The sequence below is a fragment of the Quercus robur genome, chromosome 5 (genome assembly GCF_932294415.1).
Source record: "Quercus robur chromosome 5, dhQueRobu3.1, whole genome shotgun sequence".
NCBI lineage: Eukaryota > Viridiplantae > Streptophyta > Magnoliopsida > Fagales > Fagaceae > Quercus > Quercus robur.
The window spans coordinates 18785348-18857436 of NC_065538.1; the positions used below are offsets into that span (position 1 = coordinate 18785348).

Sequence of the window (72089 nt, forward strand, 5' to 3'; positions counted from 1 at the left end):
AAACATGAATTTCAAATCCTTGAGTAGATTAGAACCTACTAAACATAAATTTCAAATCCATCTTGAAAGTATTCAGTCAATGGCTTAGAAGGAAGAACAAAATAGTTAATTTTCAAAAAAAAATCTTAGGAAAATCTTAACACCACACAAGGTTAAGAGGAAGGATTCACTATACATTATTATTGTTGGCATATTTGGTGTCAAATTTTCATGAATTTCCTTATAATTTATTATTTTCATTATAATTTATACGTTTGTGAGTTTCATTGTACTTGGTTGAAAGGTTAAAGTGTTGAAGCGGCATTGAGGATCTCAATCAAGTGAGAACTCATTGTCATGAGAAATTTAGTTTTCTAGAAGCATTTATCTAGTGATCTTGCTTGACACTTGCCCCTCTCCCGGTTGAGCAAGATTGCAAACGAGAGAGAAAACTATTACATCCATTCTTTGTTGTGCCCATCCACTTAGCCCTCTCGTATATGTTATAACCCTCTAATCACACGAAATACATGACCCAATTCTCATATTGAAGAGGTAGAGAGCGACCCTTCACCCTAGAGCAAAAATCCATTTGCTCTCTCTATCTTCACCCTGTCCAATTTCCAAATCTATTGAGATCAGATTCAAACCTAACATAGTCTGGAGGGTTAATAAGTGCTACATATTGTAACTATTTGTGTTAGTGAAATTGGTTGTTACTATAGGCAACGGAGATATTTTTTTGGCCAGTTTTTTTTTTTTTTCCTCTCTCTGTAAACATTTTACGGTGTTTGGGTGTGTGTTGTTGATTGGGATTCTATTGTGATTAATTGTGTATTCATGCATATGTTAATCGGCTAATCATATTAAAAATTGGGCTCAAAACTGTAATTGCCTTTATGTTAGAACTTTATTCTCTCTCTTGTGTGTGTATTTCTTTCTCAATAAAATTAATAAAAGAGAAAAGAAAAGCATAAAATTGACAAAAGCTATAAAATTGGGCTCTAAAGTCGAACCTCTCGTACGTACTTGATATAGATTACGACACTCAATCTCTCAGCTAATCGAACTCTTTGTAAGGGGTTTCTCCTCTCACCAAAAGAATATTTGATGGATCAATGTTGGTACACTTTAACCTGAGCACTCTAATGTTGGCACGCTTTGAGCCATAACTTACGTAAGGATATTAAAGCATATATGTGGTTCGAACAGAAGGTCAGAGTTTAAAGCCTCTTAGGTCTTAACAAATCGTGCTTTGTGACTATAATGTCTTGCGTTTTTTCAAAAGTGTGTAGCTTCTGCTTTCCTAATGTTAAGGTCACTGATGGAACAGTTCACTTTTCTTTGCTAATCTCGGTGTGGATGATTTCAGCAACATTGTCAACGGAAGATACTAATGGGTTTTAATTTACATAACTTTAACATTATTTTATTTTACTTTATTATCTATGTTGTTCGTAATCTATAAACTATCTTCAAATTATATTAATCACAGTTAATAATTTTTAAACATTTTTTATCAACATAGTTGTTTTATTTATAAAAATAAAAAATTAGAGATTGCACAATTAATATATAATAATAGTTTTAAGAATTATAAAACTTATAAAAAAATAATCATTTTTAAATAAATCAAATAATAAATATGACTTTACATTCCTAAAAATATAAAATTCAATATAAGAAAAATATAACAATAATAAAAACTAAATAAAAATATTATTCTATTAGATGACAATTGCAATAAGAATCTCTAACTACTAAGTCCTAACCACAAAAATCGCAATTGTCATTTATTTAAAAATAAAAACATAAATGTCCCTATTTTTTCTCCAAATGGATAATAATAATAATAATAATAATAATAATAATTTATGGCAAATAAGGAAGGCTTCTATTAAAGAGATTTACTTATCTATTTTTAGGAATAATATTTTGAATATGTTTTAAATAAATGGGCTACATATAAGAGTAAAAAAGAGGAAGAAAAAAGATGCATTAATCATTTACATAAATTTATTTATATACTCTTAGGGAATATATACCTTGTGTAAGCTTTGATTTAATATGCTATAAATGATATAAGAGAGATGTTCGTCAAACCGCTCAAATCGTATGACCGCATCTAAACCGACTAAAAGATAAGCCCTTACCCACCTAAAACTTGTCGGGCTACTCTTAATCATCCCAAAATAAAGAAAAATTGGCCTAACATTTAAGAAATTAGCCCAAAATAAAGAAAACCCAACTTTGAGCTAGGCCAATCCAGAACAAAACTGACCAAACTGCACCTTGATATACCGCACCATATCACATATATGACTGCAAAATTAAGGTGTGGTACGTTGATTATTTTGGCCAAACCACACCTTATAGTGTGATGATTATTTATGAATCATTTAATGTAATATGTACAAATATTTTAAAATTTAGAGATTAGTTGAATTTTTTTTTTTTTTTTTTCATATAAAATATACAAGTGGGAGAGAAGGATATTCAAAAGCTACCCCCAATGTATGGTTCTTTTCTTGGGGAGAAATTCCTGAAAACTTATGCTATGTTTGGAAGTTTGGAGGGAGAGAGTAGTGGGTAGGGGAGTAGAGAGGAATGGTAATCTTTCACATTGTTTAGATGTTTTTAAAATTAAGTAAGGAGAGAGGAATAATTAGTATTTTCATAATTTGTAATTTTGTTAATATGGTAAAGGTAAATTTGGTAATTCATTTAGTCAATCATTTTTATGCTCTACTTTCTCTCCAAATCTCTCCAATTTGGGGAAATTAAAAATAAGAGGTTAGAAGTAGTTAGAACCCCTCCAAACTACTCCAAATCCCTCCCCCTCCTCCCTTAAAAAATATCCAAACAAAGTAATTTAACTTACTCTCCCTCCCCTCTACTCCCCTCTACTCTCCATCCATCCAAACAAACTATTAGAGATTAGACCTGTTGGCATTTTCTCCTTATGGTCCCATTACAGATTACACACAAAAAGTGTCGTTTCAACATTATTTAGAGTTAGAAGTTGTTGCTTTATATATAATCATCTACTTACCAGCCTCTAAAAAAATGTTTTCATATTGTGATGCTGCATGTGAGCTAGGGTCGGTGCTGACTAGACTAAAGATAAGTGTAATTAGTGGTATTTAAACGTGTTATTGTGCTGTTATAGAATAGTACCATATTGCAAGTCTAGGAAAGAATTATTTTTAGGTCCCAAAGAATTAATGAGGAAATTGTTAACAAAGATTTCTGTGATGGAATGATAGGCCATCCGATTATTCAGAAACGCAAATAGACCAAGATGAATGTCAACATGTGTAGGAATGCGAGGCTCCCACCACTCCTAGGTTAAAGGAGAAAATGATAAATGTACGATTCTCTTCTCACCACTAACATTGTACTTGTATGGCTGAATCCTATCCCCACGGTTTTGTGGCTGTGACTGAGTGTTCTTCTATCGTGGATGATTGCGTGCAGTTGGTTTTCCAGCTTCCCTGAGTTTGGTTTATTTTGTATGATAGTCCACCAGTAGACTTTTTTGTTATTTATGAGTCTGACCTCTATGGTTTGTACTTAAACAATCGTTGTCCCGAGACTTTGATTGCTCTTTAGTTTTAATTAATTTAGGTTTTTAACCACACAAGAAAGACTATGAGTACTGTTTGTCAACAAGTTAATCCTATCTGCTTAAAAGCATTCCCGTTATTACGTTATGCATATTCCATAAAAATGCAAAATACATAAGAGAAAAATTAAGTACAGTATTTACATGTTGTTCCTTAGGTTTCCTTCTTATAATTCTACCATGAGTATGTTTGGATTCAGCTGAAAGCGTTTGTGTCTGCGTTTTTCCATATTTTTTTTTTCACACGTTTTAGGGCTGTTGCGGCTACTGTTTATGCACTGTTCATGAACAGTAACTGCAAAGTTTGACTTGTCAAATCATTTTTAGCCAATCAGTGCACACCATGCACTGTTCATGGACTCACAAATTTCACTTTTTAGCAACTTTTTCATTAAAAATAGGTCCCACGGTACTATTCACACATTTAAAAATTATTTTGCTACAGTGTTTTTCAGTTTTCAATTTCAATTTTTAACTGTATCCAAACGGACCCCATGTGTCCTTTTTTTTCATGAGATAGAAGTATATATTTTTAGTTAAGTAGTCACATGGTTGAATTTTTAAGAAGGGAATCGATAGAATAACACTTAAGATACTGTACATAAATTTTATCCAATAAATAGTATTATTAACTTTAAAAATAAATAAACCTACATACGGTCACTGCTGACCTAAAATGTAAAAAGTTTTACAACCTGCTATAGTGCTTAAACTTTTACACAAGCACTATAAGTCTCTAATTTCTCTCTCTCCATTTTTTTTTTTTTTTTGTCTCATTTGCTCTCTTCTCTCTCTCATTTTTGGTATGTTTGGTTGGAGTGAAATGGTAAAGGGGGAGAGAAAATAGGAGAGAAAAAAAAGGAGAGGAGGGGGTTTGGTGGGAGGGGTAAATGGGGGTGGGGAAGTTTCTCCCCAGGCTCACCAGTTAAGAGGAAAATGTTTACTTTAGGGTCTGTTTGGTTGGAGGAGTGAAAAAGTGAAAGAATAGAAAATTAGTGGGAGGATGGAAAAGTGGGAGGATAGAAAATATTTAGTTTTCCCTCGTGTGTGTTTGGTTGGAGAGATGGAAAAGTGAGAGGGTGAAAAACTCTTTTGTTTGGTTGAAAAGAAAAGTAGAAGGATAGAAAATGTAGTTTATATAAATTGACTATTATACCCTTGTTACATAATAGGTAGGAAATAGAATTATTTGTACTCATTAAATAATATAAAATTTACCAACAATTATATTTTTTTAATGAGAAGTGTTACGTCTACAACATTTTTCGCAATACTTTCACAACAAAATTTATGTGGAAAGTTATTACTAGTTCTAATTTGAACCCACCACTGAAATTATTTTTTTACTCACCAATATTAACTAATAACAATTTGCTACTTAAAATTTATTGTGAAAATATTGTGGTAACGTTTCTTAATTAGGATTTTTTATTTATTATATTATTTCTCCTTTCTCAGGCTTCATTTCATCTATACGTTTTTTTTTTTTTCTTCTTCTTTTTCTCCTCCACACACGTTGCCCTTATCTCTATCCCCCTTCTTTTATTTTCTTTGTCTACCTCATTCAAGAAAGTTCCAGGCGCAGCTCCAGCTTTCATTCTCTTTTTTTTTTCTCCAGCGCTCTCTTTGGTTTTTTTTTTTTTTTTTTTACTTGATTCCAGAACGGGGTATTTTCGTAAAAGTGCTGCGATAGCACTTTTCTCTCCAGCATTTTCCTCCCGATTTGGGAGGATGAATTTTGTGGGCCCGAGAGAGAAAATTTTCTCCTGGGTTTTCCTTCCTCCCTATTTTCCTTTTTTTACCAAATAGTGGAAAACACTATTTTCCACCCTATTTTCCTTCCTATGTTTTTCATCCTCTCTAAATTCATCCCAACCAAACACATTGTTAGAGAGAAAAGTGGGGAGGGAGTGGATTTGATGTGAAATTACCCATCTATCCTCTCCTTTATTTACTAATGTTGCTTCTTTTCTTTTCTTTTCTTTTTTTTTTTTTTTTTTTTGGGGAAATGTTACATGCTTACAACTACTACCTCTGTCTTTTTCTTTTTCTTTTTCCTTCTTGTTTTTCCTTTTCACTGTACTCATTGGTTGGCTCTCTTTTTCTTTCTTTCTTTTTTGCAAGATGTTTTATTAGTTGTGTTAGTTTGTAAGTTTGTAATAATTAAAAAAAATTAATTTTTATAAATTATTAAAAAAGTTGTTTTTTATGTAATAGGGGTATGAGAGTAAATTTATACAAACTACATTTTCTATTCTCCCATTTTTCTACTTAACCAAACAAAAGAGTTTTTCATTTCAAACTTTTCCACTCCCTCAACCAAACATACGGAGAGAAAATTAAATTTTTTCTATCCACTCACTTTTTCATTCCCTTTCCATTTTCTATCTTTCCACTTTTCCATCCTCTTATCCAAACGAGTTGAAGGTGGGATAGGGAGAATAGAAAAGAAATGAAAGAAAAATGGAGAGAAAATATTTTTAGCGAGTGTTTGGTTGAAAGGAGGAGATGAAAAAAAAAAAATTTTGGTGAGGCCCGAGTGTTTTCTTCCCAGGCAAACCAAAATGTTTTCTCCCCAAATTGGGGAGAAAACCGAAGAGAAAAGGTTGGACTAAAGCACCCTAATGCTACACAACTGTAACATGCTTGGTTTTCTTGGTTTGCCCTTTCTTTTCCTTTGCTTTCTTTTTCTGCTTTGTCATTACTCAACTATTTCATTTTTTTTTTCCTTCTTTAGATTTTTGTCCTTTTCTATACTTTTCATTTGGTTGGTTTTTTTTTTTTTGGTTGTGTATCATCTGTTTTGTTTTGGTTTTTGGTTCATCTTTTTTCTTTTCTTTTTTTCTAATTTGTTACTTTTTTTATCTAGTAGGGGAATGAAATTAAATTTATACAAACTATATTTTCTATCTCTCCACATTTCCATCCCCAAATCAAATGCCATGAGGGAAAACAAACTTTTCTATCCCCTCCCTATTTTTTATCCTCTCACTTTTCCACCCCTCCAAACAAATGAACTTTGGGTTGAAATGATAGAAGGAGAAAGAAAATAGGAGAGAAAAGAAGAAAGGAGAGTGTTTGGTTTTTTTCTTTTTTTTGGGGGGGAGGGGGGGGGGGAGAGAGAGAGAAAAAAAAAATAGGGGTGGGAGAGTTTTCTCCCCAACCCCAGGCCCACCATTTAAAAGGAAAATGTGTTCTCCCTAATTTGGGGAGAAAATATGAGAGAAAAATGGAGAGTGGGTTTGATGTGAAATTACATATCTACCCTCCCCCTTATTTATTAATGTTGCTTCTTTTTTATTTTGGAAATGTTACTACTGTTACTACCTCTTTCTTTTTTTCTTTTTTCCTTTCTTCTTGTTTTGCCTTTTCCTAGGTATTGTGCACTCATTGATTGGCACTTTTTTTTTCTTTCTTTCTTTCTTTCTTTCTTTCTTTTTTTCATATCAAACGAAACTTTATTATTATTATTATATTTTTTTTCTGTTAGATGTTTTATTAATTGGGTTTGTTTGTAAGTTTGTAGTAATTAAAAAAAAAAAAATTATGTGATAAGGGTATGAGAGTAAATTTATTCAAACTATATTTTCTATTTTCTTACTTTTCTACTCAATCAAATTAAAGAGTTTTCAACTTCTCCACTTTTCCACTCCCTCAACCAAACACAATGAGGGAAAACTAAATTTTTTCTATCCATCCTTATTATCTATCATTCCACTTTTTCATCCTCCTAACCAAACGGATCATAAATTAAGATTATTTTAATATATTGTAAAATAGAAAATGAGAAGTAATATGTATTATAAAAGTAGTTATATAAAATAAATATAGTCACTTTTTCGTCAGGTATAAAATGGAACTTTTTGCATAATCAGTGGGAATTCAACGTACAAGTTTCCTGAGCAATTGGGGCAGAACTTTTCAATGAGACATTTAAGAGGCCACTAAAACGTGCGAATTTGAACTCTCATTGGCAAGCATCTAAAAAGAAATTCTCATTCACAAGGAATATTCAATGTTAGACCAGTCCTTCAAATAATTACGCTTGAAGTCCAAACTAAATAGCATTGATTAATCTTACATCAAGAATTTTTTGGGGGTCCATGGAATGTATATTAAAAAAATGCTCGTTTAGTGCTTTTTTTTTACGGTTTTGAAAATTAACATTTTGAAAAAGAAAAAATAAAACTGTGTTCAGAGAAAAAAAAAAAAAAGTGAATTTTCAAAAAATTGAGGTCAATTTAGAGATACTACTCCTATGGTATACCCTTAAAATGTAAAGTTATCTTGTGTTTTATTTTGTGATTCTTATTTACCTTGTGGTTTGTAATTTATAAGATGTTTTGCTTAAATTTAATGGAATTTAATGATGCGGTAAGTATTGGAAGCACACATAGCATAGATTGAATTTTTTAGGGGGTCTACAGTCTTATATGACACTCAACTAGCCAAGTATTTGGGAACAACAATCTCTAACAGTTTTTTCTTTCTTTCTTTTTAAGAAAAAAAAAGATTGAAAGTTAGGAAATCTCTAACACTATTAGAAACAGTTAAAATTTATTCAAATTTAAATGAAAGATAATATATAAAAAAATGAAAGGAGAAATTTGATAGTAATAAATAAATGAAAGGAGATATAATTAAGTCACCTAGTTAGGCTAAGCAAGGAAAATGCTTTCCAGTCTCAGCTCAATCATTTTCTTTGTAGTAGGTTTCGCTATTAACCCGAGGTCTTTGGGTTAGACCAAATGGGTCTTCTTAGTTGAATTGTAGCAACTTTGGTTGTTGAGCTAGGTCCACCCTTCTATTTATATAATATGAAAGAGCGGATGTATCTAGGCTAGGCTGGGTTAAAAATCTAAAAAAGTATAGAGTATAGTTTTGTTTCCCTATCTTGCTAATGTCATTCATATAATTTAATTCCTATTTTGGAGTCCCATAAGACTTTGTTCCTCCAACATGAAAAAGTTTGCTACTGTTTCTACCACATCTACGGTTGAGAAGGATGTTTCAGTGTGTGGACCTCATTTCTTTGTCACACTTTCGTCAGCTGTGGACTTTATTGCATCATTCTTTTGCATGTGATTGGTTTTACACTTAAGTGCGAACCTATATATTTAGTATGTGCATGGTTCTAGAATTATTACAAATGGATATCAGATGTGAAAAGTGAAAACACCGGTTTAGGCAACAATTTCGGCTAATAACAAAATTTAAGCAAATTTTACAATAATCCCCAATTAGTTAATTAGCTAATTGATTAGTAGTATGGACAAACATAAGAACAACAGAACAGCCCCCCCCCCCCCCCCAAAAAAAAATCTCCCACATCCGAACACCGTGAAGTGTTTACGAAGAGAAAAACTCACAACAGGTAACAAAAACTCTCCAAGGCCTATAGCATCAAACAAATTCACCAAAAAAAAAAAAAATAGTTGTGATATATTACGCATACAAACCCTCCAAAATCTAAGAGTAGATGTCTTTGAGCTCCCCATTCCTACCAGTAATTGATTTAACCAATCCTTTCTCCTTACTAGCTTGTACTTCCCTAATGGTCTGTTTGGAAGTTTAGAGAGGGAGGAGAGTAGAGGGGAATAGTTCCCCTCCACCTTGTTTGGATGTTTTTAAAATTAGTAAGGGGGAAGGGAGTAATTAGCCCTTCCCCTTGTTTGGATATTTAAAAATTAGGGTGGAGAGGAGAGGAAATAATTAAAATAGACAAATTTACCCTTATTTGAAAATGGACTTACAACATTGGTCTATTATTAATTTAGAAAGGGTAAATTGGGAAATTTATCTAGTTAATAATTTATCTACTCTACTCTCCCTCCAAATCTCTCTAATTTGGGGGAATTAAAAATGAGGGGTTAGAGGTGGTTAAAACCCCTTCAAACCCCTCCAAACTCCTCCCCCTCCTTCTTTAAAAAACTTCCAAACAATGTAATTGAATTACTCTCCCTCCCTCTACTCTACTCTACTCCCCCTCCTTTTTTAAACTTCCAAACAAGCCATAAGTTAAGCAGCAATCTGCAAGTCCAAGAACCTAGACACTTCAAGGCCTCTTGAAGATTTTGTGAGGATTGTTACTGTAATTCCCAATGCCAAACAATATTTTTTATATGCCCAGCTTGCTTGAAATTCATTTGATATGCCATTTTTGTTTGAGCTAAATTCCTTCTGTAGCAGCTCTTCTTCCAACAACAACACCTCTCATCTCAAGTACAATACAACCCAAAAGTGTACAAAATACATGATATGAACCATAAAACAATACAATGAAATTGTCACGAAATATGCCAACAGTAACATCCTAACATCAGATTATTTGATAAATAAGTCGACTTTCTAACTTACCTTATTTTAAAGGAGGGAAATAACTTAATAATTTTCAAAAATGCTAAAATTTTCAAAATGCTAACATTATTATATAGTTTTAAACTAGTCAAGTATTAAAAGTTTAAAAGTATTCATTTAATATTATTTTGAATATAAGCCGAGCTCGAGCTTATCATGAAGTTAAATTACATGTCCAAACTTGATTCATTTTCTTGCTAAACAATCTTGAGCTTATTTACGAGTTACTTGATTAATTTATTCTTTTCTCATACATTCTAAACTCTACAACTAAAACTTTTTACCCCTTTCGCATATTTATCCTAATTATGGTCTGTTTAGATACCGTTTATTGCTGAAAACTGAAAACATTATAGCAAAATAATTTTTAAATGTGTGAATAATACCATGGGACCCAATTTAAAGTTTTTTTTTGAAAAAAAAAAAGGTATTTGCGGGTCCCATGAACAGTGCTCGAGACCCATTAAAAAACGTTGGAAGCGCAAAACGCGGAACGCTTGTCGCTATCTAAACATACACTTAATAACTAAATTATAGGTGAAATTATATTATTTAAGTTAATTAGATAAAATGATTTTCACCATTGAACTTATAAATATATTTTTATACATGTATACATATAAGTGTATAACATTATATATACTTCAATTGAATCTCATGCTCATGAGTTTGTTCTCAAACACATGATCTAGCTTGAAAATCTTGTTTAATAGTCCATTTTGTGTTGTGTGTGTGTGAACATAAACAGATTAGACTCATTTGCACAATTTAGACACAAGTTTGACTCATTTTCTAAATAAACAAACATAAATAAGCTTCTATTTTTATTTCAAGAGTTATTTATAAAAACTCGGAGTCCTACATAATTTGTTGTAATCGGAGCAACATCTTTTTCACTTATTCCCACATTATACACACATCAAGTTATGTCAACAGTTTTGCAAACAATTGTAGAAGGCATTGTGTCTCTTACATGTTTACTTGATCAGATGGGTTAAAAAAAACCATCAACCTCCACCCAACCCAATCTAACAACCCAAACCCCTTAGGTTGATACGTTGGGTGCACCCCTTAAGTTAGCTAGTTTAGAAAGAATGATTTTCTTTTATGAATATATAAAAATTAGATTCAGCAATGTGCCAATCGTAACATTTAAAAAATGGTGAATATAATTATTTAATCATTATTCTAACACTCTCCATCACATGTAAGCCTAAACTTCCTTTTAATGAAGTTAAATATATGAAATTTTTAATTTTTTAAATAGGAGGTACAATTAAGACAATGTTTAAACTCATGATTATCTGCTTTGATATATATTATGTGGGGAGTAGATTCAATTCTGGGCCGAGGCCCAAAGGGCTTGAAAGCTCATACTAGAAAGGACAGGCTAGGCCCATCCCTATGAATCATAAAGGGAAGTGTACCCCCAGATGATTCCCAAGGAATTCTAGATCTGCCACCACCATTGAAACTCTCATCCAAGGAAATAAACACGGGTGACCTCGGGGAATACAAAGGAGTGATCCCAAAGAACCAATTTCCTTTTCTTAAACCGAGGTACCATTCTCACTAAGTATACCTTGGGAAACTCCCTGAGAGGATAAGGATCACAAAGACTGCCACCTCCACATTAATAAGAGGTTCTCCACTTAATCTATGTCATATTAAATACATATAGGACAACATGAACAATACAAACACCCCCCAAAAGTCTTGTTTCAGGATAAGAATGGAGAGAAAACCCATAGAAGAACGGAAAATATCCTAAAAAGATAAAAGTAGGGGTAAGCCAGCTAGAGGGATAAGGAAAGGAGAATGCCTATAAAAAAGGAGGGTATGGCAACAAAGAAGGGGGCATGAGAAAAAAGTGAGACTAAGTAGGAAAGAAAAAAAATAGGAGTTGAGAGATTCTTTGATCTTTAAGTCTCAGTACCACGAGAAAATAGTGTAATTGTTGTTGCTAGTAATATTAATACAATCTTACTTCCATAAATTAGTTGTTTGAGTTTCCCATTATGGAGTTTTCACCTTATTCATTAGATAAATAAATTGTATTAATCAGTTATCTAAGTATAAATTTTTCTTGAGGATTATCACAGCATCTTTTTGATAACTTCTGACCTCCACATATACCATAATAAATTAATGATTATTCCAACAGCTTAAATTTGGTTGCCCCCCTCTTCCCATTTTTGCTCATTAAAAAAAAAAAAAAAAAAACTTAAAATTTAGGAAATATTGAATTTAATTATTATTTTTACGCCACAAAATATTCAGGAAAAATTAAATTAAAAGGTGCAAAGTTTATACCATGTTTCAAATTAGATCTCAAGTTTTTAATTTTGTCAATTATTGTCCCAAATTTATAAAATCATTAAGGCCTTGGTTTATTTCTATTATTCATTTTCCGTTATTTTGGGCAATAATAATAGAGGATAAAAAATAAAAATAAACGAATTCCATTGATTATACTCCACATTTTACCTAGGGCATGTTCATGAGTCAATTTGTCAGCCACTGAATAAATGGAGAGAGAGATCATACTTTGTTTAGACTTTAGAGTGAGAAAGTGATTGCAAGAAAATCAAAATTTATTACCTTGATAAAACTCAAAATTTTATCAACAATATTTATCTTTCCTCTACTCCATTGCTTTTTAAAATAACATGAATGAATTATGGAAACGGATATAAATTTTAAATTGAAATAATTTCATTAGTTACAAACTTTAATCGGTAAAATTAAAAAATGAGAATCCAATCTTAAATAGGATATAAACTTTAAACTGTTTTACATAATTTTCCCAAATATTTAAAAACAAAACAAAACAAAATGGGACTATATATAGCCCACAAGTGGAAGTCTAAAATATTGGTGTACTACAATTTTAAGGTCGGTCCGAAATGATTGGAACGTGTCCGGCTTAAAACACTTGTAGACTTTGCAGTACTGGAGTTATTAGTATTTGTACATGTGGCTATGTGTTCTTTTTTAATTATACCCTTCAAATTTAGGAATATATTTCTGGATTTGAAAAGTCTAGCCAACATTTTTTTTTTTTTTTTTTTTGAGAATTATCTAGCCAACATTTGAATAGTCAAGTTTTGGAGAATCTCGACACCCTTACTAATATTTAGTTAGTTAACATACTAGTAGGCAAAAACCTCTAGCAAATATAGCTAACATCATTGAAGGAATATTTCAGCATAACTTCAGAGATTTTAGGCAGGTTTAGGAGTCCCATGTTAGAAGACAAGGCAATCGTCTAACTCATATCTTGGCTTAGCATGTTAAGTATGTTGAATTTTATGTAACTTAGATAGAGAAAAATCTTAATGTTATTGAGTCCGCATTGGCTCAAGATGTAACATTTTTATCTTTTTCTTAATAAAGTTATGATCTTCTAATAAAAAATAAAAAATAAAAACTTTCTTTTATATATATAATTACATAGATACATTCCATATTCTCTAAAATTAAATTATTTTATAACTCCATTGGTTAGTTATTGTTAAGGGTTTTATAATTCAACTGATTTTTTTTAATATTTTCAAATTTCAAGAAAAATATTTAGAGTTTAAATTCTTATCGTAAATATCAAATTAATTAATACTTAACTCACTGCTTTCACCTGCTTCCGGTGAGGCGGTGACAACTACCATACTCTCTTATGAATGGGAGTTTTGTTAATTGTTATAACTGTTTGATTTTGAGAGCAATTTAAAAACAGAAACAAACAAACAAAATAAACAAACAAACAAAACGTATTCAAGAGACGAACAGGGACCGATATTGTCTATATCAAAAGATAAGGTTGTTGAGGACTGTTGACTATTGAACCGTATATTTATGCATTAATAATTAGCTAATATTTTTTTTCAGTTTGTTATCTGAATGAGAAAAATGTGTTAAAATTCCATGCTATAAGTAATTTAAAAATCAAACTTTTAAAGTTTTCAAAAAATAAAAATAAAAATTTAAAAAAAAAAGTAATTTGAAAATAATTTGAGAAGTCATGACTCATTTGACAACTTAAATTAGAAAATCTAAAAAATAAAACTAAAAAAATTCTATCACGTAACATGATTTTAACATAATAATCAGAAATAAATTTTTTAATGATGAGGTTATAAAGGTACATGTGTGGTTTATTTATTTAAAAAAACTAAAAAAGTACAATAAATTCAAGAAATCTAGAAATAATTTGAAAATTATAGTGTGTTCCATTATATTTTTTTTGGTTAAAATACAAAACTCACTCTTATTTAACTAGAATTTATTTCATTTCTCTAACTTTACTTTTGTTCATTTCAGTACTTTAAGTTTTAAGTTTGTTTAACTAAGAACTCTCTTTCAAATTTTGTTAAATGTTGCAATTAATTGTCCAAATTTTTAAATTTTTTTCTTCAAATATTTTAATTTAAAAAGTCTAATTAATGATTGAAAAATATTTTCCAAAATTTTTTTAAAAAAATTTAACAGAAGTTGACAAAGAGATCTTAATTAAATAAACTTAAAACTTAGAAAACTATAATAAACAAAAGCAAAATTAGAAAACTAAAATGAATTTTGATTAATCATAAATGCATTTTCTAGAAACCAACAACCATGGAATATGACTCAACAGTTGTGGTTGCCTTATTCATTTGGTTTTTCTTTTTCTTTTTTCCCTTCTTTGTTTATGACTTGTTTTGTTTCTCTCTCTACGAAAAAAGGTTTTAATAATTTGAAAGACATCTAACTAATAAAAAAAACACCGAACAGGGGTAGGAAAAAAGAAAAAGAAATGGCGGGCTGGTCTGGTGGACATGGTCATAGTGACTATTGCTGGGGTTGGTGTTGGTCAAGCCACCGACGTTGGAGCATGCATGAGTACGAGTCTGCACGATTGAGACCTGAATAATATATGTCAGAGAACGTCAATATAGGATGACAAACTAGACCATTAATCTATTAGGGTACACACATAAAATATAGGGGTACAACGACACCTACCCCAACCCCAATCAATTCATTCAATTAATTCTTACTTTTTCTATAGTCCCTCTCAACTTTCTAATCTTCCATTGATTATTGGCCAGGCATTTTGATTCTGTCATTTACCAAAATGCTAGGACTCTTGTACAGATATTACTGAGTTTTAAACTATTATATAAACGTAAGGATGAAATTTAGAAACAGATGGATGGTTAGGTGATGTACTTTAGATTTATTAATTAAACTTTACTTATGTGGTTTCATTATTCAAAGACTACATGATTGAATTTGAGTATTGTCAAAAAAGACGGCATTGATATAAAAATTACATAACATTTAATTTTATGGCAATATTTTCCTAATAGCATCCAACAATATGCTCTGTTTTTAATGGACTCAGCTTCTGTCCAGTGACCAGTGGTCACTGGACACGTTGGATACACGACACATGTCCAAGACTGGACACGTGTCACGTATCCAACGTGTCCAATGGCACTGACCACTGGACAAAAACCTTACCCGTTTTTAATATGGATCAAGTAAGTTTTCATCTTTGAGAGAAACTATGCTCTATTAGTCTATTTGGTTGGGGATAGAAAAGTAAAGAAATAGAAAATAGTCATAAATGGAAAGATTTAGTTTCTCTCATATGTGTTTGGTTAAGAGGATAGAAAAAAAGAGAAATAGAAAACTCTTTTATTTGATTGAGAAGAAAAATGAAATGACAAAAAAATGTAATTTGTATAAATTTACTCTCATACTCCTATTAAAAAAAAAATTAATAGTTCATAAAAAAAATTTATTGTTCAAAAAAAAACCCCAATGTTTGGACATGTGTGGAGGGAAGAGAGGGTAGATGGGTAAACTAGTAAAGTCTCTCTTCGCCTCCAATTTTCTCCCCAGTTGGGGGGAACATGATTTTGGTGGGTCAAAGAAAAAAACACTCAAGCTCTACCATTTTTTCACACATTTTCCTCTTTCAAACAAACACCTTCTTATACCATTTTCTCTCCCTCATTTTCTAAACCCCTCCCCCAATTTTTCATCCCAACCAAATGCATTTAAAGTCAATTTTCATGGAGAAAAAAAGTAGGGACTTTAACTTTCAAAATAAATAAATAAAGGAGGAATGTCCTTTAAAACAATGTTGGCTACTATCTCCAATATCCTCAACATTTATAAACCATTTTAACCTAAGAGTGCCAACCTCTTTGAGCTCCTAACTTTAGTGGGAGATTCTCGATTAAAGCTGGCTGCTAGATTAATAAACTTGGAGAGAGACTCCCAACTCATGGATAGGCAAGGAAATGAAGATAAGATTGGACATCACCCTCAATCTTGCTAAATGGTCCCCCACCTCCACGTTGGATCAAAATTATTTTTGATGTGGTTATTGAAGAGTCTTCTGTGGTCTTAGAAGCTGTTTGTAAAGGTTAAAAAAAAATAATAATAAAAAAAAAAAAAAAAAAAAATCTGTCACGCCTGGACAAAACAAATCCAATCCCAAAAGGCAATTGTCTCTGAAGGGGATGCTGCCAGGCTGCCAGCATTTTACTACCCCTTTAGGACCATTCAAACCTGTCTGCTTGGACAAAATATCTCCCAAATTTTATGCTAGATATTTGTTACCCATAATTTGGCTAAGTGGGCCTTGGGTTGCTTTAAATTCATGGAGCTCCCTGAGAGTGTTGTATTTGCAGAAGCTAGAGAAGTTTAAGGTCCAATTTTTCTTGTCACAATAAATGCATTATCATTCAAGAAAAAAAAAAAATCCCCCTTTGCGGTGAAAATTGTTTTAGGTCCTCGATTCTCATTGATTTTATCTGACACTAAAATTGACTAGTCTTACTTGGTTTACATTTCATGGGTTTATGTTAATAACCATCATATTCAGTTATGAGTACTTTTTTTTTTTTTTTTGGAAGATATTCAATTAGGACTTAGGAGTGTTTTTTATTTATTTTTTAGATTAGTTTTATAAATCCAATATTGCTATCCTTCTTTATTTTTCTTTTTTTTTGCTCAAGTAATAGTGCTATTTTGACATAAATAAAAAACAGATATTAAGCTATTTTGTTTAGATGAAAAACTATGTAAAGATAGTTTTTTACGTTTTCTAGCCTTTAGTAACATCAGAAAAAATGAATTAAAAGAAAATTATTTTTTTATCAATAAAAAAAATTATATATATATATGTAACCTATTTTTAAAATATTTTTTTCTACTAATTTTTTTTTTTTTGAAAAACAACTCTATTTCACAGCAAACTAAATAAGAAAAGTTGGGAATTTATTTCTCAAATCATTTAAGGTTGCTGCCAAACATAAAAAATAAGATAATTTTATAAAAAATACAAATGACTCATTTCCTAAAAAAATATTAACTCGAAACAAACAAAGCGTTATAATAGTGTAATCAAATTGATTTTTGAGAGCACTTTGAATAATAGTACATGAGCAAGTCGTCAAACTATAATTCCCATTATTAAGGGTCTATTTGGAATCCACTTATTTTGCTGAAACTGAAAACATTTTACTGAAAGTACTGTATATAAAGGTAAAAATTAGCTGAAATGGTATAATAGGACCCATGAATAGTATCAAAAAGTACAATGGGACTCATGAATAATAGCAAAAATAAGTTGAATAGTAAAATAAGTTGACAAAAATAAGTATTGCCAAATGCACACTTCATCATGCCAAACAGACACTAAAGTATCAAAGTCCCTGATTATGATAGTGTGGTTGGAATTTTATTTGAACGTAAGAACATTTTTCTTTGAGTGATCTTCTGAAAAGTATTTGACTGCAACTAGCAAAACAAGAAATTCATTGCACGTTACTACAATTTCTAACATCTTTCTTACCACTACCACATGATAAATTGATAGTAGTATAGAACAATTTTGATGTTTAATTAAATTGCCTTCAACCATTTCGATTTCATTTTATATATAAGACATATTGAAAGTTCAAATAGTGTATAAAACACTATGAACATTTAGACCCTCAATTTACAAATTACCAATTCAAACTTAATGTTAAACAATTAATGTGCAGAATATGAATATAAGCTTAAAACAAAATTGATAAACAATCTAAACTAAGTAAAATCACATCCACAGCAGAAATTAAATAGAAAAGATTAAGGGAAGAGAGATGCAAACACAAGGATAACACACGATGTGTTATCGAAGAGGAAACCAAAGCCCTCGGCATAAAACCTCTCTGCCGCCTTCTAAGTGGTAAACAATCCACAAAAGAATGTAGTTGGGATATATGAACAGCAAAAAACCCTCCAAGCCTAATCTACCTAATGTACCTAAGCCCTCCAAGCTCCTACTCCAACAAGGTTACGCCGAACTTATTTCTTCTTTAACTTACCGGATTCCACTACTTGACCACAGCATCAACCAATATGAAATTGGTCCCTTCTTAACTGTTTCCCAAACACCAAATGGCCTTCTCACAGATATGGGTATGGTAAGAAAAGGTTTTGGTAATATACCTCTCAAGGATTTGAAAATGGAAAGAAAGAGAGTAGAGGAATTTGAAGAGTCTCTATGTGAAGATTGTGGATGATTCAATCTTGTTTTTCTCTAAAAATTTTCTCTCAAAATTCTCTCTGGAAGCTCTCAAAATACCATGGGTATAAGGGTATATGTATAGTAGGGTAAGAAAGAATGTGAAAAGTCAGTTTTTCCCAAACAGGGTGGTCTGGCGACTTGACCTCGCGACTGGACTAAGTCGCGAGTTCAAGCCGCGAGCTAACGGCCTAGCCAACCTGAGACTTTTGTCCTGTAGTGCAACAGTTAGCATGACTCTTCAGCTCCCCTGCACGCTTCACACGTGTGCTGCAGTTAGCGGCTTGCCAGTCGCGAATTAGCCACGAGTCCCATCCACGAGTCTCTGTATCCTTGCACAATCTTGAGCATTTCTTCACACTCTCTCACTTACTACCCTTACATGATTCCCACCTAAATACAAGATTACTAATTACTAAAATACAAGCAAATTTGGTACGGAATAAGGCCAACAAGATGGTTGATAAAATTCAACCTTACACATATTATATATGACCCAAGTGACCTAAACCAATTGTAAACTCATGTACTTATTATCAGAGTCGGAACTACACCCAAATGTTTTTAAAATTCTTCTATATTACATAAAATTGAGAATCCCTATCCAATTTTGCAAGAGCTAGCCGCTCCAAGAATAAATTTTGGCTCGTAGTTTCAAGCTTGATTTGTAAACTTGAAGCCATAAGTCATTACAATTTATTAAGTTGCATTTACACTTGCTTTTCTTCCACAACAAATTTATCTTCCTAGAAAAGGAAAAAAAAAAAAAAATCAAGACGAAGAAAAGAAGCTCCTAAAATTTTCCACAATGAATTGTATTCTATAAAAAAATAAATAAATAAAAAAACTATTGTCAAGCATAACTTTCAAAGAAGATACCAAGTCATTGTTTAAATATTTGGTATACATGTCCATGGAAAACTACAGAACTTTTGTATACTCGGTAGAATATAGAAAGATTTAAAACTTACATTTAAGATAATATATATTAGGTGTAACTTTAATCCAACATATATATATATATATATATTATAGATAATATAGACAAAAGACACAAGGAATGGAGAAGGAGGAAGTGGAAAGATAAAACTTACAACACTAAACACTTACAAAATGGCACACACACACACACACACACACACACATATATATATATATATATATAAAAACAATTGTTTGAATTCAATTAAATAACTTAAAGTATAATAACTAAGAAAATGTAGATAAGTTTTAACTCGTTCTTTAGGTATTGTGCCTTAGATTCCCACTTATATTTAACTATGTAATTATAATAAATCACATAATTGAATTTAATTAGTATTAGAGAAGCCTATTTTGTTGTTATTGTATTGATCAATATATCTATGTTTTGAAAATGGAAACTTATGGTGCTAGCTCGCAACACCTAAGTAATTATATCTAAATTTAAATAAACAAATTAATTAAAGAGAGCAATATGTGTAAAATTCACATTGCACGGATAAGAATTACATAACATTTAATTCTATGGCAATATTTTCCTAAGCATCTAACAATATGTTCTGTTTTTAATATGGATTGAGTAAGTTTCAGTGGCGGCTCCAGGAATTTTGTTTAGGGGGGTCATTAAAAAATTTTAATAAAAAAGAACTTGAATATATCGAATTATCTACAAAATAAAATTAATACATGAAGTTTTACAATTTTCTTCTACAAGTTTTCAAATTTTAAATTGTCATTTGATAGTTCATTATGAGTATCTATGCCCAATGTGGGTAGCTTTGACTATGAGGCTATGACTATTTTATTTTGTTAAGTCTTTCTAACATTTTTATTTTTATGCAGTTGTTATTATCTATTTGTTATTGTTTTTATAAAATATTTTAAACTAAATGACTAAACTAAACTCATTAACTTTGTATTAATTATTGAGGTACACAACCACACTCATTCATATATAAACTTATACATTTTACGTCTACTTAACCAATCAAATGCTTGGACAATCACTGACTTTACAATTTTTTTCTTAAATTTTACTAACGTTATAAAAAAAAAAAAAGTTATTATAACATAATAACAATACACACATGTAACAAATCATCTCTATTTCCTAATTATTAAATTATATAAATTTATATTATATTTATATTGTACACACAAATGTCCACATACATCATAATTCACACAAATAGCATTATAACAAAAAATAATACACACAATCAATATTAGACACACTCACACGTATGATATAAATTTATAAAAAAGAGTGATACATACAATTCACAAATACTGACTCTTTACTCTTAGAGTTAGAAATATTTGTAATAAGGGTGTGCAAAATTTAAATCAGGATGTGCAAAAATATTTTTAAAAATAAATTAAAGTATTAAACTAACAATATATATATATATATATAATTTTTTTTTTTTTTTTTTGGAAGTCAGGGGGTTCATTTGAACCCCCTGAATATAGAATAGCGCCGCCCTTGGTAAGTTTTCATCTTTGAGAGAAACTATGCTCTCTATTAGTCTATTTGGTTAGGAGATAGAAAAGTGGGAGATAAAAAATGATCAGGAATGGAAAGATTTAGTTTCTCTCATATGTGTTTGGTTGGGAGGATAGAAAAATTGAGAAATAGACAACTCTTTTATTTTGTTGAGAACAAAAATGAAATGACAAAAAAAAAATATGTAATTTGTATAAATTTACTCTCATACCCCTATTACATAAAAAAAAAATTAATAGTTCATTAAAAAATTTATTATTCAAAAAAAAAAAAAAAAAACAATTTTTGGACATGTGTGGAGGGAAGAGAAGGTAGATGGGCAAAGTCCCTCTTCACCCCCAATTTTCTTCCCAATTTGGGGGGACATGATTTTGGTGGGCTAAAGAAGAAAACACCTGACTCCACCAATTTCTCTTATATTTTCTCCTTTCAACCAAACACTCTCTCATACCATTTTCTCTCTACTTTTCTCTCCCTCATTTTTCTAACCCCCCCTCCCCCTCCTCCCTCCAATTTTCATCTCAACCAAACACATTTAGGATTTGTTTGGGATCCACTTATTTTTTTGAAACTGAAAACTTTTTTACTGAAAGTACTGTAAATAAAAGTAAATATTAGTTGAAATAGTATAGTAGGACCCATGAATAATACCAAAAAGTGCAGTGGGGCCCATGAATAGTAGTAAAAATAAGCTGAATAGTAAAATAAGCTGGTTTTTTAATTTGGAGCCAAACGCACACTAGTGTTTGTTTGGCTAGTTTATTTTTTGTCAACTTATTTTACTATTCAGCTTATTTTTGTTACTATTCATGAGTTCCACTACACTTTTTGATACTATTCATGAGTTCCACTGTACTATTTCAACTAATATTTACCTTTATCTACAGTATTTTCAGCAAAAAGTTTTCAGTTTCAGCAAAATAAGCGGATCCCAAACAGACCCTTAAAGTCAATTTTCATAAAGAAGAAGCCTGTCCTTCAAAACAATGTTGGCTACTATCTCCAATACCCACAACATTTATACACCATTTCAACCTAAGGAGGGCCAACCTCTTTGAGCTCCTAACTTTAGTGGAAGATTCTCAATTAAAGCCACCTATTACATTAATCAACTTGGAGATTCAGCAAAAAAAATATATCAACTTGGAGAGAGACTCCCAACTCATGGATATGCAAGGAAATGAAGATAAGATTGGGCATCACCCTCAATCTTGCTAAATGGTCCCCCACCTCCATGTTGGATCAAAATCATTTTTGATGTGGTTATTGAAGAGTCTTCTATGGTCTTAGTAGCTGTCTATAAAGGTTAAAAAAACATGAAAATCTCTCTCACCTAGACAAAACAAATCCAATCCCAAAAGGAGATTGTCTTTGAAGGGAATTCAGCCAGCAATTTACTACTCCTTTCAGCAAAAAGTTTTCAGTTTCAGCAAAATAAGCAAATCTCAAACAAACCTTTAAAGTCAATTTTCATAAAGAAGAAGCATGTCCTTTGAAACCATGTTGGCTATTATATCCAATACCCACAACATTTATACACCATTTCAACCTAAGGAGGGCCAACCTCTTTGAGCTCCTAACTTTAGTGGAAGATTCTCAATTAATGCTGGCTATTACATTAATCAACTTGGAGATTCAGCAAATATATATATATATATATATATATATATATATCAACATGGAGAGAGACTCCCAACTCATGGATAGGCAAGGAAATGAAGATAAGACTGGGCATCACCCTCAATCTTGCTAAATGGTCCCCCACCTCCATGTTGGATCAAAATTATTTTGGATGTAGTTGTTGAAGAGTCTTCTGTGGTCTTAGTAGCTGTCTATAAAGGTTAAAAAAACATGAAAATCTCTCTCACCTGGACAAAACAAATCCAATCCCAAAAGGAGATTGTCTTTGAAGGGAATGCAGCCAGCCATTCACTACTCCTAAAGGACCATTCAAACCTGTCTATTTGGACAATATCTCCCAAATTTGATGATAGATTTGTTATCCATAATTTGGCTAAGTGGGCCTTTGGTTCCTTTAAATTCTTGGATCTCCCTGAGAGTGTTGTCTTTGCTGAAGCTAGAGAAGTTTAAAGTGAACCAAGTTTCTCTTCAAACTAGTTTGGAAAGAAATTTTTTAAACTTCTCATATATTTCATTTTTGAGTGTGAATTTTGACTCTAAATTTTATATTCCTTATGTTCTTAACATGCATATCAAATTTTGCTCAAATTGGATGTTATTTACTATTTGATCAATAAACTTATTTTTTATAAACAAGTTTAGATCATAAAAACTTGAAATTTTTACATTTATTTGATGACATAGCAATTAATATTTGATTTTCTTGAAATTTTGCAAGCATTAAGGATATAATAAGAACATACATTCCTACAGTAAGATTTTCAAATTTCATATTCAATATAAAGATATATGAAGAATTTTAAGGATTTTTCTCCAAACTAATTTAAAGAAAAACTTTGTTCGGTCCAATTTTTTTTGTCACAATAAATACATTTTCATTAAGGGAATAAAAAATCCCCCTTTGTAGTCAAAAACGTTTTAGGTCCTCGATTCTCATTGACTTTATCTGACACTAAAATTAACTAATCTTCTTTTTTTCTTTTTTTTTTAATGAAAGTTGATGATGAAGAATTGGTTTACATTTCACGGTTTTATGTTAATAACCATCATATTCAGTTAGAAGTGTTTTGTATTTTTTTGCTTAGTTTTATAAATCCAATATTGCTACCTGTTTTCTTTTTTTCTTTTTTTGCTGAAGTATTAGTGCTATCTTGACATAAATAAAAAACAGATATTAAGCTATTTTGTTTCGATGAAAAACTGTGTGAAGATAGTTATTTACGTTTTCCAATATTTAGTAATATCAGAAAAAATGAATTAAAGGAAAATTATTTTTTATCAACAAAAATTAAAAAAAAAAACTATAGCTTATTTTTAAAAGATTGTTTTCCACTAATTTTTTTTTGAAAAGAGACTCTATCTCACAGCAAACTAAATAAGGAAAGTTGAAAAAAAAATCAACTCGTTTAAGATTGCTGCCAAACATTAAAAAATAAAAAAGGATAATTATTTAAAAAAATACTTATTAAAAAATGACTCATTTTCTAGAAAAACATTTATACGGAACAAACAAAGTGTTATAATGATATAATCAATTGATTTTTGAGAGCACTTTGAATAATAGTACATGAGCAAGTCGTCAAACTATAATTCCCAATATTAAGTTTCGATGTCCTTGATTATGATAGTGTGGTCAGAATTTTATTTGAACAGAAGCACATATTTCTTTGAGTGATCATCTGAAAAGTATTCGCTATTGGGCTTTGAGGAACCTGGCAGTGTTTGATCCGGATTACGACCCGTCCCAAAATAATATTGTTATGGTTTTTAATGGAGATTTTTTAAGACTTAGTCCATGGAGCGGAGGCTTGGGCTAATATAAAAACTGTTGTTTTGAAGATTAGGGATTTATGTTGTTTTTTAGAAAGAAAAGTTGAACTTCTGCATCTTTTTTTTTTCCCCCTAAGAATAGTGAAATCCCTGCAACTCCACGGACGTAAGTAAATTGCCAAACTACGTAGATACTATCTTATGTGTGATTTTGTTTTTTTGGCAGATATTTTTCTCTATTTTTGCATCTCACAAATCTGGAAATTTCATATATATTCCCATCATTCACCTGCAATCAGCAAAACATAGAATTCTTTGCACGCTAGTACGGTTTCTGACATTTTTCCTTACCATTACCGCATGATAAATTGATAGTAGTATATACCAATTTTGATGTTTGATTAAATTGCCTTCAACCATTTTAATTTCATTTTATATATAAAACATATTATGACCCAAGTGGCTTAAACCAACTATAGGCTCATGTACTTATATACAAAGGCAGAACTACACCCAAATGTTTTTTAAATTCTTCTATATTACATAAAATTATGAATTCCTATCTGATTTGGTAAGGGCTGGCCCCTCCAAGAATAAATTTTGGCTTGCAATTTCAAGCTTGATTTGTAAACTTGAAGCCACACTATTAAGTCATTACAATTTATTAATGGCCTGTTTGGATGGAGGGGGGAAGGAGGAGAAGTGGAGGAGGTAGAGTAGTGTTAGCTAAAAATAAGGTAATTTTGTGCTAAATCTACTATACTCTACTCTACTGTACTCTCCCTCCCTCCCCCTCAATCCAAACAGACCATAAATGTGCGTTTGGTCCCAGCTTAAAAAACTAGCTTATTTTACTATTCAGCTGATTTTTACTACTATTTATGAGTCCCATTGCACTTTTTGATACTATTCATGAATCTCACTATACTATTTCAGCTAACTTTTATCTTTATCTATAATACTTTCAGTAAAAAGTTTTCAGTTTCAGCAAAATAAGCAGATCCCAAATAAACCTTTCAGTTGCATATACACTTGCTTTTTTCCACAACAAATTTATCTTCCTAGAAAGAAAAAAAAAAATCAAGAAGAAGAAAAGAAATTGCTAAAATTTTCCACGATGAATTGTATTCTATAAAAAATAAAAAAAATAAAAAATAAAAAAACTATTGTCAAGCATAACTTTCAAGGAAAATACCAAGTCATTGTTTAAATATTTGGTATACATGTCCATGGAAAACAACATAACTTTTGTATAATCGGTAGAATATAAAAAGATTTAAAACTTACATTTAAAATAATTTTGTAGGCATGTAAGTTTTGTTTACAACAAATATATGAGTTATGACTTAGTCGAGGAGTACAAAATTTAACTTTTTATAAACTAATACACGAAGACATACATACATACATACATATATGTGTATGTGCGCCTTTTTTTTTTTTTATTGCAAATCAATATGATGACTTAGGGTCCGTTTGGATACAGCTGAAAGCTGAAAACTGAAAAACACTATAGCAAAATAATTTTTAAATGTGCAAATAGTATCGTGGAACCCATTTTTAATGAAAAAGTTACTGAAAAGTGAAATTTGTGAGTCCGTAAATAGTACACGATGTGCACTGATTGGCTGAAAAAAGTTAGAAAAGTCCAACTTTGCAGCTATGCGCTTTGATAAGTACGCAGTACTGGGTGATGATGTAGTCATTGCTGACCCTGAAGTGAGCCGAGTCTACAAGGAAACTCTGAAAAGACTCGGTGTTAGGAGTTAGAATCAGTTATCAAAAATCTGCAAGTCTAAAAAATGCGTGAAAAAAAAAAAAAAAGGTGAAAAACGCAGACGCAGACGCGCTGGTTTTCAGCTCAATCCAAACTAAGCCTTAGTCTCGGGCCCCAATCAAGAATTCCTAGTTTCGCCCCTGCTTGTAGAACAAGCATATTAACTTTAAGTTAGTCTAGGGTTAGTCAAATATTTTCTAATATATAAATCCTACATTGGGTTCATTGTAACACAAGTGCTTAATATCAATATATAGTCGTTAACCGTGTATGTAGGCAATTAAGCCAAACCATATAAATCTTGTGTATGATCTCTCTTTCATCTTTCTACCCATCTTTCAAGCATTACACACAATCACACAACAATTTCAACGCTATAAACGAGCTTCAACTTCTAACATGTTCTAGAAGAGTTTATGTTTACTTCCAGTCATACGGAAAGAATGGTCTCAAACGCTATCTTCTTTGTTTCATATAGTTGTTAACCGTGTATGTAGGCAATTAAGCCAAACCATATAAATCTTGTGTATGATCTCTCTTTCATCTTTCTACCCATCTTTCAAGCATTACACACAATCACACAACAATTTCAACGCTATAAACGAGCTTCAACTTCTAACATGTTCTAGAAGAGTTTATGTTTACTTCCAGCCATACGGAAAGAATGGTCTCAAATGCTATCTTCTTTGTTTCATATGAACCAACTTTCACTCTCTTTGAATTAGACCACCATATTCATGCATTTATTTGTGTGAACACTGAACAGGGATGGGAAATCTCTGTCGAAATGGTTGAAATTACCAAAATTCGTCATAGATTTGATTCTGAACTAATTACTATGTCAAATTTAAAAGTAAACTAGATGTTGATTTGACAGTGTCACAACTCAAAATTGACAGAGATATATTGTGGAAGTCAAAACTTAACCTTGTGATATAAATGTCTAAAATTTGACTTTTAAGTGATTTTACTTGTTCAAATTTTGACTTCACCCTTTTCATATGAGATTCGGTAAGTTTACCCAGTCACATTCCAATAGCAAATTAATAGCAAATAATAATAATAGATATTGTTTCCAAAACTATTGGTTGAGTTTTTTTTTTTATAATTCAATTGTTGGAAGATGAATGATTTGAACCTAGAACATATTTATGGTAATACCATGAGGTGTTAGTATTTTTTTTTTTTTTTTTTTGAAACACCAAAAAGGCTAGTTAAGTTAAAGATTATGGGCAAAACTATTGATTGAGTTCTAACTTCTTCTTCTTTTTTTTTTTTTTTTTTTTTTGAGAAACAAATACACACACAAAGGAGAGGAAAAGGGGTTCTAACACAAGGCCTCTCTCTTGGTCCAACCCACCCTCCCAAAAGAAAAAAACATTATCTATATTAACTAAGGTTTACATTTCATATAAGAGCGAACGTCATAAGTTGAAACTCTAAAAACAAAAAAGGTTTTCGTCTCATGAAACTAATCAAATGAATCTTTTTTCTCATTTTTCTAACCTTTTTGGAGAAACTCACTTATTAAAGATAAACACTATATAATATTTTCAATTTGCTAATAAGAAAAAGGAAAAAATAAAATAAAATAAACAAAAATCAATGCGCCCTGAAACTAGGGGTGTCAATGTACGACCCAACCCGCGAACACAACACGAACCCGACACGGGTTTTTTCGGGTTAGGGTTAGGCCTTAATGGGTTTGGGTCATAAACGGGTCGACTCGAAAACAACACGATAAGAAACGTGTCATAAGCGGGTCAACCCGCGTAACCCGCAATAAACACGTTTGACACGCCAATTTAATTGTGTCAACCCGAAATGACCTACTTAACACAACCCGTTTAACTCGTATAACAAATAAATATTTATTTTATATTAGATTTGTCAAATACCTTTTATATCCAACATATATTTTAAATTTAAAAAGAAAAGTGAGTGATTACAAAATTTACAAGGGATATAATTTGAAATTGAAACTTTACAGACCTTAGAACTACTAATACTTTTTTCTTTTCTTTTTTTTGGCATAGAACTTGCACAAATGAAATTGGATGAGCTTGTGGAAGATGTTATGAATTTGGACATCAACAAAGAATCTATGGATGATAATCATGGTTATAGTCAGGATTAGTCTATTGTTTGCTCAAATTCTTTCAATACGGATACTTAGCATTTGGCAAGTTTCAAGTATATTATATTTTTGTTGAACTATGTTATTTTATTTTTGTTAAACTTTGTTATTTTGAATTTGGGTTGAAGTGTATGCACTTCTATTAGAGTGTAAAGAACTTATTTTTAGATGAATGTTATATTTTCGTTGAACTATATTATTTTGAATGTGGGTTGAAGACATGAAGTGTATGCACTGCTTTTTGGGGTGTAAAAAAAATTATTTCTAGATGGATGTTATATTTAATATTATGCAGATTGAAATGGGTTGTATTACATTCGTGTCAACTCAACACGACTCGTTTATTAAGCGTGTTAAATGGGTTGGGTCAAGTCAACCCGCCCTATTAACAGGTCGGGTTAGGGTTGAAGGATCATGACACGATTATTAAATGGGTCAGGTTAGGGCTGAGTCATTTAGTCGAATACCCCTACCTCGACACGACACGAATCCAACACACTAACCCGAATTGACACCCCTACCTGAAACATACTATTTTGTCACACTTCTTCTTCTTCACTTTTTTTTTTTTTTTTTCTTATCTTTTTTGGGTCTGAGACAATACTAATATTCCCAGTCCACTCTACTACTCTTAAAAGTGAAAGCCCTAAAGCCCAAAACCTACTCTTTGACCAATTAAGAGGCCCAGACCCCGAAGTGTACTTCACGTCTGGGCTCCATTTATTCTAGTATACTTGGGCTAGGTGATTTTTGGGTTTGAACCATAAAATTCCCACCTTCCACCCCAAAACAAAAGTAAAAGTAAAAATTAAAACTCAAATTCGTTGTGTTGAAATAAGGTAGGCTTTACGGCATTAAATTTGAGACACTATTTTTTTTTCTTTTTTTTTTGGGGTCATGAGTTAGCACAAACTACTATTATTTTTCAGGCCTTTTAAATTTTTTTTTTTTTTTTTTTTGACATAGCCTTTTAAATTTATAGACCTATAAAAAGTACACGTGCAATATTAGAGAAAACATTCACCTGCCACTTTTACATAGAAGTGAATCTCATCACGAACCTCAATGTAAGGATCCTCCCGCAACTTTGGGCAAGATTAAGGGAAAAAAGAGAGGCCTTACGAGTCACAATTTAATTGTCATCCAAATTTTCTATATAGATTACACCTAAGCCCAGGGCCTTTTCCAATTTGATGTTTGAAGTGATGGTAGTTACATCAACAGCGTTCTAAAATTTCTTTATTGAAAACATCAAAAAATGTCAACTAGTTAAGTTATAAGGCACTCGGTGAATTTGAATAGAAGTTTTCTCTTAAAATTAAGTAACACTATTGAGTCACAAGCTTCTAAACTTTTTTTTTTCTCTTTTATTTTAATTAAAAAAAAAAAAAAAAAAAAAAAAAGAGTTTATTGTGTGTGTACATGTATACAGTATACACACACCATGATGGATCAAAAATATTAAGACAAAGTGACCCAAGGTAGGCCCAGAGGCAAATTAAATAAATTAAAAAAGAAGGTAGGCCCAGAGACTCTCAAGCAGGCCCACTAAAAATTTCAGCATCACGTGAGGTGAGAAAGAAATGATAACAAAGGACCCCAAATCCGAAATAAAGAAAAAGGGAAGAAGATAGCATAGGAGTATAGGACAATAGGACCCTTTTACAACAGAAGCAAAAGGACAAAAATATTTATCCTATCAAAAAATATATATATAATAAAGTATTTAATAATCAAAGGTGGCTTTGGTCTTTTGATTTAAATAAGAAAGGAATATTATAATATAAAAAATATGCGGGAAAATTAAAAAATTAAAAATGAACCAAGGTTTAATATTGGTGGCTTCTAAAGAAGCAATAAAGTTATAAAAAAAAAATGTTATCAATAATATAAAGAATTTATTCTGTCATTTTTGGGTCCGTTTAATACTTTAATTTGTACGAATAGCATTTTTAAAAATAAAAAATAAAAATAACCTTTACCAACCAAATAGCTTTAATCAAGTATGCTATAGCTTACAGTAAAACGAGTTCTGGTTCTAGTTTTCTAGTTTAGTTCAACTGATACAAATTTTATTGGTATATAAAATTTCTAGTTTGAATCTCATTTACATTAAAAGGAAGCTTATTAATATCTTGGCATGAAAGTAAAGTGCATTATAATGAAACAAATGTCATTAAGTTTACCTCTCCCACAAGAGAGAAGGAAAAATACAATAAAAACCATCGCTAATTCCAAATTTAATTTGCTTGTGTTATTCTTTTCTTTTTTTTGACGAGTGACAAACTTTCTTTATTACTTTGTTCGAATTTCCATGAAATTTTGTTATAACTTGATGAAAAAATTGGTAAAAAAAAAATACCAAAACACAAGCAAACAAATGAACAACAATAAAAGTCATTGCTAATTTCTCTTTTTTTTTAAGAAGGCTGCAAATTTTATTAACGGATTTTCGCCAAATTGTCTAAAACTCTAGCACTGACGTGTAAAGGAACATCATTGGACAAGAAACCATTGACATGTCTAGCATGCAAATTTAGTTGGATGAATTCATTTTGTTTTGACGAGTGACAAATTTTATTTATTACTTCTCTCGAATTTCCAAAAAATATTAGTTATCAATATCCTGATGAAAAAATTGGTAGAAAACACACACAAGAAAGAAAGAAAAAAAAAATGTTTCTGCAATGTTGATTGTGACTTCCATGACCATATATGATAAAGGAATAAAGCAAGATTCTATTCTTTAAGTTTAAATTTTTATTTAAAAAAAAATAAAAAAATCACAGCTGTAAGTAAAAGTCGTGACCCCTCACTAACCTGGCTAATTCTTTGCCATGATGGAGATGATGAATGACACTTGTGCTGTAAAGGAATTGAGAAGAAAATAAAAACCAAAAGCATATTAGGAAAAAGCAAACATTACCTTGATGATTCTCGTCATGTCGGCGACGTTTAAGACATGCCATCATTGCTTCTCCCTTATGCTTTTCCCTTTAACAAATGCACACAAAATCATATTAATACACAAAGTCACAAACTTGAGACATTGTCATATATACTACTACCTAGCTTCACTCACCACCACCCTTCTTAATCCTAATGGCAATGTCACCTGAACATATGTCCGAAAACCCAATTGATTTCCGTGCCCCGCCGCCTTCTCCGATTGCCAGTGGCCGAAGATCTACCGTCACCAATGATGACATCCTCACTGAATTCCTCGAGCACTCGCTACGTGTCCCGGACCTTGTCTTGCCTGACAAGGCCTTTCCCCGCCAAAAGTTCATCGAAAGCCCCCCTGTTATTGATCTCCAATCCTTGGTTTCCAAGGAAAGTGATTCAATTTCAAAGATTTTGGATTCTCTAGCTGGGATTGGGTGCTTTCAGCTAGTGAATCATAAAATTCCGGGTGAAACTATACGTGCAGCACTGGCAGCCGCCACCGGGGTTTTTTGGGTCCCGCAGGAGAAGAAGGCGGCGGTGACAAGGTCCTTGGAAAGGCCTTTTGGGTTTGAGGAGGGTCATGGAGAGGAGGGTGAGAGTGATTTGAGTGAAGAGTTTGTGTGGTGTAGAGATGAAGGTTTGAAGTTGGAAATGGAGGGAATTTGGCCAGTTGGGTATTCAAATTTCAGGTAATAACTGCTTTTTCCTTGTGTAGTTTTGCATTTCTGATCATTGTTTTTGGCTCTATTTCTTAAATACATCTCATCTCATTAATTATCCAAATCGAAGGAATAAGATACCGTCAATAAATGGAAATGAATAAAGCCTATCACGCCAAGAATTTTGTAGTTTAATGGCATTACTTGATCTCTTTTATCATAAGATCCAACATTCAAATCTTCATTCATTCATTTTAAGATTTCATTTATTCCATGCTCTCCCCACTCCAATCGTGACAAACAAAAATTTACAAATTTGTTGTTAGATAATTAGATTTTGAAGAAATAGTTTTCAAATTTCATACTTTGCCTACTGTTTGTGCATTTGCAATCAATTGGAAAGATAAGGTACCTCAAGAAGTTGGCACAAGTTGTGCATTCTTCTCTCTCATGCGGCTGCAAGAGTTGCATTAACCCCTGCAAGAAGTTCAATTTTTGTATGATGTTGTTTAGTAAATAGTAATCGTTCTACATGTTAGAATCGAATTTGATTGATGGACCGGTGTGTAATATGACAAAATGATGAAGCCTTTAACCATACTAGAGTTTTAATTATGAAATTTCTTAATACGAATGGGGACAAAAAAAAAAGTAGTAATTGCATAAAGCGAAAGTGATTTTGAGGTGCAAGCTGAAAAAGTGAAGCAATGCAAGCCATAATGATTTTGCAATTGGTTTAACCCCACTATGATTTACATTTAGCTAAGAGAAAATCCTTTTATACACGGTGTGTGTAAAACACACTCTGTATAACATTAACAAACACAGTTCTTTATCTAAATACAAGGGCCCATGCAATAAGGATGTTTGCCATTCATTTTCTTAACACTGACGCATGCATATAATTATTACTTGTCGCATGCAAATTGTGGAACAATGTTTTATTATGCCAAACTTTTTTGTAATCTGCAGCCAGAAAATGGAGACTCTTTTACTGGATATAGAGAAGGTTGCTGAGAAAATTCTAGTAGCCCTTTGGGAAAACTCTCTAAGAAAATCAGAGTATGGAAATGAAATGACACAAGAGCAAGAAGTTGGGTCAGTATGTTGTCTCTACAAGCATAGCAGAAATGTTCCATCTGATCGGTGGTATGATGTGATCAGGATGCTGATAAGGGGCACTGATTACTCTCATGCCTTGTGCTTGCATTTATGTGATGGGTCTTCAGAGTTTCATGTTTACTCCAAGAAAGGTTGGGTCTCTTTTACCCCAGAAAAAGATGCCCTCATTATCACAGTTGGAGACCAAATCCAGGTAAATTTTTTGGCTGTACATTTGGGTTATTAGTATGAGTGGAACTTTAGTTTGGAGACGCAAAACAAGGTAGGCCTACCAAGCAACAAAAGCTTGTAAATAATAAATTTATCTTGGCCATAAAAAGCTAGCTAGAGCATCAAAAGACATCATTTGAGCCGTTGACATAGCATAAATTCATTGCACAATTCTTAGACTGCAGCCTAGAAGGCCATTTGATGGAACATGATGAAAATTCACTGCTGACAGATCCACCCTTTCATTATGTGATGCTCTATTTGTACAGTTTCTTTCATCATGCTGTACTATAATGATATTAAAAATTCTAACCATGTCACGTTGTTCACTTCTTACTACTATTATTATGGTTATAATTAGTGGTAACCCCCAACCCATCATCATGACTCAAAAACAAACCTTGTTTTACAGCCATTTTAATATCTTAAACTTTTCTGGATACTATATGGACATGGGCTAATCATAACATGGGAAAGATTTTTTAAATAGTGAGGAAAATGATGAAAATTTATATGAATCTTTCTCACTGTAAATTAACATAGATATTTCTATTTTAGTAATCATATATTTCTATGTTCCTCTCACAGGCATTAAGTGGTGGGCATTACAAGCATGTGATAGGCAGGCCAATCTATCAAGATGAGAAAGAGGACTCAATATCAATGGCTTTTCTCTGTTCCCCTCCAAGTTCCACAACCACCACCACCACCACCACTACCACCAGCCACTCTAGAACCAACAAGGACAAGACCATTTCACTGGGTCAACAAGCCTTGGCAGCTTTAATTTTGACTCTTATATACCAACTTTTCGTTTACATTTGTAAGAAATTTTGAAGTTGTCATCACTCATCATTCCATCAATCAATGATTTATACATATAGTCCACTTTGTTGTTTTACACTGTCGGGGGCTGAAAAAGTTTTCCTTCCGACAAATGAGATTTGTGTTGAATTGGAGGCCTAAACCGAAACTTGACAATGGGCTTGAAGCATAGCCCAAAGGCTATCGGTAAAGCTTTTGAGAAATTTGCCTTATATTATGCCTTGGGCCTAGGTTAGGACTAGCAAGGACTATGGGATGGCCCAAAACATTTCCTACAACAAATACGTCAGTACAACAGAAAAGCTTATCGCAATAAAAAAAATACCCCTGCAATAAAATATTCTAGCGCTAAAATATTCCAACAGTAAAGTATTCCAACTGTAAAATAAGATAGTTCATAAATTAAGGAGATTGTCTATATCTCCAAAATCACCATCCATAGGTTCTAGCGAAAAAAAGTCCTCCAATATAATAATATGAAAGAAAAACTCTATAGTAACAATTACATTATAGCCTTCAATAATAAAGGAGTAAATTTTAACCAAAAAAATAAATAAATAAAGGAGTAAACAAACACTATGGGTTCCATTATAGAAAGTAATGGAGAAAGTTTAGTGTGAGATGAAGGAAGAGAGAGAGAGATTCCAACTAGCGTAACAAGATCATTATTATGCCAGGGTATGCTCATGAAAATAGTATATGTAGTAAGTAATGAGGGTCATTTTGGTAGTATGAGTAGTGAGAGAGAGAATATTTAGCAAAACTACTGAAACTTTCTACTGGGGGATGGATGAGAGCTTATGAGTAGAGGTGTGAGGGGTATTTGTGAGCTAGGGACTGAAGAGCTTAGTTTCTAATTTTGAAACTAAGAACTCAGAACCTCACTTAGAGCTTAAGAAAATTAGAGACAAAGGAAAATAGAGAAATGTATGAGAGAGTTGTTCTTCTCTATTGATGTGTCTTGAGGTGTTGGTGGAGAGCTCTATTTATAGTTGAGTTTAAGGGGGTTTTTAGCAAATAATCTCTACCAAAATCAATCTCAATCTTCAAAGAATCCTTTCATAGGATTTGGCCAAGAATGGTATGTTCAGCTTTAAAGTGTTCTTGCTGTTTTGGATAACAACAACTGGAATCTAACTTAGCACCTCAGCCAATGGGATTATAACATGAATTAGACTAATGATCTTGGTTGTCTGCTGCTAGTATTAGGGCTTCCTAGGATAGATTGTGTCACCCCAAGCTGGAAACTATGCCGGAGATCTCCTTGGTACCCTCCAAACCACATTTCCCTAAATTTCCCCATTAAGGTTCATGTGCTTGGTTCATGAACCAGAAAATACACATTTTTGGCATGGTGATGAGCTGTATATAAGTGATTCGAAAAGCTTCCATGGTCTGTTCATGGCTGCCCCTTGTTCCTTGACCAATTGTGTTGGAGAAGAGAGAGAGTATGGCTGGCTTCAACCTTACAACTTTATGTCTTGTCTTGTCAGCGCAACTTTATGTCACATCAATAATCATGAAAATCAACTTGTCAAAGAAAGGTGTAAGCTCAGCTAGACATGTGTCCCCTTCTAATCTGATTTAACAAACTGAAAATGATGGTAGTGGGCCCCAGCTATCAGGATAGTTGTGCTGAAACTTGACTAGTGGCTAGTCTAACCACTTTAGTTACTCAAGTGAGCTTTGGGCTATGTTTGATTTTGCAGTAATTGATCTTTGGAAAATGTTTTACACCATTGATGGTATTTGGTGTCTTAGGAAATTACAGTCAAACTGAAAATACATTCAGTTGACTGTAAAATACACCCCCCTTAAAGTGTTAAATGTTTTACATATTGAAATTACCTTCAAAGCATTTCCACTCCTCACAAAAATCCTCTTCTCACTCACTCTCATCACTCATGCCATGCCCAAGCTGAAGGAAGGAGAGAAGTATCGTCGATGAAGCCTATAACCAACCATTGACCCACGGCCTCAACATCATGCCTGCAAGCCCTACTACCGATGAAGGTAGTTTAGGCACTTCTCTCTTCCTCCCTCGACTCATCCCTCTTCCTCCACCAACCCATCCATTTTCCTCCACCGACCCACCTCCAACTCCACCGATCCATCCTTCTTCCTCCCTTGACCCACCTCCACCAACCCATCCATTTTCCTTCACCAAATCACCGCTACCTCCACCAACCCATCCCTCTCCCTGACCCACCTCCACCAACCCATCCCTTTTCCTCCACCGACCCATGTTCCTCCTTTCTTTTTACTCAAGACCCATATTATCTAATGAGATCTAGGTTTTTATGGGGTTGTTCCCATTTATAGTATAATGTTTTTTTGTTTTGTTTTCATGATTTGGTTGAGGTAATAACAAAAAAAATTTCTTGGGTTGCAATTGATTTATTTTTGTATGTCAAAAATTGAAAATTGTAACTAATCCATTGATTTGATCAATCAATCCATTGAAAATTATAATCAAATTGTATCAAAGGTATTTTTTGACATTTTCTCTGGAAAATGTTTTACATTGGAGAACCAAACACCAGAAATACTTTTTCGGTGTATTTCCTAGAACACAACCAAACAAATGAAAATGTTTTCCTTTCTGTAAAATATTTTCAATTTTTCAATTGAAAATATTTTACACTCAAAAATTATTTTACATGTTGCCAAACATAGCCTTGGTTGCTAAGATTAGCATATGGGCTGGGCTATTTCGACTAAGCCTTGTTGTTTGGCTTCTTTGGGCTTGTTTATCTCTATAAAATGAGTGGTTTTGCCATGGGTAATATACATGGGCTCTTAGAGTTTTTTATGGAAGAAATAAGCATAGTTCCCATAAATTTTGTAGAAGACCTAGTTTTGAAATATGGGTAACATGTCATAGGTAATTTATGTTTCCCATGAGTTAAGGAATTTAGTATGTCAAAATATGTTTTTGCCAAAGAATAGTTTTGGGCTTTGAGCATAATATAATTCTTTTGTCAAATAATATTTAGGCTTTGGTAGAATAATTGTTTGCCGAATAGTCTTGGGTTTTTTGGATAGAATGTGCCAAAATAGTATTGGATTTTTATAAATATTTGCCAAAAAGGTATTTGGGCTTTTTGTAAATAGTTGCAAAAATAGTATTTGATCTTTTTGCAAATAGTTGTCAAAATAGCATTTGGGTTTTTTGTAAATAGTTTGAGATTTTATAAAAATATTGTCGTGTAACAACAGGCTTTGTAAAACTTGCCAAAATAATATTTGAGCTTTTTGTAAATAGTTGCCAAAATAGTATTTGGGTTTTTTGTAAATAATTTGAAATTTTATAAAAATATTTTCGTGTAGCAACGAGCTTTGTAAGAGTGCCATGTAGCAACAGACTTTAGAGTGCCGTATAACAACGGGCTTTGAGATCCCACGTAACAATAGGCTTTAAGATGCCACGTAATAACAGGCTTTAGAAGTGTCGTGCAACAACAAACTTTTAAAAGAGTTTTGTTGGGCTTTTTGGGTTTAGCCCACAAGGTAAATGAGTTTGGGCTTTTATAGAGATGGTAAAATTTTATGGCCCAATTTTGATAATAATATGAGAAGTATTTATGTAGGCTCAAGTTGGGTAATATAGCAAATATTTGTGAAAGCCCAAGTTGGGTAATATTTGTGAGAGCCGAAGTTGGGTAATAACATGGGAAAATATTTGAGTAATATGTGGGAAGTATTTGGATAATATGTCGGAAATATTTGCGATGCCCAAAATAGTTTATGCGCTTGTATGGGTATTTTTGTGAGTGGCCAATGAAATTAGGACCTAAAAAATTGAACCTCAACATACACTAACAAAGAAATGTCACTTACTGATGTTTAACCAGGAAAAATGGCCAGGTAACAAGAGTTGTTCAATATAGATAACGTTAAGTACTTTGTTGGTTGTATTGAGTTTAACCATCACATAGCATCTCATGGAGCTAGCCAAGGCAAAAAAGTAACTACTAATTAGATCCTTTAATCAGAATAATCACTATACTTCAATGGTAACCAAGTACCTAAATTGGCCTGGTACGAGTACGAACTTTGGGATAGGAGGCAGCCACTGATGAAATTGAGGCATCACTATGGTTCAATGATAATGAGCTATCCCTTAGCAAAAAATTGATAATGAGCTATCTAACTTGGTCAAATTTCTTGGTCACAATTGAAGAGCCAAAAGCCAAGAAAATAGTTTCTAGCCCGCTTCTAGACATTGATCTAGGTCGATAGCATGGTCTAAGTCTCTAAGAGGTCCATGACAATAGCAGATTCATATACATGTGGAACAAAATAACTCCCTAGTATTGATAAGAAAACTTTAAAAGAAAGGAAAAAAAAAAAAAAGTTCTATGGTTAGTAGTTAATTTGCCTATTCTATTAGTATATAGGCTTACAATAGGTAACATTCAAAAAGTCTTAGATGATTATGCACATCAACCTCCCACACTAGCACCGCCCCATTCATTTGGTTCCATAACCGCATAAAAGATGTACACAAGTTAAAAAGGAAATTTGATTCCTTCTTGTAATTCAAAGATGGGCTGTGAATAATATTGTGTAGACCCTACTTCAATATCCATAGGGGACCGTGAATAATGTGTTGGCCTGCTACATATCCTCCCAAGCTCAACTTTTTCCTGGTTTACGGCAAATGGATTCAGGCAGAATTAATATATATAGTTTTCACACAACCAAAAATCTATAGCAATGATCAGATACAAAAGTATTTTTGAAAGTTTCACACACATGCACACACATAAGTGAGAGAGGAAGAGAAATTTAAACAATGTAACTTGCCATATATTACCTCAGTGTGATCATGGTCATAGCGGACAACAAAGATGCACCTGCAGCCCTTACTGTCATTGTCATGTGGCATCCTTTTGATTTTAACAATATAGGCATCACAGTAAACTGCATGATGTTCTCTTTCCTGTGAACAGGCCGTTGAGACAAAAAGAGAAGATATCTGTAAAATCTGGGGAAAGTTTTTGACTAACTAACAAGCTCCCTCCATTATTTCCTTCCCAAGTTAAGTAGGACTGATAATTATGAAATTTTGTTGTTCTAGACATTTGAATATCTGATGCAGAACACAAATGGGATATAGGAAATGAAAAAAGTAACAAAAGAACAAATCCTAGGATTCACCACCTGGGGGCATTTAGCATCCCCACCAAACAAAGAGAACAAAGGAGGAGACAAATTCTCAACTCGTTATAATAATTCTTATTCAATATCATCTCCCCTTTTCATTGTTACAGGAATACTAGTTAAACAGGGTTTAGGGATTGCACTAATATAGAAAATACCTAATCAAATCCCTTAAAACCCTTAACATGTAAAACCCCATTCAAAATTTAAATTCAAAAACAAAATTAATTTCACATTCAAAAATAAAATCTTAAATGATTTTAATGCTCCCTGCATCAATATCTAAGAGCTCATCATTTTGAAGGCATCATGTTTGTTTGGACATGAGGACCCATGATTGTAAGTTTGTAGCACAACTTATGGATCATATCCAACAAACAAAATCAAATAAAAAAGCCTACGGAAAAGATTACCTGGAAGCATAGCACAAGATCTCCAACCTTCACCTTATGACAGTCAGAGGCTTCCAAAGGAATAGACCGCTCTCGCACTCTATTTTTAACATTCACCCATTCATCATCCTCCTTACCAAAGCCAGCATATCGTACACGAACTTCCTGTGATATATAACACGATTTCACACCTTTACATAGATTAGCCAATATCATGCTTTATGATCTTGATTTGTTCCACAGTATCTCATATCACTATATAATTGCATGCAACAATTTGACAGATATTAATTTTGTGAGGACTAATTAATCCCACACAAAATGGGAGTTCACCAAGTGTACCTTTTTGCATTGAGTATCTATGCTATAAGCTAACTGAAGAATGAAGCTATTTTTGTTATTCCAACCTGATTTTTTCTTTTACAAACACTTATCCAGATAAATTGTATGTGCGAGAGAGAACAGTAAATATTCCGAAAATAAAAAATAAAAAATAAAAATAATGCTTGATAATTTTACAATCTGAACCACAACAATTTCTTGCCAACATGTTTCTATTTTTATAGGAAATGTACCCAACGTAAGAGACCCCTGACAATTGGATTCCTATTTCCCACAGGCAATCATCATTCTTTTGCACCAACAGGGTAGCTTATCGATATCAGCTAGTAAGATATACAGTTATATACAAACAACTCTTTCTTTTCCCTCTTGAAGAGAGAAGCTAGTTATGCTAAATGCAACAAGAATCAAATTTGAAGAAGAAAACAGACAAATGCATCAAGAATCAAAGCTTATACCAAATTGGATAAATTTATCTCTAGATTAGCCTCACTTATATTATCCTAAATTCAAATCAGGTTAAATACCAATAAGGATTCCAGACTAGCTCTTGCTTGAAATAATCCAAGCATCTGTTGCTCATGAAGCATATTTATGCGACAAACACTACAAAGCAGCCTGTTTTATTTAGCACATAGATATGGAATTGTTTTTTTTTTTTTTTTTTTTTTTTTCCAAAGATATTAATAATTGAAAGGGACCTCTGTTAAGAAAATTTTTATTATCCCTAAAATATATAACAACAAAGATGATGATGATGATGAATCTTACAAGTTCACCTGTATGAAGAACCCTATAACTGAGGAACGAAGCAACATCATACCTGGAAAGCCATAAAAATCTTAGGTACGATTACAATATCAATTCAAAGGAGATTACAACATTCACAACCAAGATTATATATTTTGAAATTGATTCCATCCTAGCTGTAAAAATAATTGTGATTTTCTTGAGTTTACATTTTAACATCATGGAAACCAGAATTCTCGGAACCACTACTACTTGAATCTTTTTGAACTTATTAAGTTTTTTAACAGAGTTGTATCAAAGAAAGAATCTATGCTTTATTCTGAATTAATTAGAATTCAGCATGAAATCCTAGAAAAAACCGTTGCAAATATGAACAATAAACTATCTTAAAAGATCTGTTGGCCTATTAAGTCGTGAATTCATACACAAAGTATGCTAAGTGATGTCGATGCAACTCCAAGCAAGGTAGGAAGAATAGATTCATGATTCAAAGTTTGGGGTTAAGGGAAATAGAGATTGAAGCTCGTAATGATTTAGAAATATTTAAAGGTAATAACATACATATAAGCAAGCATGCATTAAAAAAAAAGGGTAAATTATACCAGTGATTGAAATAAAGAATATTCAAGCAAAAGCTCCAAGTAACTTTACAAGATATTATAAATCCTTAACGAACCTTCACTTGTCCACAAATGTAATGTTTAACCAAAACCATTTCTTTCTTAATGTTATCTTACTTTCACGACTTCTTTTTACTTTTACAATACATTTTATAGTTTATATTTTCCAAGTTCTGAACTAACAGCAACGTGCAACTCATTGTTACAGTGTCAAGTGCTCATATTGGACCTTTAGAAATATATTGTACACATCATCATGAAATCTTTAATGTCAAAATATAAAGAAATAGTATCAGCACGAAGTTTGAACTATGTAATTATGTTAACACATGGAACAAGCAAAATATTCTATAACTTTATATAATCTATAAATGAAATATACACATAAGAAGGTAATGTGAAATTTGTTTTATTCTCTTACCTAATTTGAATTTCATGGAAGAAGGAAGACATTCTTTATATTATGCAAATAGCAGTAGTATATTCCAGTTATCATTTCATATTGACATACCTACCATACATGATTTTGAGCAATTACAGGAGGGGCTACTGCTTTAGTGGGACTCCATAACAACCAAGGTAGTCAAAGGCAAAAGGTGACCTTAAGATGCCAAGGCCTTGTATCGCCCGAGACATGAGGTGACAAAAAGGCACTACTTCGAGTAAAGCAAGGCGCCAAATTTTTTATATATTTATTATACATATAGAATTTAAATCATACATACATAGTGTATTGAAATATTATAATGACATGATTTAGACTCTATTAGTTATTCTAACAATAGGTTTTACAACAAGCTTCTATATAAATTAATTAATCTAACAATAAGTTTTGCAACAAACTTTTGTAAATTAATTTAACTAACAATAGGTTTTATATAACATGCCTTTTTAAATTAATAAGGTTTTACAAATACAACAACCTACTATAAAAAATCTAAAATTTAAAAGGAAAAAAAAAAAACCCTAAGGCTCTTGCCTTAGTGCCTTTTTCATGGCTTAAGTCACTGCCTTACTTGCCTAGGCTGTAAAGGCAAGTGCCTCACTAAAGGCACCTCACCTTAGAGCCTTTAAGGTGCCTTAGTGGCACCTTGCTTGCCCGGGCGACTAGGCGAGCACCCAGCTTGCCTTTGACTACAATGATAACAACAATTATAGGTTTTAAAAACAAGTATAACTACTCAAAGAGAACAATAGCGTATAAGGGTATTGAATTTGCAATCCATATTTGTGAAGTTTAAAGTTCAAATTTTAATTGATATATCTTGGGGTTACCTGAACAAATGTTCCTAGAATATTATCCTGCTTATCATTTCTTATAAACAGCAAGTGGTCTATGATGCCCTCAATTATAGCAGATAAATTACCCACATAAATCCAATGACCAACCTACCTAAATTTAATGATTTCAAGTTGGGCACATTAGAAGGAAAAAATCAAGAAACACTTCTCAATATATTTTTAAATATTACTAATTTGGGCTGTAACCTGATTAATGAACATGATACACTCTTCTTCTTTTTTCAATTTTAATTAAAATCAGATTGGCCTACCTGTCACTACCATAATATGCCAAAACCCTTAATAGCTAAAGTTACATTCTTCATGCATCTAACCTCCTCAAGGTCTGGAAATCCCACAGAATTACAAGCATTACATACATAAACAGAAATTGGAAGAACACATAAGTGCTCCAGCAAAAGCCATTACAATCAAAAGGCACACTGAAGTAACGATTTAACACCATTGAATTATGTTTCTAAACTGGTTCTTGTATAATAAAAGGAATATAATGATGCCAAACCCTATGCACAAAGACATACAAGTATTTTAAATTTTATATGCCATATTGCTATGTATAAGAAAAAGTATATATAACGCCAAATCCTATGCATGAAGATGTACAATTGTTTTAGAAGTTATATGCTATGTATATAACACGTAGTACATATTTCATATAGCTAATAAGCATGTATACATTTCAAGATAAGGTTTTGAATTTCTCAATTAAAAGATACATTCTCACCATGCATTATCTTTCGACGATTTAGCTTCATACCTCAACTCTGAAAGATCTGAGGCCTTTCTAACTGCAATAATAATTGTTATCATAAGCTTCTCTAGAAATGTATATTGAGAATGCATTTTAAACCATAGTAGACCTCCATGGCTTGACATGAGGATAACATACAACATTAACACAACAAATAAAGCGGCCAAAAATATGTTGCACTAGGTATTGCCAAAAATAACCCCTCCCATATGGTCGTTGAGTGATAAACAGTAGCAGACATAATAAATAAAAAATACTGGATAAGACATGGAGAAACAGGAAGAATACTTAAAACAAACAAAATAGTTTATTTTTATTAAGATAAAAAGAAAAAATATATATATACAGTACTCACACAGTTAATTGAGATGAGTATAATACAAATAAAATATATTCGAAATTGAACTAATTAAAACAATTTGCAAAAAATGCAACATCACTTATACAACTGCAGAACTGACTTAGCCAGTGCATTAGGAGATTGGTACTCAAAATGCTTAGAAAAGGGCCAGAGTAAACTTGTGAGCACCTTTTCATAAGCTAAACCATAGTTCCCAAGTTGGGGCCAACATGTTGGTAAGGTACTCAGTTTAGGTTGTTGAAGCACCAGGCAATTATACGTGACCATGTATCAGCAAAAAAATTTTAATATTACAATCTATCAATTAAGTCACGGGCACTATTGAGAATGAACCCTAAACCACCCTATGTTTATATGCCACTCCTGAACCAACATACTATGATGAATTTTGTCAAGCTTTAGGCAGATGAATCCACATCAAGAGATTTATCAGATTACAATTTTTTTTTTTGTGATTACCTTTTCTTCTTCTCTTTGTTCTGAATTCAGTGATATGACAGCATAGAGAAAACTAATTTTTACTCAACAACGAGTGATATTTTATGTTGATATTGCAGTAAACAAACCAAAATATAGTTTTGTGATCAATCAAACAACTTATTTTTCCTGATAATTTTGTTTATATGTAATCACTATTTGAGCATTGAATCTCAAATCCCATAGAACAAGTATGGAACATAATAATAATCATGACTATCTTGTCAACTGTTCCACCCATGCTGACAAACAAATTGACCTTTAGAAGTTGAACTTTGAGGGATATTGCTTGAAATAGGTGCATCTGAATGATCAACAAATAATTTTAGGGCACCAGATGAGGGAGTAGCTTTATCTTGCAACTGTTCTTGTTTGTTCAGGAACCAACTTTGTACCTACAACACAATGAGAATGATATAGTTATAAGAATTTCAAAAACGGAGAAAAAATTGGTAGAGTTTGAATTAAAAACCTGCTCCCATGTTATGGCAGATTTTCCCTTACGACTAGCTGAGCGACTGCAATGATAAAGCAAGCCAAGAAAAATATATGATATGAGGATTAGTTAAACCCTGTTATAAGGAAGCACATAAGGGGTGTTTCATTGAATTAGGCTAAAGTTAAGATACAAGTGAAATGGAAGTTCACCTAAAGCTGATTGCAATATCTTGGCAAAACTCCTGACCCAGTGATTGTTCCCCTACATCCTTGAATATTTTCCCCATTTCTATGATCTTTGAAAGAACAATAAATAATATTAGAAGTTAAACAAAAAGAGAGCAGTGTGATGGTAATATTTAATACAAAAATGCAAATTAAATGAACATAATGTCATAATCTATTCCAACCACTGGAGTTTAAATTGCCCCCCCTCCCCCCCTCCAGCTCCACCCTTCATAATCTATTTCAACTACTGGGGTTCAACGAATCTCAACATTTGATCTAAGGGTGCCAATTTCATTGCAAAAACAAAGGAACATGCTCATTTAGCCCGAATAGGAAGAGTTTTGCACACTATTATAATTGTGATGTTTTAGCAAGCTTTGATCAACCAAAAATAAATCCACACCACATCCTCTTTGTTTTAGAAAGTATCAGCTGGAAAACTAATCTCATCACCACCAGAAGCAACATAATATGAATGGAGGAAGGTCACACAATTTAACCATATATTGATCAGTATAGTGAACAAATCATACAATGCTAGAATATAAGATTTCAGTCTTTCAGAAATTATTTCTGCAAATCTTACACAATGCTCTGACACAGAAACAAGTATTGCTCAAAAAAGAAGTTTTTTTTTTTTTTTGATAAGTATGTATTGCTCAAAAAAGAAGTTTATAATCGTTTATATAAATTTCCACCAAAAAATGTAACAGAATTACTAAATTATCAATTTTGGAAGAAAGATCGTCCCTTCCCCCTTTGTTAAAATAATTAGCTAACTCAAAACTTTGATGCTAGTGAAAGTGGAAAGTAAAGCACTCTATAAACTACAATTAATTTCCCTTCTGATAGGAGTGTCAGACTAATCAATTCAAATATATGTACCACATGGTAACTAATATCCTTTAAAGTGTAAGGATCCTCTTTAGTGTTGCACTTGCCCATTGAGGTCCAATGTGCAAACAAAAGTCATACTGTGTTGTACCGTACAAGCCCTGTAACAAAAAAAAAATTAGTGCATTCTACCTACTGAGTCCTTATCTGGTAATCTTTTTTTTTCTTGATAACTTGATAGTTGGGGGAGGGGGGATTTGAACCTAGATCTCTCTGTTGAAAACACCAAAAGGTGCCAACCAGTTAAGCAAAAAGGCAAGTCCTATCCCGGATTCTTCCTTTGTTTGTTTCAAGCAAATTTCCCTTTTCTTCTTTAGAGTTACAAGTACATTAAATGCTAAAAAAAAGGCCCTCTTCCTCTCAAGCAAAATAATAGTTTCAACTTTCAACCTTGATATGCTGCAGCATAATTGACCACTTGAAAATCATAGATTAGTGTATACTATACCTAAAAGCACATCCCCTATGATTGTTCTTCCTTTAAAGGTTGCCACTTGCCACCTACCCAAGCTTATAAAGCCTCCTCAGCCTAGTAGGGAAGGCCTTAATCAAAACCCATCTTCATATAAACTAATACCAAACCACTAGCCAATCACCCAGCGAAAAAAAAAAAAAAGGAGGGTCTTTCATTTAAATTTCGAAGTTCAAAGCTTGGTGGCAATATGTAAATCCGGAAGCTTAGATGGTTGAGATACAAAGCTGAATTGGACAGCCAAGTAAAACACTCAAATATCATAATACAAAGCACCCCAGCATATAAAAAAAATTCAACCATTCGTATCATATAAAAGGGAAGCTAGGAAGGTGTTTACGGCTAAGTTGTTTAATTTCCAGCAGAGTAAGATAAAAAATGACAGACCCATAAGTGGAAAAACAAAGAGAAGGATGACTCTACCTCAGCAAGAGTGAATTCAGAGAGAGAATCTTCCAAATCTTTTGACCCAAACCCCTCCATTGTTGAGAGATTGTAAAGCAGAAACAGAGAGTAATAAATGTTGTAAATTTTTTTTTTTTTTTGGAGGAACACAGAGTAAACGATGTAAATGAAATGACACTGTTAATAGTGGTTTTTGCATTAGGAAACAACACTTAATGTGATGCGTGTCAGGCGGCATAGGAAAGGAAACAACGTACATGGCATCATATTACTTCAATACCCTTTAAACCATTTTTACTATCTTCCTTTCAATGATTTCTCATCTCTCTCCCATCCTATGTTTTTTAACGTTCATCTTTATCTTTTGAATTTTTATTTTAAGGTAAATTGAAAATTATAAGTTTGGGAGTGCTTTAGATTTTATTTTCTAAAAATTCAAAATTTAGATTTACATTCTAAAGTTTGGGAATGTTTTGATTTTACACCTTAACATTTTAAAATTTGAATTTTATCATTTAAATTTTAAGGGTGTTCAGATTTTACTCACTAAAATTTAGGGTATTTAGATCTTACACCCTGTAATTTCAAAATTTGGGAGTATAAAATCCAAACACCTCCAAAATTTAGAAGGTAAAATCCAAATTTTGAAATGTCATGGTATAATATCTAAACACCCTAAACTTCAAGGTATAAATTCCAAATTCTGAAACTTCAGAGTATAAAATCCATACACATCTAAACTTTAGAGGTGTAATTTAATTTACCCTTTTTTCTCTCATTTCTTTCCTTCTCTTTCATAGTTATTGATCTGAGTGGGACCATAGTTTAAAAAAATTATTTTTAAAAAATATAAATTAAATTATGTATTTTTTTATGCTTTAGCCTCCAAAAAAAAACTCTTTTAAAAAATATTTAGACTCTTGAATTCAAATTTTAATGAGATTGAAACATTAAAAGAAAATTTTTATCATAAAACAAATATATATATATATATATATACACTATATAGATAAAAGTAGTGGCACACTGGCATAGTCAAAAATGTTGTTGATGCTCATTTTTGCCAATGGATACCCAAAAGCCCATGAGGAGGAAGGCCCAATAAAAAGTAAGGTCCAAAGGCCTACCAAGAAGACCGAAGAGCAAGAAAGATTCAAAGAAAACAGAAAAGAAACAAAAGCCTAGACTTACGCCTGGGCTGAGAGAGAAATGCATGGGAAACAGGGAAAGTGGTCTACAGTAGAATACAAATCAGCAACAGAATACAAATTTGTAGCAGAAACATGATAGAAAGAAATAAGGAACAATAGAAAGTGTCAACAGCAGGAATTGCGTGAATGAAAGAAAAACCAGACCAAAAGAAATGACAAACATAACAGGAAATGAGTGAAGAAATGAGACAAGGCCAGCAACAGAAAACACATAAAAAAAAAACATAAAAAAAAAAAAACAAAAAAAAAACAAAACAAAACAAAAACAAAATCATAGAATAGACAAAAGAAAGCAAGGCAAGCCCAAGAGCCCATGCCCTCTTCCACAAAGGATAAACATTGGCAGAGTAGACACGCAACAGGACAAAACAAAACCAATCTGCAACGGTAGAAACAATATGAGAATAAAAGAAGACAAAAACAGAGGATAGTGAAGCAAGCACACAAGGATCGGGGCACCACCAACCTGTACCCAGCCAATACAAAGGAGGTGGGCCCACGATCAAAGGATTTAGAGGATGTGGTTTGGTGGTGGGGGAAAAAGAGTCTATTTTAGGTTTCCAGCCAAAGCTTCTTTTGGGAAAATGCCTTACTGGGATGACATTTTGCCCAAAAGAGGTAGTAGACAGCTAGACCACCTGATGCATGCTACAAAGGTAGGTAGTGAGAGACCCAAGTCCTTATCCATTTAAGAAAGAAGGGAAAGGCTTGTAACAAGAACAAACAAAAAGGAATTTTTTCATGAAATAAGTAGTGGTGGAGTGAGAATGTATTGAGCAGTAGTAGTGGTCGGGCAACTAATGGGTTGGTGGACAGTTCTAAAGGAATGCCATAACAAACCAAAAACATTTAGTGAAGCCCTAGGTGTAAAAGGGAAAAATCTCATGGAATCAATTCACTATAAAATGGGGAAGTAGCCCTAGATGAAAGGGGGAGCGACCCATGGCAAGACAGTGGTAAAAAAAAAAAAAAAAATGGTTAAAAGAAGAGAGAAATCACGGCAGAAATAGGAGCATGCATCAATAGACCATATTTTCCCTCCCTCTTCATCAAACTCACTCTTTGGAATCCCAAAATTAGTAACAAGTAGTCATTTAGGCTCATTCCCCAAAATACACAACTTTAATAGCAGAAGCCTATAACAAGGTTGTTCAAGTTTGAGTTCGAGTTCAAGTTCCTTTTTGGTTCACTTATTGCGAGAAGACTCAATATTTTATCGTTGTCACGAATATTTACATCTATTCAGCTGTAGCACCTTTTTTTTTTTATCATATTTGCTACATCAGCTGTGGTATCTTTGTTTGTTGTATTAGTTATTATGCTATCGCACCTTTTTTTATCATATTTGTCGTATTAGCTATTGTGCTAGCTAAACCTTTTCTGTTGAAGCTTTCTTTTTTCTTCTTTGCTAATATGTGTTTTCCTTTTAATATGGACTAATCATTATTCTACCATATATATATAGGTGGATGCGTATAAGTATATATACGCATATATGTGTGTGTGTGTATAGGTGGATACGCATATATTTGAGTATATGCTAACCCATGTAAACTAACATTTGCTTGATGGGTATTTTATTTGGATTTTAGAGTTTTTCATGTGCATGAATTAGAAAAGTATTTCTATAGTAGAAAATGAAGAGTAGTCATTCACGTTGCAGAAAAGTACCGAAAGCTTTATTGCATAGCAAAAAGTTAAGAAAAGTCAGTTTCACAGTAGAAACTGGGGAAATGTTCCTTTTACGATAAAAACAAGGAATAAGCCTAGTTTACAGCGTAATCCCCTAGACTTTGGACTCAATGTTTACGCACAAACTGTCAGTGGCAGAATGGGACCTTGGAGCCCATTTTGCGAAAGCGTCAGCCCTAACTTCCTTCTTAGAAAAAGTCTAGACTAAACATTGTCTAATAACATCAAGACACGTGTCTAAGGTACAAGAAGTGTAAAAACAACCCTCGCCAAATGTTTTTCAAAGAAACTTATATATTTAATCTCTTGTAAACATTTATGGCTTCCTTAATTGGATGGGATCGAGAGATTGTACTTATATACGTTTAATCTCTTGTAAAGGTTGGACTCTATAATAACATAAAAACAATGGAAAGAAAAAAAAATTTCTTTCAAAATTTAAGAATAAAAAAAAAATTAAAAAAAAAAAACTCATTAAATGTTTACAAGAGATTAAATATATAAGTTTCTTTGAAAAACATTTTTTACTATGCTACTAATTTTATTTATGTAATATATATATATATATATATATTTGAGATAAAATTAAAGGGCATTTTGGTCCAATTACAAAATGACTTGATCTTTCCGTCAAAGCTGACACACGCCCCACACACTAAACACCAAATCCTACACCTCATTAGGAATGGCCGGGTTCGGGTCGGGTTTTTGCATACCCAAACCCGACCCGCGGGCCAAGACCCACGACTCAGACCCAGCCTAATTATTAATCGGGTTTTTTTTTCCGGGTCCCGTTTAGCAGCTTGGGTCCAAATCTAGCCCAACCATTTTTTTTAAGCCCATTAAGATTTTTTGCCAGATTCAAGCCATATATGGCACCCAATTCAAGCCATTCAAGCCCATTAAGATTTTTTTGTATTAAGATTTTTGGCATTTGGGCCACGTTATATGGCAGCCAAATCAATCCAAATCATATGCAGCCAAATCAATCCAAATCATAGGTTAATCATAAATCAATAAATCACTTGTTAATTATACATCTATAAATCAATAAATCACAACTAAAATCACCAGCTAAACATAAAAATAAAATAAATCCAACAAGTCCAAGAACTAAGTATCACAAGTCCAACAAGTTCAAGAAATTAAAAAACTACAAAACAAATCCCACAAGTCTAAGAAATTAAAAAGGCTAAGAAATTACAAAATGTCTTATCCTCCACAAACCAACAAATTAAAAAGGCTAAGAAATTAAGGCTAAAAAGGCTTAGAATAATTATAAACCAACAAATTAATCCAACAAGTCTAAGAAATTAAAAAGGCTACTAAATTAATACAAAATGTCTAATCATCCACAATTGTGACACAACTCCCATCCTCTTCATTAGGCTCCCCATCATCAAGAATTAATTGAAGTGTATAATCTCCAAACATAGTTGAAGAACCTACAACAACAATGAATTAAAAAATAGAATAAACTTCATCAAATTGTAACTAGCAAATATAAAAATACAATTTTGATTTTATAAATAGAAATTAGACAATTGCTAACCGTTGATTTCACTCTATAACCAATTCTGAGCACACATCATTGCCCTACTACGGTATGGACTTAAAAGTCTCCCACTAGTGCTAAAAGCAGATTCTGAAGCAACAGTTGTGACAGGAATGGCTAAAATATCTCTTGCAATCCTTTGTAAAGTAGGATACTTGAGACCATTACTTTTCCACCATCCCAAAATATCAAAATTTTCACTCCTCTTCAACACTCCCTCATCAATGAAATGATCAAATTCCATTCTAGCACTCCCATGTTTCTTTTCCATGATGGCATTGGGTTTTAACTTTTCCATCAACTTTCTTCCTTGTAAAATGAGCCCAAACATCTGAGGTAGTCTTTCTTTTTTTACTTGTATCCAATTCCTCATTTGTAAGCTCTTGCTCTCCCTCTTCCTCTGTCCCTTCTTGTTCCTCTACCTCTAAGTCTTCTCCCACTAAGTCCGCCGTCAAGGATTTTGGATTCCTAATTGGTTCAGAAGTTTGGGAGTTAGAATCAAAATAAATTATCACAAATTTATTATTACACATACTCATTGATTAATAGGCACAAATTCATAATTACACAAATTTACAAATTCTATCAACGCAATCATAATTAAACATGATTAACTACAAATTCAAACACTTACTCGTTGTTTAATGGTGATCCTGAGGGTGAGCTACCAGGTGACAATGATGAGGGTGATCGTGAAAATGGCGAAGGAGACCGCATAGTTGGCAAGGGACAACATCCAGTTCTCAAGGGAGAGCCACTTGGCGAGGAAGAACCATATTTGTTTGTGTCTGTGTTTGTGTCTTCCATCTCCGTTTTAGGCTCTACATTCCAAACACAAAAAATAATAAACAATTTCTTCCATTAAACAAACTATACAGATATGAAGGGAAAGAACAGGGGAACAGAATGCTTTGAGACTTGAATCAGAAAAAGATATGTGTACAAAAATTCACTACCATATTTCACACTTAGTTTCACTGATTTCAACATCCCCAATTTATTACTTATCATCAAATCCAATCCTAATTACCAAAACAAACCCAAAACACTACAAACACCTTAACCCATAAACCAAACCCTCACCCACCCAAAACCCAAATAAACATTATTATCATCACAACACTGAAAAAAATTCAAACAAATTTTAATGAAACATTGAAGAAAAAAAAATCCAAAATTTTAAAACAAAAAATCCAAATCAGATTACTTTCCAAAAACTTAGCATTGACATGAAACAGAGGAAAGGAGCCATAAGCAACAACAAATTTTATTCCTTATACAGCTTTTGTTTTTTCTTCTGCTGATAAGAAGCAAATCACCTATAATCTTTTTCTATTCACATACCGAACCAACACAAAGAACTGAAAACTGAAAAACCCAATTCACATATCAAAAAACCGAAACAAATGAGATAAGAAAAGTCTGCAACTTTTTGCTTACCCGCAACAAGATAGGCAAGCAAGACAAAGAAAATGAAGATTGAAGGAAGGAACACAACCATCCATTTATGCTTTATTAATCTGAAATTTAAATAATAAAAAATTTATTTTTCCATTATTGAGAAAAACTCCATTAAAGCAACTATCTAGCTTAGTTTTCCTACTAAAACTGAAATTTCTTTTTGCAAAAATTATAACTACCAAAACAATATTCACAAGATCGTCAAAATGCAACCAAAACTCACACACATATACAAGCGTAGAACTACTATATATAGTGAACGAGGTGGTACCTTTCTCGGACTGAGGGTGTGTCGGAGTGACTGAGCTGAGGGAGAGGGAGTGTCGGACTAAGGGAGGGAGGCATGAGGGAGTGTGGGAGTGAGGGTGAGGGAGTGTCGGAGTGTGGGAGTGAGCTGAAATGAGGGAGAGGGAGTGTCGGACTGAGGCAGGGAGGCTGCTGAGTTCAGTTGCTGCTGAAGAGAAATGAGGGATTAGGGTTAGATTATAGGGGTGTATATATATATATATATATATATAGGGTATTTTTGTAATTTCAGGGTACCGGGTTTTTATCCGAGCCGGATTTCGGGTCGGGTCTCGAGTTTTTTTGATAAAACCCAGACCCGTTTCGGGGTTTTTTTTTTTTTTAATCCATACGCGACCCTATTCCTAATCGTACCGGGTAAAACCCGGCCCATTAGGGTCGGGCTGGGCCGGATACCCACGGGTCGGACAAAAATTGCCTTCCCTACACCTCATGAACATTACAATTCTAGCAATAGAATTGTTCCGTGAGATGTTATATTGCTGCTGGGGTCTGGATTTCTGTGGAATACTATATTATGGGCCGATTTTTTTGTAGCCCAATGAATATGGGGGAGTCTGTGGAAGACTTAAAGGTAATTAAGCCCAAGTTGATGTCATTAATAATGGCTTGGATTTGGAGTGATATCGTGAGATGAAAGAATGGCCCATTAATCAAGCTTTGGATTCGCCAAAGTTTTAAAGATGTACTACCCATTAATCAAACTTTGGATTCGCCAAAGTTTTAAAGATGTACTACAATACATGTCCAGTTATAGCATGGGGAGTTTTGAAATTTTGTAGTGGCTACTAAGATTATGATATGACCCAATTATTAATTCCTTTTTATTTTTGAAAAACTAATTCCATTCATTTAAAGTGAGGCCATTGGAATTATAATGGGCAGAAGAGACTTATTCTTATTGTATTAATTTGAAAACTAATTTGTAAGTGAAGTGACCCTTTTTGCTGACAAAAAAAAAAAAAAAATTGAATCTTCACCTTTATTTTGAGGTAAATAGTAGGCTCTAGTTAGTTTAATTAATAAGTTTTTTCGTCATCGAATAAGAGATTTAGAATTTGATCCTCCGCTTACACTAAAAATCAATTTATGTCTTATTTTGATGATAAATAACAATCATTAGAAATGGCCATTATAGGTTCAAACTATATATTTTTTAAAAAAAAATTGAGGCAAATGAATGTTTAGGAAGTCATAGTTAATGCTTCATTAAAGGAGCTTCGAACTAATTGTCCATTTCATTCCTTATGAGCTTCTATTATGATGTCTTTTACCCAAAGGATATTATGAGCTTCCTTATGAGCTTCTAATTGTCTTGTGCTTCTCCATTCCTAATCTGATAAAGGGTAAAGTTTCTATCTAGGGTTTTTGTCCTTTAAAATACAAATATATTTTAAAGGACATGTATCATGTTTATTTCGCATATAATGCGCTAAAGTACGGGACACAATATTGCAAACTCTCTAATAAGAGCAACCACACATTACAATATTGTTTGAGTTAAGTATATTGCGACAAGTCCAAGAGATATTTTCTAGGGGATTGGCTTTGAATGGGGATTTTTCTTTCAAGTACTTAGCTTTTATGTGGCTTGAACCCAAAACTTTGGTAGGTGTTTTTCTTTCAAGTACTTGGCTTTTCATGGCTTGAACCCAAAGTTTTTGGTAGGTGGCTTTGAGACTACCCATCCTAATTAACTTGGCTGCAAGAACGTGTTTGTATCAAACATTTTTCTATGAACGAACACAAAATAGCTTTTTTTCAAATGTTACATGACGGTAGGGGGTATGGATCTATATTTTGAAATTTTTAAAAGGTAAAAAAAATTAAAATATCCCCAATATTAAGGTCGTAAATTGCAATTTAATCTTTAAATTAAAATGTTTTTTATTTGAAGGATTAATAAACACGATATTTGTTTATGGTTTATAATTTTCTATTAGCTTTAAAAAAATGTAAAAAAACCAAAAATACATTTGACGGTTGTTTAAGCTAATTTGGCTAGTTTTTGAAATTTTAATTTTAACTAGTTATTGTAATATTTTTTAGGCCAAAATACTTTGGTCTTTGAATATTCAATGAGTGCTATTGGCCTATGAAGTTTCAAAAAAGATCACTATTAATCCTTTTGTTAAGTATTGTTAGTTCAAAGCCAAATTAATTGAATCTGAGCCCTAAATTGAAACGAGGACTCACAATTCTATTCCTTTCAATGCTGCTAAAACCATGTATTATTAGGAAATGGTAAATGCTATAGTAGTGAAGGGTTGGCTACAAAGCCCTAACTCCTAAGTTAAGAAAACTGAGATGAGAGGAAGAAAACAGGTTACACAATCTTGTGATAGCTGTTCTAATAGTAGGACTAAAACGATTATAGTATTTTCAGTTACATGCCCAAAGATAGAGGACATTATTTTTTAAGTTGGTTGATGTATCAGGGTCATGAAAACGATGATGCATGTTCTTCTAAAAGTTGGAGTGGAAAATGATGTTGAAAGATGAACTTGTTTCAATTTAAGGCTTAGATTGAATTGATTTGGTTTTAAATTGAGAAATACCCATTTCTAATGAGTTCAGATTTGGGATTTTTTTTAAGTCATAGGTTTTTGTTGTGGCAATACTAATGTGGAGTTTTCTAATATTAAAAAAATCATGTCACCTAGAAAATTCAATATCATCGATGCTATGAGTCAGAAAATTCCCCTCCACCATTCGGTTGAAGCTTTGGCTGCTAGTGCTGCAGTCCAGTTTGCGAAGGATTTCTGCATTCACAAGATTGAATCCGAGGGTGACTCTTTGTTGGTCATTTCTGCACTGCGAGATAGCAGACCCTCGTTTACCTTGTATGGTCACATTATCGAAGAGACTAAATTACTAGCGAGTTCTTTACAATGGTTCAATTTTAAGCATGTTAAAAGGGAGGGCAATTGTTTAGATGTTTGGGTAAAAAAGCTATCAGAAAGCTGTATTCCAAAATAATTTAAATTAAAAAAGCTTGCTTACCTTTTTCTTAAAAAAATAAAAAATAAAAAAACTACATAAATAAAAAGACTAAAATCAATTAATAAAATGAACGATAATACTCATTTAAAACTTTAAAAACTAAAAGCGGTATTATTGGCAGATGCACAGTATATTCCAACATCTTTATCATATTTTTTCTTTACACGGTTCTGATTTTAAAACGTGATCAATGAACCCAAAAAAGAAAAAAAAAATTAACCTTCCGGACTTTTGATCTGTACCATTGAAATTCCAAAGGCTGCATGAGGTTGAGCCCACCCAGGTACCAATCGACCAATAATGATTGATTGAACTCATTTACTTCAGTGTAAAGCAACCCTAAATATCAATGCACCCACTCCTCTTTCTTTAGTGCATATTCAAAAGTTTATCACCCAAAAACAAAAACAAAAGTGCATATTCAAAAGAATCAAAACACTATACCCTCCTCTTTCACTCACACACACCTCCCTTTATATATCCCCCTCCGGCCTCCCCCCTCACTCTCATAACCAAATCAAATCTATTCTCTTCTCTTCTCTCTCTCTCAACATTAAAAAAAAAACCTCACTCTTCAATCAAAAAAATAGATTGAAAGAAATGGAACCTAACGTACCAGTAATAGCAGCCAAGAGAATATGGAGCATAGCACGTGTAGCTTTTTTCATGCTGAGAAAAGGCGTATCAAAGCGAAAGCTAATGCTAGACCTCAACATGATGATGAAACGTGGCAAGATCGCCGGAAAAGCCATTAGCAACCTCATGTTCCACCACCACCACCACCACGTGTCCTTCTCTGCCCCACGAGAGTACGAGTTCAGCTGCAGCAACACCCCCAACTACGCCTTCCACATCAACAACAAGCGCCGCCACCACCACCACAGCCACTTCTTCACGTGTGCTCACGCGCCGGCTACTCTAGATGATGATGTGGCCACGGTTAATGCGGTGAAGGCCATGGTGTTAGAGATGCTGAACAATGAAGCGGTGGTGGAAGCTTCCCCGGCGCTTCCGGGCTTCGGACGAAGCCCCATGGTGAGACAGTTGAGGATTACAGACTCTCCCTTTCCTTTGAGGGATATTGATGAGGACTCCCATGTGGACGAAGCTGCCGAGGAGTTTATACAGAGGTTTTACAGGGAGTTGAGGCAGCAAAACTGAAGCTAGGAAGGTGTTTACAAAGTGAAGGATGACTATACCTCAGATAGAGTGAATTCAGAAAAGGAATCTTCCAAATCTTTTGGCCCAGGCCCCTCCATTGTTGAGAGATTGTAAAGCAAAAGCACTGAGTAAATTGTAAATGAAATGCCACTGTTTAGTGGTTTTTGCTTTGGTTTTGTCATTTGTGTATTTTATAATTTATTGCTGCTGGGGTCTGGATTTCTGTGAAAAACTATATTATGGGCCGATTTGTTTGAAGCCTAATGAATACGAGGGAGGCAGGGCAAGACTTATAGGTAGATAAGCCCAAGTTGATGTATTGTGATATGACCCAATTACTAATTCCATTCATTTGAAGCGAGGCCATTGGAATTATAATGGGCAGAAGAGACTTATTGTATCAATTTGAAGACTAATTTGTAAGTGAAGTGACCCTTTTTGTTGACCAAAAAATACCTGAGAATCTTCACCTTCATTTTTAGGCAAATGAATGTTTAGGAAGTCATCAGTTGATGCTTCGTTAAAGGAGTTTTGAACTAATTGTCCATTCCATTCCTTATGTTCTTCTATCTAAATCTATGATGTCTTTTACCCAATGGATACTAGGGGTCTGTTTGGATTGAGTTTATTTTTGCTGAAATTGAAAACACTGTAGCAAAATAATTTTTAAATGTGTAAATAGTATCGTAAAACCCATTTTTAATGAAAAAGTTGTTGAAAAGTGATATTTGTGAGTCCCGTGAATAGTGCACAGGACCCATTGATGTGATAAAGGGATGAAAAAGTAAGAAAAGTGCGGCTACTATTCATGAACAGTAGCCGCTGTCCCCTGCAGCTAACAAAAAAAAAAAAGAGGAGAAAATGCAACTCACAAAACGCAACACACGTTTCAATGCTATCCAAACACATACTAGGGGTGTATTTGAATAACACTTATTTTGCTAATTATTGCTGAAAGTATGATAAACAAAGGTAAAAATTAGTTGAAATAATACAATGAGACCATAAATAGTGCCAAAAAGTGTAGTGGTGCCCATAAATAGTAGGAAAAATAAGTTAAATAGTGAAATAATTTTAATTTTCCATCTACATCCAAACGCACACCAGGCTGGAAAATGAGACCTTGGATCCTTTCGGGGTGAAGTTAGGGAGTGATGGTACCCATCTGTTGCTACAAATGTCTGGTGTTCTTCCAATCTAGACCTGATAAAAGGTAAAGTTTTTATCCAACGATTTTTTCCAAGTTTTGTGCGATGTTAGGGGTATGGATCTAAATTTTAAAACTTTAAAGGAGAGAAATCAAAATATCCCAAATATTAAGGTTGTAAATTGCAATTTAATCTTTAGATGAAAATGCTTTCTATTTGAAGGATTAATAAACACAATATTTGTTTATATTTTATTATCTTCAATTAGCTTTATAAATTTAAAAAAAAAATACCAAAAATACATTTGAAAGTTGTTTAAGCTTCTCTATTTATTGTTTTTTTTTTTAATTTTGCTAATTGTAAAAAATTTTAATGTCTTTATTTTTTTTTTAGCTAGTTATTATATTGTAATAGTTTTTGAGCCAAAATACATTATTATAAGTCCCTGAAATTTAGCAAGTGAGCATTTTGGTCTTTGAAGTTTTCAATAAGAGCTATTGGTCAACGCATGAAATTTCAAAAAAAGAGCCGTATTCATTATTTTGTTACCTGCCCTAGTCTCCTTACCTATGTCGGGCTATGTGGCTCATAGAGCAATGATGCCATTTTTTTAGGTGACATGACAACATTTTAAATATTAAATCAATCCAATTCAATATTGCCACATCACCAAAAAAAAAAAAAAAAAAACCATTACGTAATAAATATGTTAACTTTTTTAGAGAAATAGTTACAACATACTGTTAACCCCACAACTCGAAATCTTTCTCTCTAAACCCCTAAGTATTTTGTGCATGAAAAAGTGCTAATTCAACTCCAAGACCTTTGGCTATAAAGATATAAACTTAAATTCATTAGAAACGGATCTTCCCCAATTCAAACCTAAATTAATTGAATCTTTTCAAACAAGGACTCACAATTCCATTCCTTTCAGTGCTGCAAAATCTATTTATTTTCAAGAAATGGTAAATTCTATAGCGGAGTGTGGGGTTGGCTACAAATTAAGGCCCTAATTATGAAAACTGAGATCCACTCTTTTAAAGAAAGTGAAAGATGATATACATGACTGTTACAAGAAATATAGAGAAGAGTGGAAGAAAACAGGTTGCACAATCTTGTGTGATAGCTATTCTGATGGTATGGCTAAAACTATAAACTACAAAAAAAAGGTTCTATGGCCGCGTTTTTAAAACGTGGCTATATGTCAAAAAAACGTGGCTATAAGAAATATAGAGAAGAGTGGAAGAAAACAGGTTGCACAATCTTGTGTGATAGCTATTCTGATGGTATGGCTAAAACTATAAACTACAAAAAAAAGGTTCTATGGCCGCGTTTTTAAAACGTGGCTATATGTCAAAAAAACGTGGCTATAGCCTATAGCCGCGTTTTTTTAGGCCACGCTTTCTAGTGTGGCCTAAAACCTGTGACTATAGGACTCACGGTCCTATGGCCACACTTTTTAACCGCGGCCCAAGACCAGGTCCTATAGCCGCGTTTAAAACGCGGCCTAAGGTTGTGGTCTTGGGCCGCATTTTAAACGCGGCCTAAGGTTGTGGACTTGGGCTGCGTTTTAAACGCGGCCCAAGGTTTTAACCTTAGGCCACGTTTAAAACGCGGCTATATACCCTTAAATTTTTAAAAAAAAAAAAACTTTGATTACCAAAAATTAATTTTCGGTAATCAAAAGTTTTTTTTTTAAATTAAAATTAAAATTTTTAAAATTAATACTTTCAAACTTTAAAATTTTAATTTTAAATAAATAAAGAAATTCAAAACAAAAATACAAACCCAGCAAATTCAAATTCAAACAAAAACCCAGAAAATTTCAAAATTAATCAACCACAACATGTTCTAAAATACAAGAAAACAGTACAAGAACACAAACAAAACATCTCCTTCAACGAAAAAGAGTCCATATGCTCAAACAAAAAATTAATCAAAACACTATCAAACAAAAGAAAATAATTTTCGGCCATGGGTCAAAGAAAAATAAAGCAAAGAGAGATAATTTTACTAAGAATTCCTGACCCAAAAAAAAAAACTTGTCTAATTCTATTGATGCGGCGGAAAGGAAAAAGATAGGGCAAGAGATACTAACCAGAGAAATAGATCAGCACCAAAGAAATTCATTCTTTCGAAAACCAAATAAACCCCAGAAATCATTTTCTTTCTATTCATTCTATTTCCCCAGTAAACAAACAGAACACAAGAAACTCAACAAAACCAAAACTTTAGCTAAAAAAGAAGAAACCCATTTTCCTTCACTGATTCCTGCATTGACCCAGCAGCCAAACAGAGCAAAATCAACAGTAACAAATGAAGAAAATCAAAATGAAACTCAATAGGCCAACGGCGGCGCTCAAGCGTCGCGATCGCCGTCGATCGCGACGCTTGAGCGCCGCAATCAGCGTCGATCGCGACGCTTGAGCGCCGCGATCAGCGTCGATCGCGACGCCTCTTGAGCGTCGCCGTAGGTTCTATGGCCGAGCGTTGGCGATCGGCGTCGCCGTTGAGCTTCATCGGCGACGGCTGAGCTCAACGGCGACGATGTTTGTGGTTTGTGTTTTTTTTTTTTTTTTTTTTTGACCGAAATGGCTCTGGGTTGAAATGTTTTGTGGCTCTGGGAAATGGGGTTTTAGGGTGTTTGGGTTACTATTGAATGGCCCCAGTTAAGGAAAAGAAAGAAAAAAAAAAGTTTGTCAAAAAATAAAACACGGAGGTCCTTAGGCCGCGTTTTTAGCTCAAATAAACGCGGCCTAAGAACCTGTCTATGGCCACGTTTAAAAAACGTGGCCTAAGAACCCGTCTATGGCCACGTTTAAAAAACGTGGCCACAGTTAAGGAAAAGAAAAAAAAAATTTGCCAAAAAATAAAGTACGGAGGTCCTTAGGCCGCGTTTTTAGTTCAAATAAATGCGGCCTAAGGTCCCGTCTATGGCCACGTTTAAAAAACGTGGCCTAAGAACCTGTCTATGGCCACGTTTTTTAAACGTGGCCACAGTTAAGGAAAAGAAAAAAAAAATTTGCCAAAAAATAAAGTACGGAGGTCCTTAGGCCGCGTTTTTAGTTCAAATAAACGCGGCCTAAGGTCCCGTCTATGGCCACGTTTAAAAAACGTGGCCTAAGAACCTGTCTATGGCCACGTTTTTTAAACGAGGCCACAGTTAAGGAAAAGAAAAAAAAAATTTGCCAAAAAATAAAGTACGAAGGTCCTTAGGCCGCGTTTTTAGCTCAATTAAACGCGGCCTAAGGTCCCGTCTATGGCCACGTTTAAAAAACGTGGCCTAAGAACCTGTCTATGGCCACGTTTTTTAAACGTGGCCACAGTTAAGGAAAAGAAAAAAAAAATTTGCCAAAAAATAAAGTACGGAGGTCCTTAGGCCGCGTTTTTAGCTCAAATAAACGCGGCCTAAGGTCCCGTCTATGGCCACGTTTAAAAAACACGGCCTAAGAACTTGTCTATGGCCTCGTTTTTATGAAACGCGGCTTCAGTCCATCTTGGGCCGCGTTTTTTATAGCCACAGCTTAAAAAACGCGGCCCAAGACCCCCGCGTTTTGTAGTGATAGTATTTTCAGTTACATGCCCAAATCGGACACTGTTTTTTAAGTTAATTGATGTATCAGGTCGTGAAGATGATGGTTCTTAATTACTTGTTTGAGTTGCTTGAGCATGTTCTTATGTGGAAAATGATGTTAAAGATGAAGAGATTGTGAGACCGCATTTCAATTTAGGGCTTAGATTGAATTGATTTGGTTTTGAATTGGGAAAGGCCCATTTTTAATTGGTCTAGATTTGGGATAGATCACAAGTTTTGTTGTCGCAATACTAACACAAAGTTTTCTAATATTAAAAATGTTATCATATCGTCTAGAAAATACAAAAACATTACTTAGCTATATAAATAAGGATACTAAAGTCAATTAATAAAAAGGATCAATAGTGTTCATTTAAATCTTTAAAAACTAAAAGCACTTGCCTCGTATCTTTGAATACTAACAGTATATTTTAACATCTTTTTCATGTTCTTCTCCCTACACGATTCCAATTTTAAAACGTGATCAATGAACCCAAAAAAAAAAAAATCACATTCCGGACTTTTGATCTGTACCATTGAAATTCCAAAGGCTACTTGAGGTTGAGCCCACCCGAGTACCAATCGACCAATAATGATTGATTGAACCCATTTACTTCAAAGTTTAAAGCAACCCTAAATATCAATGCGCCCACTGCTAACTCACTTGGGAAATATCTATGGTGTATATTCAAAAGTTTATCACCAAAAATAATAAAAATAATAAAAGTAGTGCATATTCAAAAGAATCAAAACACTATTACACGATATACCCTGCTCCTCTTTTACACTCACACACACTTTCCTTTAAATACCCCCCTTCCCCCCCTCACTCTCATAACCAAATCAAATATCTTCTCTTCTCTTCTCTTCTCTTCTCTCTCTCTCTCTCTCTCTCTCTCTCAATAAAATAAAAATAAAAACCTCACTCTCCAATCAAAAAAATAGATTGAAAGAAATGGAACCTAATGTACCCGTAATAGCTGCCAAGAGAATATGGAGCATAGTGCGTGTAGCTTTTTTCATGCTGAGAAAAGGCATATCAAAAAGAAAGCTAATGCTAGACCTCAATTTGATGATGAAACGTGGCAAGGTCGCCGGAAAAGCCTTTAGCAATCTCATGTTCCACCACCATCACACGTCCTTCTCGGCTCCACGAGAGTACGAGTTCAGCTGCAGCAACACCCCCAACTACGCCTTCCACATCAACAATAAACGCCGCAATCACCACCACAGCAACTTCTTCACATGCGCTCACGCGCCGGCTACTCTAGATGATGATGTGGCCACGGCTAATGCGGTAAAGGCCATGGTGTTAGAGATGCTGAACAATGAAGCGGTGGTGGAAGCATCCCCGGCGCTTCCGGGCTTCGGACGAAGCCCCATGGTGAGACAGCTGAGGATTACTGACTCTCCCTTTCCTTTGAGGGACATTGATGAAGACTCCCATGTGGACAAAGCTGCCGAGGAGTTTATACAGAGGTTTTACAAGGAGTTGAGGCAGCAAAATTGAAGCGCTATATTACAACGTAGGTATGTACGTACATACGTACGTACACTTTGCTGAAAAGGTTTCGGGCAAGAATATTAAGGCAGCTTTAATATAAATATTATTACGGCTATATATATATATATTTGGCAATTCCTATTGCTGATGATAACAAAATAAAAGGTTAAGTTTTTATTTTTTATTTCTTCTTTTTTCATGTTCTTAATTTCTAATTATGTTGTTGAATAATCTTGTAAGTATGTCATGTTGTAACCCCAAAGAAAAAGGGAAAAAAAAATAGTGGAGGATTGTACAAGGAGAGAGTGATGTGCATACTTCTGCAGGGTATTTACAAGTTTTGCTTTATGAAATGAAATCAAATAAAAGATTTATTCTAGACAAATTGACTTCATGGTACTGTATCAAGAATATGTTTGATATTTATGGATGATATTGTTCCTCAATTTTCTTTTTCTTTTTTTGTTAATATCTCATCCTTGATTTTAATTTTTTTTCACAAATTTTCCAACCATGCATTCTTCTAATTATAAAATTAATTGTCAAGGCACTACAAATTGCAGTGATTATTTATTTCCTTCTTTAACTTTGTCAGAGATACATACAAATTAAGAATCTAAATATTTTGGTAGAGCTAGATATTTTCTTAGGAGAATTTTCATTTTTCCTGTCATCGTAATAAGGGATATACTCTTTCTTCTTTGTCTTGCTTTGGATTTTATCATTTTTATTGATTCCGAATCAAGCATGCTCGAATTTACAGAACCATTTTGATGAAATATCTTTGTACTACGTATATTCATGTGTACATGAGTATCTTATTATTACTATGATTTTATTTTAAAGTAAGAATCGCTAGCTTTTACAGCCTTAATACCAACTCCTCCACTAACAAGTTCTGATGTGATTCCACTATGTTAAAGTGAACCTATTTAGCTGGCCCATTCCAAAATATTATTAATCGTCACCTTTTCCAAGTTCTGCTTTTGTTTTTTTGTTTTCTTTTTCTTTTTCATTTCTTCTCCTTTTATCTTTTGGTTTTCCAAGTTTTATAAGAAACCCATTTCCTTTCAGGTTGAATATTGGTCACTTGGGATTGAATTGGTACTGAAGGGCACCATATGGCTCTGGTGATTAATTTAAGTTTTAAGGAGATTCACAAAATCCAAATTAATCTTATTTATTGGGTTGCATTCTTTGGTAGCAAAACTTTACCAAGGTCTTGTCACAAGTGGCTTTCTAAGCGTGAAGAAGACATCCTAGATTGTAAAAATATTTTTTAAATATATTCTACACTATGATAATAATGTGCCCTTTCTTCTTTTCTTTTAATAATTTAATAGTTATGACAACAAAAGAAAGATAAAAACTTTATATATCACTGAAATATAAAACTTTTGACAAAATATAACTATTTTAAAAAAAAATATAAAAATTTTCTTATGATTCAAATACAAGTTCACTTCTTGGAAGAGATGGACAGTACCATCAAACAACAAGACTCTTTATTATTTTCAAAAAATTGTCTAGGTTCTAAATCTAATCGTACTTCTATGTGCATATATAGTACATATAACTATAAGTTGAAAGTAGCTTGAAATTGATATCTAGTCACTACAGAAAACTTGACCCTGAAAAAAACCAACTTTTTTTTGTTGTTGTGAGTATGAGGTATCAAATTTACTATATTTATTACATGAGAACCCATTAATCAATACAGCATCATAAAGAAAGTAAGAAAGCTGCAGATGGGGTAGTGAAAAAAATAAAATAAAGATGAACTTTGAACTTAATCTGACTGATTCAATACACTGTTTCTGGTGTATTACCATAAATTCTGCTACCAAATAAATAAATAAGAGTTGAAAAGAATAGTTGTAAATCATATTATGTTACGAAAACCACATATATATCATGGCCTAAAAAGTCTTCTTAGCTTAGTTTTCGACTAATTATATTCGAATTAAAGTCCCAATACATGTTGATGTAACCAATAACATTATTCAAATCCAACTGAATGATAATTTCTTGCGGGCAAAGATCTGTCTTTTTGATATACATTAGTCGTGGGCAAGATCTACTTGCAAATAGTTTTAACTTTTTTTCATATATAATGAATGGTGGCAGCACATTAAGACACTTAAAAAGCCAAAAGTTTAGGTGATGTGTTAGGTGAACTGGTGAAGGTGAGAAATTGTGGCAAATTGTGGTACAGATGTCACTTTTTGAACTCACATTTAGTTGCTTTTGAATTATGATAAGATTCACATTTGTTCTCAATCAGAGCTTGACAATTGTGAATTATCAGCACAAGGATATAAACTATTCAATAAAATTATTTTGGTCCATAGTATTTTACTTTATACTTCATTAATCACGATCGTATTCCTTTTTTTTTTTTAAATAAAATAATTAAAGTTTAAAATAAAAACAAGAAAATTAGACAAAGAGAAGAGGTCATGATTAGTAAAGTATAGTGCATTCCATGTAATTTTTATTCCCGTATATTTGATGTATTACACATTATTCTCACATAAATATTGATTATATGTGTTGGACTCATGTGAGGTTCACTTTTATATGAGAAAAAGGTGTATGCACTAGGTGTACTAAATGATTTCACAAATAATGCTACAAATTTTATTACATAAACTTTACAAACTAATATGTGTCACGGATCATATAAAAGAAAAAAATAATTCAAGCATGTTTTTATTTACTATTATGTTGTTGAAGTGATACCAAATATATTTATATTTATGAAAATTTGTAAGTCTTTTAAAGAAAAATTCATTAGTCTTTATCATTTTCCTCATCAACAATTATTTAATAAAATTAATATAATAACTAATAAATGATGGCAACTCCTTATGAGAGGGTAGATTGTGGTCCTGTGGAGAAGGGAGGTGAGATTCAACTCATAAATATGAGGCATAAATGATACTATTAATTACCATTATATTTAATATATTTAATATCCCTTGTAGTTTGGCAAATTCCCCTCTTAGATTGACATATTAGTAATAAACCTATAGATTTGTTCAAATTATGCAATAGTATCAATGGCATATTTATGGAGGGTTAAAAACTTAAAAATACCCCGTAAGAAATGAGGGCTAAAATTCTTTAAAAGATCATTTAATCTCTTTTGCATTGTGAATATGGTTCTTAACTAAGGATGTCAAGAATGTATTGTCCTATCTAACTCATCCTATTACATGCGAGTTTCTCTCACCTTGAAGAGGTGATAGGACAAAGACAAGTTTTGCTTGTCTCATCTCACCCTAAATGTGTATATATATTATTTAATATAAATTTAAATTGATTACATATATAATTTAATCATTTTATATATATTCTATATATAATTTATTATTTTATAGACATTTTAATGTGATTCCTAAAACACTTGTTTTTATCTCTTTTGTCGAAACCACTTCATTAAAAATAGTAAAATATCTTCAACCCACCCTGCTATCCCAACTTACAACCATGTTCAAACTATGTACAAATTTTCTCTCCTTCAAAAAGTAGAGTCATAGACTAGACACCCATAATTCAATCTCATACCATCCTAATGAATGATAGCGAGTATTGAACCATTCAATGTATATTTATTAATGAATTTCTTTTAGCTAAATACTATTCATTAATGAATTAAATATAATAATAAAAAGTAACAAAGTAAAAAAGGAAAAGAGTTGACGATAATATGCTACACGAGGCTTCTTTAGTAAGAGTCGAACCCGGAAGTTTACTTGTAGATTTTATAATAAACAGCATTGGACAGGTGGGTCTCACTTGGGAAATTATTAGTTGGAAACTCCGATAATATAGCACAACGAGTTCGAGATACCGGCAGATAGATTGACCTTTTTTTTTTTTTTTTTTTTTGAGAAAGAGACTGACCTGAAATCCTTCTTTGCTGTACTTTTAATATTTTATCCTATAGGTCCTCTATACTATAGGCTAAAAAAATGACAAAATTAACTAAAAGTATATTTCAATAATTTGGATTGTTAAAATGATTTCATACACATTGTTATATGCAAGCTGGATATGCCAATGGCGGCCCTTATACTATTCTCATATTATGTAAATTTATGTTGAAGATATCCTCGTCAAAATTTGGTAGAAGATCACGTTTCAATTATATATTGGACCTCTTGTACATTTTTATTTTATTTTATGATGCCAGATACATACATGATACATGTTTCACTGTCAAAATTATGACATTTTTGTCACTATATACTTGGCTAGTTGGCTATAGCTAATCAGTCAAAAGACTCAAAACTGCCCTAATATGGATCTGAAACAAGAAATGTTTGCCAATCGATTAATCATTTATGGGAAAGGATTTAATATTTTGGGTTTACAAATTGTTTAATAAAGTGAGTTGTGTGCAATATAACTTACTGCGATCACCATCTTTTAAAAGTTATTATAACTTTTTAGTGAAGTTTATAACGTGTTTTTGTATTTGAATTTTATTCTCTCTTTTTTTTTTTTTTTTTTCTAAAAAAAATTAATTTTGTAAATGAATTTGTTATAATAAAAGATAAAACATTAAAAAAAATCTATTTTTCTCCAATAGACCCAACATATATACTACACTGGCTGAACTTTTATGTTACAGGATAGGCATTCACCAAGAACATTATAACTCAATTACATTGTTTGGTTTCCTTTATAAAAAAAACCAAGACTAGAATCATTTTCTCCCCTTAATCTTAGTGTAACAACTAAATTAAAAACAAAAAAGAAGCAAGCCCCATAAAAGAGCTAACCTTTTAAATGGTTTTTATCACTTAAAAACATAAATTAGTGGGGCTAGCGGTTTTTGTCGAATTTGTGTTTAGTACTTTAGTTGCCTTTGGGTCGATAGATTTGTTTTTAGTCGGTTTCTATCAATGGATTTTATTTTTTATTTTCGCCAATTGAATTGCTTTGGATTTGTTGTTGATTTGTTTTGATTTCCTTCGATCGGATTGTCTTGGATTTGTTGTTCTCTATTATTTGACATGAAGTATTTTTTTTTTAAATAAAAATAAAATTTTGGAAGAGAAGAACAATGGAGTAAAAAAATGAAAGTGATACATTTGTCAAACAATTTTTTTTCCCTTCTTTCACATTCAAAACCTATTAAAAAAAACACAGGCACACACGTTTTGAACAACTATTTCAAAAACATTTTTTCCCCTTTCGAAAATACATTTTAAAAAGGATGAACAAAACAAGTCCCTCATGTCCAGCAATCTCAAAGCCCTCAAGTATTTGATTTGTTTTTTTTTAATTCTAAAACCATAATGGTTATAGATATATTGACTACAATTAAATCAAGACACTTGTGGTTTATCTCCATTTGAGATTGAAATGTGTGTGTCAGTGTGTGTATATATACACGCATTTATAGTTTATCAAAATATATATATATATACACACACATTTATATATGTTCATTTTATCTCTGTTCGATTTACCATTTAGATCTTTTCCCTTTGGTTTGCTTTGTCTTTCAACTTTCACTGCTCTCCTTAATTAATTAGAATGTACACATATTTATTCATTTATCCTTGTTCAATGTACCCTTTTGATCTTTTCAATTGGTTTGCTAGTTTTGCAAGGCTCTCCTACATAAGAAAGAAGTTCCACTATTTTTTTTCCTCTTTCTTGAAAGAAAAAAGGAATCTTACCTACGTTAAGGAAATGAATGATTGTTCAAGAGAAAAGGTTAATAATGCTGAACGGACCAAAAAATATCTCTCTCCCACTCTATTTGGCTAATACACTTATTACAAGCTATGGTTACTTTATCTGCTATTAAATAGAAAGAATATTGGATGTCAAACCCAATAGCCAAACATCACTAAAACAAGGTGCCGTGTGCTCACAAGATATATTGCCTCCAAAAAAAACCATGAGCTTTGAAAGCTAATTGAATAAGGTGGGGGAAACAGAAAAAAAGGAAGCTTGCGAAAAGTTCTTTTTCTTTCATGCTAAGCTTCCTTTTAGTCCACTAACTAAAGGAGGCTCTAAAAACAATTTAAAGTAACCTTTCACTATCAAATGCTTAACCCATGAATGCCTGCATGCTCAATTGCTTGTGACCTTCCATTCCACGTGCCAATATTTTAGAGTAACTTTTACGTGTATCCATAGATGACCATACATGTGGATAAAAATTGTGATGAACTTTCTTTCCACTAATCTTAGTTATGGAAGCTTTTGTGTTCACTAAATTAGATATTAAGCATACATTAATACTAATGAAAACTTTATTGATTTTTATTGCATGCAATTTATGCTTTTTGACTTTTTTACTATATAGTTGCACCTTTCTATAATTTTTTTTTTGACAAACATAGAGTGTTCAGATCTCTTCAAATATCTGACTATTCTCTCGAATGTATGCAGTCCTTCTGCCTCACACGCACTAGATTATTACAAAAATAAATATTATAAGAGTGGCCCCAAGATGCTGACAAGAAGTTTCAAACCCAAAATCTTATGGATATTATGAGTCCTTAGAAAGTACTAGGACAACACCTTAAATTTGTGTGTGTGTGTGTGGAGAATCAATTGAAATCTAAATTTCAACCCATCATATATAGATGCAAAATTTATGGGGTTAATACTTTATCTATTATTTGGATATATATATATATATATATATATAATGTTTTTGTTATGTACATATATGATTGTATGCACTAGTTTATTTACATGCATACGTAAAATGGGTTACAAGTACAACTTTGTTTATAATTGTATAGCAATTAAATTAGGTTTACGTTAAAATAATACGACTTTGTTGGATTTTAAATCTGAATAAAAGCAAGGCAAGAAAACGACCCCAAAGAAATAGTAGTTGGTGAAGGCAAAGGAAAAGTTAGTGCTCAATAATAATTGAACTCTTCAGGACTCCAGGCTCCAGCACTAATAATAATCTGTCTTTCTTTCTCTCTCTCTCTCTCTCTATAGAATATGCGAAGAACAACATACTTCCCAGTTCCCACGATCGATCTTTTGCCCAGCTGTTTTAATACTTAAGAATTAATTGTTGACCACATGCACATAGAAATTTTTTATTTATTTTTAGTTTTTAACTATATGCGACAATTGGCATTCCATGCACATATTTAATGAATTAATGAAGACAAATACCATAAAAAATCGATCACATGACTACCTCATATCCTTGGTACGATGGTTACTCCACAAGTATAAATGTTTATGAAGTATAGAGTGAAATTTGTATCTTGTATTAAAAAAAAAAAAACCATCGATCACATGCTACACGTGTAAGTATCTTGTTACTGAAAGAAATTTCTATTATCTCAGTATCAAATAGAAAAGTAAAGAAAAAAAATTGTAATTTTCACCTTAAAATTTTAATTTTATTTGATTTATTTCTTAAAGTTTAAAATTTTTAATTGTGGCCCGTAATGTTAGGTACCAAATGAAAATAAGTCATTCTATATAGGTATTAGGTACCAAATGAATATATTCACCTTTAATGTTGATGTGCCGGTTAAATTCCAACTTGGATATGGTGAAATTGTTGAAAACCGAATATTAAAGAAAAGAAAAGAAAGAAAAAATATAAAAATAAATTAAGTGGATCAAGTAAAAGAATAAATTTTGATGTAACTATATGAGGTTTCAAAACAACCTATAGTAAAATTATTATGTGTTTTAGCCAAAAAAAAAATTTATGTCGTTTTGTACTTAGCATGGCATTTAATGACCACATCATTAAAAAAAAAATTGGATGGAAGACCAAACTAAAAACAAGCCTAAACATTAGGCATTAAAATTCATAATTTTACACTCTAGGGATCAAAATCAAAATGACCTCAAATATAAAAGGTGCACTCAAATATAGAGGGTGCACTTTGCAATTTAATAAAAATAATAATAATGAATGAACACTTTATAATCTGGCCCTACTGAGAGAGAGAGAGAGAGAGTCATTATATTAATGCTACATTGAGTTTCCAAGAAGCAGCTTTTCTTTTTAGTTTGCCGTAGAATTTGCAGCTCGGTTTTAGAATATTAAGCAGAAAAGTTAGCCAAAGAAAAGCAAAATAAAAAGAATAAAAAAGCACTATAAAAGCTAAATTGCCCTTTCTCTTTTGCTTCGACTATATAATGCTTGTTAAAGCTAGGAGCTTTTAGAATTCATGCTTTTTGTGAACTTTAAAATAATATTTCACTCAATCTAAAGCTGAAACATTAGGTGCATTACCATTTAAATAATATAGTCCTCACGACTTTCTTTTGGTCACAAAGGAGGGCTGTTGGGAGTTGAGGTGGCAATTCCCCACTCAACTCACCTGTGAACTTACCCGGAACCTTGGCACAAATAATTGGAACCTAGAAGTCAAAAACTTCAAAGATTCAACTTTCTAGGCACCATGGATGGGTGTATTTGTTATAACTTTAAATCTCAATTTATTTTCAATAATTCTCCCTCCATATATTAAAAATCCTAATATGCTTACATATTTTTCCCTTATATTCTTTGTACATTATCACCCTAAACTATACCCTAAATTAAACTTTGCATCCTAAACTATTCAATTACACGCTTTATACTCTAAACTATGACATTTGATACACTTTGCACTCCAAAGTTAGTTTTACTGTTAAGTTAAATAGAAATTTATAACACATGACTTGTACATGATTTTTGTTTAAGTGACACATAGCTTAAAGATAAAACACCATCTGTCCAATCAATTAAAAACAAAATCTCTCTGTCATGTGCGTAG

The 72089-nt window shown here is 32.7% G+C and overlaps 4 protein-coding genes across 4 annotated transcripts; 3 read left to right on the plus strand and 1 right to left on the minus strand.

The window, feature by feature from the left end:
• The first annotated feature begins 31355 nt into the window (after positions 1 to 31355).
• Positions 31356 to 34162, plus strand: LOC126725373 (1-aminocyclopropane-1-carboxylate oxidase). Its single transcript, XM_050430073.1, has 3 exons — positions 31356 to 31972; positions 32915 to 33257; positions 33863 to 34162. Exons 1-3 carry the CDS (start codon positions 31440 to 31442, stop codon positions 34109 to 34111), a joined length of 1125 nt encoding a protein of 374 aa, XP_050286030.1. The 5' UTR covers positions 31356 to 31439; the 3' UTR covers positions 34112 to 34162.
• Positions 34163 to 38392: 4230 nt separating this feature from the next.
• On the minus strand, positions 38393 to 46887 carry LOC126725374 (protein SAWADEE HOMEODOMAIN HOMOLOG 1-like). The gene is made up of 9 exons (XM_050430074.1): positions 46716 to 46887; positions 44909 to 44994; positions 44733 to 44778; positions 44520 to 44655; positions 43396 to 43459; positions 40771 to 40822; positions 39679 to 39822; positions 38919 to 39044; positions 38393 to 38748 (listed from the first exon to the last, which is right to left on the minus strand). Exons 1-9 carry the CDS (start codon positions 46773 to 46775, stop codon positions 38611 to 38613), a joined length of 852 nt encoding a protein of 283 aa, XP_050286031.1. The 5' UTR covers positions 46776 to 46887; the 3' UTR covers positions 38393 to 38610.
• Positions 46888 to 56306: 9419 nt separating this feature from the next.
• On the plus strand, positions 56307 to 57261 carry LOC126725375 (uncharacterized). The gene has a single exon (XM_050430075.1). It carries the CDS (start codon positions 56526 to 56528, stop codon positions 57084 to 57086), a length of 561 nt encoding a protein of 186 aa, XP_050286032.1. The 5' UTR covers positions 56307 to 56525; the 3' UTR covers positions 57087 to 57261.
• Positions 57262 to 62660: 5399 nt separating this feature from the next.
• On the plus strand, positions 62661 to 63706 carry LOC126725376 (uncharacterized). The gene has a single exon (XM_050430076.1). It carries the CDS (start codon positions 62764 to 62766, stop codon positions 63316 to 63318), a length of 555 nt encoding a protein of 184 aa, XP_050286033.1. The 5' UTR covers positions 62661 to 62763; the 3' UTR covers positions 63319 to 63706.
• The last annotated feature ends 8383 nt before the right edge of the window (positions 63707 to 72089 follow it).

Excerpts from the sequence above, each read along its gene's own strand:
- LOC126725373 (XM_050430073.1), top strand. The coding sequence starts at position 31,440 with ATGGCAATGTCACCTGAACATATGTCCGAAAACCCAATTGATTTCCGT. Across the intron at positions 31,973-32,914 it reads GTTGGGTATTCAAATTTCAG|CCAGAAAATGGAGACTCTTT; the intron begins GTAATAACTGCT and ends TGTAATCTGCAG. Across the intron at positions 33,258-33,862 it reads CAGTTGGAGACCAAATCCAG|GCATTAAGTGGTGGGCATTA; the intron begins GTAAATTTTTTG and ends TTCCTCTCACAG.
- LOC126725374 (XM_050430074.1), bottom strand. The coding sequence starts at position 46,775 with ATGGAGGGGTTTGGGTCAAAAGATTTGGAAGATTCTCTCTCTGAATTC. Across the intron at positions 43,460-44,519 it reads TCAAAGTTCAACTTCTAAAG|TTAGAAAGGCCTCAGATCTT; the intron begins GTCAATTTGTTT and ends TTATTATTGCAG. Across the intron at positions 38,749-38,918 it reads ATGACCATGATCACACTGAG|GAAAAAGTTGAGCTTGGGAG; the intron begins GTAATATATGGC and ends GCCGTAAACCAG.
- LOC126725375 (XM_050430075.1), top strand. The coding sequence starts at position 56,526 with ATGGAACCTAACGTACCAGTAATAGCAGCCAAGAGAATATGGAGCATA.
- LOC126725376 (XM_050430076.1), top strand. The coding sequence starts at position 62,764 with ATGGAACCTAATGTACCCGTAATAGCTGCCAAGAGAATATGGAGCATA.